General features: G+C 45.9%; 1 protein-coding gene across 2 annotated transcripts; it reads right to left on the bottom strand.

Annotated features, from left to right (window-relative positions):
- Positions 1-2922: 2922 nt before the first annotated feature.
- Positions 2923-49660, bottom strand: LOC142698193 (protein kinase C delta type-like). Of its 2 annotated transcripts, XM_075847842.1 has the most exons (5): positions 49486-49660; positions 41108-41250; positions 5041-5291; positions 4762-4824; positions 2923-4594 (listed from the first exon to the last, which is right to left on the bottom strand). In XM_075847842.1, the coding sequence occupies exons 2-5, from the start codon at positions 41219-41221 to the stop codon at positions 4036-4038; spliced, it is 987 nt and encodes a 328-aa protein (XP_075703957.1). In that variant the 5' UTR covers positions 41222-41250; positions 49486-49660; the 3' UTR covers positions 2923-4035. The 2 variants fall into 2 exon arrangements, with proteins under 2 accessions (XP_075703957.1, XP_075703956.1); XM_075847841.1 differs by lacking the exons at positions 41108-41250; positions 49486-49660 and adding an exon at positions 6457-6751.
- Between the last annotated feature and the right edge of the window lie 21433 nt (positions 49661-71093).

Below are 71093 nucleotides of genomic sequence, written 5' to 3' on the forward strand. Positions count from 1 at the left end.
ACCAATCACCACCATATCACTGTGCCCTGTGGTACAGTGATTGGTGAAAGCCGCAAACGGCCGCAATTGGCTGGTCTGAATTGACCGGCCAATTGCAGCGATCGCCGATGAGGGGCGGTTGAGCCACCCCCCTAGCCCTCGCGTAAAGATGGTCTGCTGTTATGAACAGCAGCCATCTTTACTTTGTAACTTTTATTTTTTACACTGTAACCCCTTCTTCATTTGGCGTATGGATACGGCAATTTGCGGGAAGTCATGCCTTTCCATGACGTATCTATACGGCAAATGTCGGGAAGGGGTTAAACCACTAGCCGTGATCATATAAGCTACAGTGGCATCACCACGGGTATGCTAAAGCACCACGCCTCCCAGGGTCCGTCCCTTAGAGAAGCCCATGGATTTTTAATTGACATATTTTTTTAAATGCTCACTATACCCCTTGATAAATTCCTTGAGGGGTGTAGTTTCCCAAATGGAGTCACTTTTGGGGGGTTTCCACTGTTTTGGCCACTCAGGGGCTTTGCAAATGTGACATGGCCTCCGCAAACCATTGCAGCTAAATTTGAACTCCAAATGGCGCTCTTTCCCTTCTGAACCCTGCCGTGTGTCCAAACAGCCGTTTATGACCACGTGTGCCCCTGAACACTAGACTCTGGATATTATATATATATACCACTGAACACCAGACTCTGCATACTATATGTACCACTGACCACCAGACTATGGATACTATATGTACCACTGACCACTAGACTCTGGATACTATATGTACCACTGACCACTAGACTCTGGATACTAAATATACCACTGACCACAAGACTCCGGATACTATATGTACCACTGACCACCAGACTGTGGATACTATATATACCACTGGCCACCATACTGTGGACACTTTATGTACCACTGGCCACCAGACTTTGGATACTATATGTACCACTGACCACTAGACTCTGGATACTATATGTACCACTGACCACCAGACTCTGGATACTATATGTACCACTGACCACTAGTCTCTGGATACTATATGTACCACTGACTACTAGACTGTGGATACTATATATACCAATGGCCACCAGACTTTGGATACTATATGTACCACTGACCACCAGACTGTGGATACTTTATGTACCACTGGCCACCAGACTTTGGATACTCTATGTACTACTGACTACTGGAAACCACATGTAAGTGGATAAGGGTTAGTTCACCACCACTGGATTAGGGATCGGAGGCGGCTGTATGACAATAGGGACAAGTGATGAGGCCGGTCAGAGTTTGTGTTTAGTTAGTATTCACATTAGTTTGCAGAGTCACAGGTGGAGTGAAACGCGTGGGATGATGGGGGTGATGGACGGCACATTGAGTGGAGTCATCCTCATGTTCCATTGGTGTCGGTACTGCAGGTTTCTTCCAGCGACATAACATATATGATCCCCGTATGGTAAGTTCTTTCTTACGTTTTTTCCTATATGACATTTTATGGCCTGTCACATAAAGGTGAGGTACCCACCAGGGCCGTATTTACCATTAGATACCTGCGGGCACCAGATCACTGTAGTACTACCGATAATGAATCCTCTTCCTGTGTTTTCCGATTTTATGTAACTAAAGCTTAATCGCTGTATAAATGAAAAGTTCTACAACTTCCTAATCTACTTTATGTTTCTTAGCTGAGAGCAGGACTAGCGATGTACAGGTTCACTGCATCTGAATGTAAGCAAGAGTGTCCTCATTCACTGACAGCAAACAGATCTTGAAAATGGTGAGTAATTGAAACATAAATGATATTATAAAGTTGTAGAACTTCTCATGTATACAGGAATAAAGTATTTATTATATGGGGGCATGGCTGTAAATATGCCCCCGGATATGACGACTCCTTGTATAGACCAGTCCTATTGGATCTCTCGGTGTGGACGTCTCTGCAGGGGATTTTTCTTCTTCATGAATGTTGATCTCTGGTGTGAAGGATCTGGTAACAGGAGCATCCATGAGGTGAGGGCCCTGACTGTAGGGGGCAGCATTGTAGCCGATCCTCCATCCCCCACTGTGCCCCATTCAGTGTATCCCGTTTAGATAATCTTCCACAATCTAAATAGCCTGTACTTCAGCTCTCTCCTGCGCTGATACATTGTAACAAACTCTCACTTATCATTATATAACCATTAAAGCTGTTTTCTGGTTTGGAAAACCCATTTTCAAATGCCCTATTAGGGAATTTTGGGGTAATAGTGTTGGTTCCCCCGTTCAGGACCCTGATTAATTATCCAGAATGGAGAGGGGCTACAAACATCATCTCCTGCTCAGGAGGACCATCACATCCATGTATTACATGCCCAGCCCGGTGATTATAGAACTGTGTAATACTTTACTTCCCCTTTAGAGATGCTGTAGGGAAATTAAACTCTTGCAGCAAGTTCCCCACAGATTACTGGACCCCTCTAGCAAAACGGTATTGTAAAAACCTGACAACCCCTGTAAGGCTCTGTTCACACCACATTTGGGCTTTAAATCTGACATATACCTTTAAAGTGTAGCTAAACGTTTGACAAACTTCTGACATGTCATAGTGACATAGTGACACGTCAGAAGATTGGATTGGTGGGGGTCCGAGCACTGAGACCCCCACCCATCACTAGAATGAAGCAGCTGAAGCCCCCGTGTGAGCGCTCAGTTGCTTCGTGTTTGTTCGGCTTTTTCCAGAAATAAATGTATCGGTGAACGGACTCAATAGAAAGTCTATGAGCCGATACATTTTTCCGGAAAAAGCCGAACAGACAGGAAGCGGCTGAGCACTCACACGAGACCTTCAGCTGCTTCGTTCTAGTGATTGTTGGGGGTCTCAGAGCTCGGACAACATTTACTACACAGAAGTCCAATGGGAATAAAGACAAACACAAAGATGTAGGGGGTAAAAGGAAAGTTTTATTTACAGATAAGGGAAGGTTATATTTTATTATTAGGAGATTATTCTAGAAGTATTAAGACTACTATTATTATATACTGTGTATATGTATGTGTCATCTATTTATCTATTATACTAAACCTATCTAAAGGCCGTGTTGATCCAGAGGAAGGCGAAAACCCCCTGTGAGGAATGAGCCAATTGTCCTCATATTAGGGGGGGAAATTCCTTCCTGACCCCAAATATGGCGATCGGCATAAATCCCAGGATCAAAGGCTGAAGTGTAACATGTGTAATATGGGGAAAGACTAGGGGGAAATTATTCATTTTTTTTATTATTATTTTTAATGAACTACTATATTTATTTATGTGTAAACTATAAATTGTATTAAATTAAGATTATTTTTTAATTATTTTCTATATTTATATTTTGTTACTTATGTGTGTTACTACTTATTACTCTATCATCCTAAACCTATTTAAGGCCGTGTTGATCCAGAGGAAGGCGAAAACCCCCTTTGAGGAATGAGCCAATTGTCCTCATATTAAGAGGGGAAAATTCCTTCCTGACCCCAAATATGGCGATCAGAATAATCCCAGGATCAAAGGCTAAAGTCTAATCTAAATGTACTATGTGTCTATATGCGGGTGTCTATACTTATCATGTAGTGTGGTGTCTATACTTATTATATAGTGGGGTGATGTGGGTGATGTGAGTGATGTGGGTGATGTGGGTGATGTGGGTGATGTGGGTGATGTGATTGATGTGGGTGATGTGGGTGCATTACTTACCTGGCCTGTGCTGAGGTGAGATCAGGTATAATGGCCGCTCCGGCCCCAGGACTACAACATGCGGCTATTATTCCTGATCTCCCCAGATGGAAACTAAGCACAGGCCGCTCCTGGGGGGTGTAGAGGATCTTCAGGCTGGAGTGATGTCAGATGCCTGCCCGGGATTGGAGGATGGCAAGTCAAGGCTCTGGTGCAGGAGCAAGATGGCAGAGGTGTGGCATGAAGATGGTAAGGAGAGAGATGATGGTCTGGGCAGCCGAGGTGACATACAGCAGCAGAGACTTGAGGCGCGGGTCAGGAGGCATGAAGTTCTGGGCCCTTGTCCTGAGATCTTATCGGGTCCAGCTTGGTGACATGAAGCTGAACCCGGCCAAGGGGTGAAGGGCTTTGTTATTCTCTGGCCACTTCAGATGTTGGTTCTCCAGAACGGGCACAAATGGTGTAAATGGTGGCTGTGCCCTCCTCTCCTGCAGTTCCTCCCAGCCGATGGTGGAGAAGAATGGATGCTCTCTGATGTTCCCGCACACACCGAGGCGCCTCTTAGAATTTTTACGGACCAGTCTCTTGGTCAGATGTTTCACGTCAGGATTAAGCCAAGTTGGAAATTTAGGCTTCGCGGTGGTGATGGCTTTGATAGCCATTTGCCTGACGGGGCCGTTGTAAAATGGGGAGCGGCCTGCTGCCATCCTGGACACCACAATCCCCAGGCTCCACCAGTCAACTGCGGTGCCGTATTTTTTTCTAAGAAGCACCTCAGGGGCCATGTAATGCAACGTTCCCGTCACTCCACGGATCTTATTGGAGGCGGTGACGCCATCTTGGGCCAATCCCAGGTCGATGATACGGACGTGGCCATCTGCATCCAGCATTATATTCTCCGGCTTTAGATCTCTGCAAAGAAATAAGACGAGAGAATGACAAATCCGCCCAGTGATCCAGGAGACGGGGGATGGGTCATTGCACCACCAAGCAGAATAGCCATTCAGGAATGTAGGAAAGCTGGGTGCACTGTTTCCAGCATGTAAAGGAGAATGAAAGAAGGGGGAAGTTCTGCTTACCGGTGGACGATGTTGTGTCCATGGAGGAACTGGAGGCCACATATCATCTCTGCTGTGTAGAATCTGATGGGGAGAACAGAGCGGAGTCTCAATGTCATGAAATCTTCCTCTATCAATTCCCTAATATCATGTTATGATGGAGTGTGTGCGGTCTCTAGCAGAGAGGAGGCGCTGATTATGGCAGCCTGTATTCTGCATTCTCTGCATTATCCTTCATCTGACCTCCCCCCTCACCTTTTCTTCTTTCCACCCCCCTCAGTCTCCTGATTATTTACTCGCCTTACGTTGCCGATGTTCAAGCAGTCGCACATCCTGATCAAAGCCTCCAGGCTGCCACCGGACAGATACTCCGTGATAAAAAATGCCCGCTCCTCAGATTGATGTGCGGCATAGAGGTGGCATAGGAACGGGCAGTGTCTGGCCGCTAGGAGTATCCGCCGCTCTCTCATAATTTCGTCCGTATTGTCCCGTTTGGTGATCATTTTTACGGCCATGTAGGTGTTTCGGCCGGGGACTGATGCCAGGACCACCTGAGGAAAACAAATGGAGATTCCTCATGAGAAGAAGAAGGAACAGGGGTGGACAGAGAGGTGGGTCAGTCGGGTAGTGCCCAGGACTCTACAGCAGAACAAAGCTGAGCTCCCAGCATAATGCAGTGTCTGCTGTTGGGTCCTGTATGGAGAGGTCTTCACGCCTTACCCACATTTGACATAATTATCTTAGTTGGTGGGGGTAGTATGGAGCAGGATCATACGCTATAATAGCGACCGTGGCATCTAAACAGTTAAATAGAGGTAAGCTCCCGCTGTCACCCCATAACCCCTACCCGCAACGCGATCACAGTGTGTAGATAGTTGTCATGGCAGCCAGGGGGCCTAATGAAGACCCCAAGGTCTGCCAACTTGGTCCTCCTACTAAGCTTAATAGGAGGAGGCTAAAAGAACAATTCAAGCGATACATAAATATTGCAGTCAAAATAAATAAATAAACTTTTTTCTATTTCGTTTTGTTTAGCTCCTCGAAAAATGGAATAAAAAGTTAAAAAGTGATTAAAAGTTTTATGTAACCCAAAATAGTACCAATAAACAGTACAGCTCGCCCCACAAAAAACAAGTCCTTACACCGCCCCATCAACAGAAAAATAAAAACAATTCTGGGTTTCAGAATATGGAGACACAACAAATAATTTTTTTTATAAATTGTTTTTATTGGATAAAAAGTATAAAAAATAAAACAATATAATTTTGGTATCCCGTTATTGTACTGACCCGCAGAATAAAGGTAACGTGTCATTTTTACCTCTTAGTTAACACCATAAAAGCCAAATTATTAAACCAATGGAGGAATTGCTGTTTTGTTTTTTTTTTCTATTTCACCTAAAAAAAAAACAGCCTTTTACAATGTTCCCAGTAAATGATATGGTACATTGAGTGGAGCCATTAAAAACTACAACTCGTGCCCCAAAAAGTCAAAATCTCTCATATGTCGACAGAAAAATACTAAAATGAAAAACTAAAGTAGTGGTTATGGGGGCAGGAATACTTCTGGATGTCCTATTAGGCATCCCATAGGAGAACACTACACCCATCATCCATCCAGCATAACATGGTGACAACAGAGAACAATTGATGGAGATAAAAGGTCAACTTTAGGTTTACCACCCTATAAAATGAAATATTTAGATATTATACTCACTTTGCCAAAGCTGCCCCTACCCAGGACCTGGTGGATGGTGAAGCGGCTGATGGTAAGCCTGGCATAGGGGCTGGATGTTCCAGGGTCTTGGCTGCTCCCAGGTCTTGGCTCCTCATCCTCCAATCCTCTGTCCTTGGCTCCTCTCCTCTTCTTCTTGAATCCGGTGACGCTGTCCTCCTCCCTCTTCCTCTTCTCCTCTTCTCTCTTCTCGCCGTCTTCTCCATGTCCATTGGACGCCATTTTCACCAATATCTTCCTACCTGTAGACTTCAGTCCGATCGCTGCCGTCGACAGTTGAAAGTAAACGACAGTTGGTCGTGTGCAGGTCACATGATGTCAGAGGTCATGGAATCCTCAGGTGGCACCTGCCTGGCAGTAACCTGCTCTGCCATGTCTGATGTGGGCATCATGAGTGCCAGTCTAGTGTCCAGAGCTGTGTTTCCCAACCAGGGTTTCTTATGGCCTGGTCAGGGGTCTGCAGAACACAGTAGCAATACATGCCACTCCTACAGTAGAGATAAACAACGGTTATTTGCTCAGGTTATTGGCAAAACCCTTTTCATCCACAATATAGAATCTGGGTTTATATTTAGGGGTCTGTATTTATTTAGGGGTCTAGTCTGGGGTCTGTATTTATTTAGGGGGTCTGGTGTCTGCATTTTTTTAGGGGTCTGGTCTAGGGTCTGTATTTATTTAGGGGTCTGGTCTGGGGTTTACATTTATTTAGGGGTCCAGTCTGTGGTCTGCATTTATTTAGCGGTCTGGTCTGGGGTCTGTATTTATTTAGGGGTCTAGTCTGGGGTCTGCATTTATTTAGGGGTCTTGTCTGGGGTCTGCATATATTTAGGGGTCTAGTCTTGGGTCTGTATTTAGGTGTCTGGTCTGGGGTCTGTATTTATTTAGGGGTCCGGTCTGGGGTCTGTATTTATTTAGGGGTCTGGTCTGGGGTCTGTATTCATTTAGGGGTCTAGTCTAGGGTCTGTATTTATTTAGTTGTCCAGTCTGGGGTCTGTATTTATTTAGGGGACTGGTCTGTGGTCTTCATTGATTTAGGGGTCTGGTCTGGGGTCTGTATTTATTTAGGGGTCCGGTCTGGGGTCTATTTATTTAGGGTTCTAGTCTGGGGTCTGCATTTATTTAGGGTTCTAGTCTGGGGTCTGCATTTATTTAGGGGTCTGGTCTGGGGTCTATTTATTTAGGGGTCCAGTCTGGGGTCTGTATTTATTTAGGGATCTGGTCTGGGGTCTGTATTTATTTAGGGGTCTGGTCTGGGGTCTGTATTTATTAAGGGAAGTGGTCTGGGGTCTGTATTTATTTAGGGGACTGGTCTGGGGTCTGTATTTATTTAGGGGTCTGGTCTGGGGTCTGTAATTATTTAGGGGTCTGGTCTAGGGTCTGCTTTAATTTAGGGGTCTGGTCTGGGTCTGTATTTATTTAGGGGTCTGGTCTAAGGTCTGCATTTATTTAGGGGTCTGGTTTGGGGTCTGTATTTATTTAGGGGTCTGGTCTGGGGTCTGTATTTATTTAGGGGTCGGGTCTGGGGTCTGTAATTATTTAGGGGTCTGGTCTGGGGTCTGCATTAATTTGGGGGTCTGGTCTGCGGTCTGTATTTATTAAGGGGCCTAGTCTTGGGTCTGTATTTATTTAGGGGTCTGGTCTGGGGTCTGTATTTATTTAGGGGTCTGGTCTGGGGTCTGAATTTATTTAGGGGTCCGGTCTGGGGTCATTAAATATTTAGGGGTCTGGTCTGTGGTCTGCATTGATTTAGGGTTCTGGTCTGGGGTCTGTATTTATTTAGGGGTCTGGTCTGGATTCTGTATTCATATAGTGCTCTAGTCTTGGGTCTGTATTTATTTAGGGGTCTGGTCTAGGGTCTGCATTTATTTAGGGGTCTAGTCTGGGGCCTGTATTTATTTAGGGATCTAGTCTGGGGTCTGCATTCATTTAGGGGTCTACTCTGGGGTCTGTATTTATTTAGGGGTCTGGCCTGGGGTCTGTATTTATTTACGGGTCTAGTCTTGGGTCTATATTTATTTAGGGGTCTGGTCTAAGGTCTGCATTTGTTTAGGGGTGTGTTCTGGGGTCTGTATTTATTTAGAGGTCTAGTCTTGGGTCTGCATTGATTTAGGGGTCTGGTTTGGGGTCTATTTATTTAGGGGTCTGGTCTGGGGTCTGCATTTATTTAGGGGTCTAGTCTGGGGTCTATTTATTTAGGGGTCTGGTCTGGGGTCTGTATTCATTTAGGGGTCTAGTCTGGGGTCTGCATTCATTTAGGGGTCTAGTCTGGGGTCTGTATTCATTTAGGGGTCCGGTCTGGGGTCTGCATTAATTTGGGGGTCTAGTCTGGGGTCTGTATTTATTTAGTGTTCTGGTCTGGGGTCTGAATTTATTTAGGGGTCTGGTCTGGGGTCATTAAATATTTAGGGGTCTGGTCTGTTGTCTGCCTTGATTTAGTGGTCCGGTCTGGGGTCTGTATTTATTTAGGGGTCTGGTCTGGGGTCTGTATTTATTTAGGGGTCCAGTCTGGGATCTGCATTTATTTAGGGGTCTGGTCTGGGGTCTATATTTATTTAGGAGTCTGGTCTGGGGTCTGTATTCATTTAGTGCTCTAGTCTTGGGTCTGTATTTATTTAGGGGTCTGGTCTAGGGTCTGCATTCATTTAGGGGTCTACTCTGGGGTCTGTATTTAGGGGTCTGGTCTAAGGTCTGCATTTATTTAGGGGTGTGGTCTGGGGTCTGTATTTATTTAGAGGTCTAGTCTGGGGTCTGCATTTATTTAGTGGTCCAGTCTGTGGTCTGTATTTATTTAGTGGTCTGGTCTGGGGTATGTATTTATTTAGGGGTCTAGTCTGGGTTCTGAATTTATTTAGGGGTCTGGTCCGGGGTCTATTTATTTAGGCGTCTGGTCTGGGGTCTGTATTCATTTAGGGGTCTAGTCTGCGGTCTGCATTCATTTTGGGGTCTAGTCTGGGGTCTGTATTTATTTAGGGGTCTGGTCTGGGGTCTGTATTCATTTAGGGGGTCTAGTCTTGGGTCTGTATTTATTTAGGGGTCTGGTCTAGGGTCTGCATTTATTTAGGGGTCTTGTCTGGGGTGTGTATTTATTTTGGGGTCCAGTCTGGGGTCTGTATTTATTTAGGGGTCTGGTCTGGGGTCTGTATTCATTTAGGGGTCTAGTTTTGGGTCTGTATTTATTTAGGGGTCTGGTCTGGGGTCTGCATTTATTTAGGAGTCTGGTCTGGGGTCTGTCTTGATTTAGGGGTCTGGTCTGTGGTCTGCATTGATTTAGGGGTCTGCTGTGGGGTCTGTATTTATTTAGGGGTGTGGTCTGGGGTCTGTATTTATTTAGAGGTCTAGTCTGGGGTCTGCATTTATTTAGGGGTCTAGTCTGGGGACTGTATTTATTTAGGGGTCCGGTCTGTGGTCTGTATTTATTTAGGGGTCTGGTCTGGGGTATGTATTTATTTAGGGGTCTGGTTTGGGGTCTTTATTCATTTAGGGGTCTAGTCTTTGGTCTGTATTTATTTAGGGGTCCGTTCTGGGGGTCTGCATTTATTTAGGTGTCTAGTCTGGGTTCTGAATTTATTTAGGGGTCTGGTCCGGGGTCTATTCATTTAGGGGTCTAGTCTGGGGTCTGCATTCATTTTGGGGTCTAGTCTGGGGTCTGTATTTATTTAGGGGTCTGGTCTGGGGTCTGTATTCATTTAGGGGGTCTAGTCTTGGGTCTGTATTTATTTAGGGGTCTAGTCTAGGGTCTGCATTTATTTAGGGGTCTTGTCTGGGGTCTGTATTTATTTTGGGGTCCAGTCTGGGGTCTGTATTTATTTAGGGGTCTGGTCTGGGTTCTGCATTTATTTAGGAGTCTGGTCTGGGGTCTGTATTTATTTAGGGGTCTGGTCTGTGGTCTGCATTGATTTAGGGGTCTGCTCTGGGGTCTATTTATTTAGGGGTCTGATTTGGGGTCTGTATTCATTTAGGGGTCTAGTCTTGGGTCTGTATTTATTTAGGGGTCTGGTCTAAGGTCTGCATTTATTTAGGGGTCTAGTCTGGGGTCTGTATTTATTTAGGGGTCCGGTCTGTGGTCTGTGTTTATTTAGGTGTCCGGTCTGGGGTCTGTATTTATTTAGGGGTCTGGTTTGGAGTCTGTATTTATTTAGGGGTCTAGTCTTGGGTCTGTATTTATTTAGGGGTCTGGTCTAAGTTCTGCATTTATTTAGGGGTGTGGTTTGGGGTCTGTATTTATTTAGAGGTCTAGTCTGGGGTCTGCATTTATTTAGGGGTCTAGTCTGGGGTCTGTATTTATTTAGGGGTCCGGTCGGAGGTCTGTAATTATTTAGGGGTCTAGTCTGGGGTCTGCATTAATTTAGGGGACTGTTTTGGGGTCTGTATTAATTTAGGGGTCTAGTCTGGGGTCTGTATTTATTTAGGGGTTCAGTCTGGGGTTTGTATTTATTTAGAGGTCCGGTCAGGGGTCTGAATTTATTTAGGGGTCTGGTCTGGGGTCTGTATTTATTTAGGGGTCTGGTCTGGGGTCTGCATTAATTTGGGGGTCTAGTCTGGGTTCTGCATTTATTTAGGGGTCTGGTCTGGGGGTCTGCATTTATTTAGGGGTCTGGTCTGGGGTCATTAAATATTTAGGGGTCTGGTCTGTGGACTGCATTGATTTAGGGGTCGGGTCTGGGGTCTGCATTAATTTGGGGGTCTAGTCTGGGTTCTGCATTTATTTAGGGGTCTGGTCTGAGTTCTGAATTTATTTAGGGGTCTGGTCTGGGGTCATTAAATATTTAGGGGTCTGGTCTGTGGACTGCATTGATTTAGGGGTCGGGTCTGGGGTCTGTATTTATTTAGGGGTCTGGTCTGGGTTCTGTATTCATTTCGTGCTCTAGTCTTGGGTCTGTATTTATTTAGGGGTCTGGTCTGGTGTCTGTATTTATTTAGGGGTCTGGTCTGGTGTCTGTATTTATTTAGGTTTCTGGTCTGGGGTCTGTATTTATTTAGGGGTCCGGTCTGGGGTCTGCATTTATTTAGGAGTCTGGTCTGGGGTCTGTATTTATTTAGGGGTCTAGTCTGGGTTCTGAATTTATTTAGGGGTCTGGTCTGGGGTCTGTACTTATTTAGGGATCTAGTCTGGGGTCTGCATTCATTTAAGGTTCCGGTATGGTGTCTGCATTAATTTGGGGGTCTAGTCTGGGGTCTGTATTTATTAAGTGGTCTAGTCTGGGGCCTGTATATATTTAGGGGTCCGGTCTGGGGGTCTGCATTTATTTAGGGGTCTAGTCTGGGTTCTGAATTTATTTAGGGGTTGGTCTGGGGTCTATTTATTTAAGGGTCTGGTCTGGGGTCTGCATTTATTTAGGGGTCTAGTCTGGGGTCTGTATTCTAGTCTTGGGTCTGTATTTATTTAGGGATCTGGTCTGTAGTCTGCATTAATTTAGGGGTCTGGTTTGGGGGTCTGTATTCATTTAGGGGTTCAGTCTGGGGTCTGTATTTATTTAGGGGTCCGGTCTGGGGTCTGAATTTATTTAGGGGTCTGGTCTGGGGTCTGTATTTATTTAGGGGTGTGGTCTGGGGGCTGTATTTATTTAGAGGTCTAGTCTGGGGTCTGCATTTATTTAGTGCTCTAGTCTTGGGGCTGTATTAATTTAGGGGTCTGGTCTAGGGTCTGCATTTATTTAGGGGTCTGGTTTGGAGTCTGTATTTATTTAGGGGTCTAGTCTTGGGTCTGTATTTATTTAGGGGTCTGGTCTAAGTTCTGCATTTATTTAGGGGTGTGGTCTGTATTTATTTAGGGGTGTAGTCTGGGGTCTGTATTTATTTAGGGGTCCGGTCTGGGGTCTGTAATTATTTAGGGGTCTTGTCTTGGGTCTGTATTTATTTAGGGGTCTGGTCTGTGGTCTGCATTTATTTAGGAGTCTGGTCTGGGGTCTGTATTTATTTAGGAGTCTGGTCTGGGGTCTGTATTTATTTAGGGGTCTGGTCTGTGGTCTGCATTTATTTAGCGGTCTGCTCTGGGGTCTGTATTTATTTAGAGGTCCGGTCTGGGGTCTTCATTTATTTAGGGGTCCGGTCTGTGGTCTGTATTTATTTAGGGGTCTGCTCTGCGGTCTGTATTTATTTAGGGGTTTGGTTTGGAGTCTGTATTCATTTAGGGGTCTAATCTTGGGTCTGTATTTATTTAGGGGTCTGGTCTAAGTTCTGCATTTATTTAGGGATGTGGTCTGGGGTCTGTATTTATTTAGAGGTCTAGTCTGGGGTCTGCATTTATTTAGGGGTCTAGTCTGGGGTCTGTATTTATTTAGGGGTCCGGTCTGGGGTCTGTAATTATTTAGGGGTCTAGTCTGTAGTCTGCATTAATTTAGGGGACTGGTTTGGGGTCTGTATTCATTTAGGGGTCTAGTCTGGGGTTTGTATTTATTTAGGAGTCCGGTCTGGGGTCTGAATTTATTTAGGGGTCTTGTCTGGGGTCTGTATTTATTAAGTGGTCTAGTCTGGGGTTTGTATTTATTTAGTGGTCCGGTCTGGGGGTCTGCATTTATTTAGGGGTCTGGTCCGGGGTCTGTAATTATTTAAAGGTCTGGTCTGGGGTCTATTTATTTAGGGGTCTGGTCTGGGGTCTGCATTTATTTAGGGGTCTAGTCTGGGGTCTATTTATTTAGGGGTCTTGTCTGGGGTCTGTATTCATTTAGGGGTGTAGTCAGGGTTCTTCATTTATTTAGGGGTCTAGTCTGGGGTCTGTATTCATTTAGGGGTCCGGTCTGGGGTCTGCATTAATTTGGGGGTCTAGTCTGGGGTCTGTATTTATTTAGGGGTCTGGTCTGAGGTCTGAATTTATTTAGGGGTCTGGTCTGGGGTCATTAAATATTTAGGGGTCTGGTCTGTGGTCTGCATTGATTTAGGGGTCGGGTCTGGGGTCTGTATTTATTTAGGGGTCTGGTCTCGGTTCTGTATTCATTTAGTGCTCTAGTCTGGGGTCTGTATTTATTAAGTGGTCTAGTCTGGGGTCTGTACTTATTTAGGGGTCCGGTCTGGGGGTCTGCATTTATTTAGGGGTCTAGTCTGGGTTCTGAATTTATTTAGGGGTCTGGTCCGGGGTCTATTTATTTAGTGGTCTGGTCTGGGGTCTGCATTTATTTAGGGGTCTAGTCTGGGGTCTATTTATTTAGGGGTCTGGTCTGGGGTCTGTATTCATTAAGGGGTCTGGTCTAGGGTCTGTATTTATTTAGGTGTCTAGTCTGGGGTCTGTATTCATTTAGGGGTCTAGTCTGGGGTCTGCATTCATTTAGGGGTCTTTTCTGGGGTCTGTATTTATTTAGGGGTCTAGTCTTGGGTCTGTATTTATTTAGGGCAATGGTCTTGGGTCTGTATTTATTTAGGGGTCTAGTCTGGGGTCTGTATTTATTTAGGGGTTCAGTCTGGGGTCTGTGTTTATTTAGGGGTCTGGTCTGGGGTCTGTATTTATTTAGGGGTCTGGTCTGTGGTCTGCATTTATTTAGGCATCTGGTCTGGGGGTCTGTATTTATTTAGGGGTCCGGTCCGGGGTCTGCATTAATTTGGGGGTCTGGTCTCTGTAGTTATTAAGGGGTCTAGTCTGGGGTCTGTATTTATTTAGGGGTCTGGTCTGGGGTCTGTATTCATTTAGGGGGTCTAGTCTTGGGTCTGTATTTATTTAGGGGTCTAGTCTAGGGTCTGCATTTATTTAGGGGTCTTGTCTGGGGTCTGTATTTAGTTTGGGGTCCAGTCTGGGGTCTGTATTTATTTAGGGGTCTGGTCTGGGTTCTGCATTTATTTTGGAGTCTGGTCTGGGGTCTGTATTTATTTAGGGGTCTGGTCTGTGGTCTGCATTGATTTAGGGGTCTGCTCTGGGGTCTATTTATTTAGGGGTCTGATTTGGGGTCTGTATTCATTTAGGGGTCTAGTCTTGGGTCTGTATTTATTTAGGGGTCTGGTCTAAGGTCTGCATTTATTTAGGGGTCTAGTCTGGGGTCTGTATTTATTTAGGGGTCCGGTCTGTGGTCTGTGTTTATTTAGGTGTCCGGTCTGGGGTCTGTATTTATTTAGGGGTCTGGTTTGGAGTCTGTATTTATTTAGGGGTCTAGTCTTGGGTCTGTATTTATTTAGGGGTCTGGTCTAAGTTCTGCATTTATTTAGGGGTGTGGTTTGGGGTCTGTATTTATTTAGAGGTCTAGTCTGGGGTCTGCATTTATTTAGGGGTCTAGTCTGGGGTCTGTATTTATTTAGGGGTCCGGTCTGAGGTCTGTAATTATTTAGGGGTCTAGTCTGGGGTCTGCATTAATTTAGGGGACTGTTTTGGGGTCTGTATTAATTTAGGGGTCTAGTCTGGGGTCTGTATTTATTTAGGGGTTCAGTCTGGGGTTTGTATTTATTTAGAGGTCCGGTCAGGGGTCTGAATTTATTTAGGGGTCTGGTCTGGGGTCTGTATTTATTTAGGGGTCTGGTCTGGGGTCTGCATTAATTTGGGGGTCTAGTCTGGGTTCTGCATTTATTTAGGGGTCTGGTCTGGGGGTCTGCATTTATTTAGGGGTCTGGTCTGGGGTCATTAAATATTTAGGGGTCTGGTCTGTGGACTGCATTGATTTAGGGGTCGGGTCTGGGGTCTGCATTAATTTGGGGGTCTAGTCTGGGTTCTGCATTTATTTAGGGGTCTGGTCTGAGTTCTGAATTTATTTAGGGGTCTGGTCTGGGGTCATTAAATATTTAGGGGTCTGGTCTGTGGACTGCATTGATTTAGGGGTCGGGTCTGGGGTCTGTATTCATTTCGTGCTCTAGTCTTGGGTCTGTATTTATTTAGGGGTCTGGTCTGGTGTCTGTATTTATTTAGGGGTCTGGTCTGGTGTCTGTATTTATTTAGGTTTCTGGTCTGGGGTCTGTATTTATTTAGGGGTCCGGTCTGGGGTCTGCATTTATTTAGGAGTCTGGTCTGGGGTCTGTATTTATTTAGGGGTCTAGTCTGGGTTCTGAATTTATTTAGGGGTCTGGTCTGGGGTCTGTACTTATTTAGGGATCTAGTCTGGGGTCTGCATTCATTTAAGGTTCCGGTATGGTGTCTGCATTAATTTGGGGGTCTAGTCTGGGGTCTGTATTTATTAAGTGGTCTAGTCTGGGGTCTGTATATATTTAGGGGTCCGGTCTGGGGGTCTGCATTTATTTAGGGGTCTAGTCTGGGTTCTGAATTTATTTAGGGGTTGGTCTGGGGTCTATTTATTTAAGGGTCTGGTCTGGGGTCTGCATTTATTTAGGGGTCTAGTCTGGGGTCTGTATTCTAGTCTTGGGTCTGTATTTATTTAGGGATCTGGTCTGTAGTCTGCATTAATTTAGGGGTCTGGTTTGGGGGTCTGTATTCATTTAGGGGTTCAGTCTGGGGTCTGTATTTATTTAGGGGTCCGGTCTGGGGTCTGAATTTATTTAGGGGTCTGGTCTGGGGTCTGTATTTATTTAGGGGTGTGGTCTGGGGGCTGTATTTATTTAGAGGTCTAGTCTGGGGTCTGCATTTATTTAGTGCTCTAGTCTTGGGGCTGTATTTATTTAGGGGTCTAGTCTTGGGTCTGTATTTATTTAGGGGTCTGGTCTAAGTTCTGCATTTATTTAGGGGTGTGGTCTGTATTTAGGGGTGTAGTCTGGGGTCTGTATTTATTTAGGGGTCCGGTCTGGGGTCTGTAATTATTTAGGGGTCTTGTCTTGGGTCTGTATTTATTTAGGGGTCTGGTCTGTGGTCTGCATTTATTTAGGAGTCTGGTCTGGGGTCTGTATTTATTTAGGAGTCTGGTCTGGGGTCTGTATTTATTTAGGGGTCTGGTCTGTGGTCTGCATTTATTTAGCGGTCTGCTCTGGGGTCTGTATTTATTTAGAGGTCCGGTCTGGGGTCTTCATTTATTTAGGGGTCCGGTCTGTGGTCTGTATTTATTTAGGGGTCTGCTCTGCGGTCTGTATTTATTTAGGGATCTAGTCTGGAGTCTGTATTCATTTAGGGGTCTAATCTTGGGTCTGTATTTATTTAGGGGTCTGGTCTAAGTTCTGCATTTATTTAGGGATGTGGTCTGGGGTCTGTATTTATTTAGGGGTCTAGTCTGGGGTCTGTATTTATTTAGGGGTCCGGTCTGGGGTCTGTAATTATTTAGGGGTCTAGTCTGTAGTCTGCATTAATTTAGGGGACTGGTTTGGGGTCTGTATTCATTTAGGGGTCTAGTCTGGGGTTTGTATTTATTTAGGAGTCCGGTCTGGGGTCTGAATTTATTTAGGGGTCTTGTCTGGGGTCTGTATTTATTAAGTGGTCTAGTCTGGGGTTTGTATTTATTTAGTGGTCCGGTCTGGGGGTCTGCATTTATTTAGGGGTCTGGTCCGGGGTCTGTAATTATTTAAAGGTCTGGTCTGGGGTCTATTTATTTAGGGGTCTGGTCTGGGGTCTGCATTTATTTAGGGGTCTAGTCTGGGGTCTATTTATTTAGGGGTCTTGTCTGGGGTCTGTATTCATTTAGGGGTGTAGTCAGGGTTCTTCATTTATTTAGGGGTCTAGTCTGGGGTCTGTATTCATTTAGGGGTCCGGTCTGGGGTCTGCATTAATTTGGGGGTCTAGTCTGGGGTCTGTATTTATTTAGGGGTCTGGTCTGAGGTCTGAATTTATTTAGGGGTCTGGTCTGGGGTCATTAAATATTTAGGGGTCTGGTCTGTGGTCTGCATTGATTTAGGGGTCGGGTCTGGGGTCTGTATTTATTTAGGGGTCTGGTCTCGGTTCTGTATTCATTTAGTGCTCTAGTCTGGGGTCTGTATTTATTAAGTGGTCTAGTCTGGGGTCTGTATTTATTTAGGGGTCCGGTCTGGGGGTCTGCATTTATTTAGGGGTCTAGTCTGGGTTCTGAATTTATTTAGGGGTCTGGTCCGGGGTCTATTTATTTAGTGGTCTGGTCTGGGGTCTGCATTTATTTAGGGGTCTAGTCTGGGGTCTATTTATTTAGGGGTCTGGTCTGGGGTCTGTATTCATTAAGGGGTCTGGTCTAGGGTCTGTATTTATTTAGGCGTCTAGTCTGGGGTCTGTATTCATTTAGGGGTCTAGTCTGGGGTCTGCATTCATTTAGGGGTCTTTTCTGGGGTCTGTATTTATTTAGGGCAATGGTCTTGGGTCTGTATTTATTTAGGGGTCTAGTCTGGGGTCTGTATTTATTTAGGGGTTCAGTCTGGGGTCTGTGTTTATTTAGGGGTCTGGTCTGGGGTCTGTATTTATTTAGGGGTCTGGTCTGGGGTCTGTATTTATTTAGGGGTCTGGTCTGTGGTCTGCATTTATTTAGGCGTCTGGTCTGGGGGTCTGTATTTATTTAGGGGTCCGGTCCGGGGTCTGCATTAATTTGGGGGTCTGGTCTGGGGTCTGTAGTTATTAAGGGGTCTAGTCTGGGGTCTGTATTTTTTAAGGGGTCCGGTCAGGGGTCTGCATTTATTTAGGGGTCTAGTCTGGGGTCTGTATTTATTTAGGGGTCCGGTCTTGGGTCTGTAATTATTTTGGGGTCTGGTCTGTGGTCTGCATTGATTTAGGGGTCTGCTCTGGGGTCTGTATTTATATAGGGGTCTGGTCTATGGTCTGCATTGATTTAGGGGTCTGCTCTGGGGTCTGCATTTATTTAGGGGTCTGGTTTGGGGTCTGTATTCATTTAGGGGTCTAGTCTTGGGTCTGTATTTATTTAGGGGTCTGGTCTAAGGTCTGCATTTATTTAGGGGTCTAGTCTGGGGTCTGTATTTATTTAGGGGTCCGGTCTGGGGTCTGTATTTATTTAGGTGTCTGGTCTGGGGTCTGTATTTATTTAGGGGTCTGGTTTGGAGTCTGTATTCATTTAGTGGTCTAGTCTTGGGTCTGTATTTATTTAGGGGTCTGGTCTAAGTTCTGCATTTATTTAGGGGTGTGGTCTGGGGTCTGTATTTATTTAGAGGTCTAGTCTGGGGTCTGCATTTATTTAGGGGTCTAGTCTGGGGTCTGTATTTATTTAGGGGTCCGGTCTGAGGTCTGTAATTATTTAGGGGTCTGGTCTGTAGTTTGCATTAATTTAGGGGACTGTTTTGGGGTCTGTATTAATTTAGGGGTCTAGTCTGGGGTCTGTATTTATTTTGAGGTCCAGTCTGGGGTCTGAATTTATTTAGGGGTCTGGTCTGGGGTATGTATTTATTTAGGGTTCCGGTCTGGGGTCTGCATTAATTTGGGGGTCTAGTCTGGGTTCTGTATTTATTTAGGGTTCCGGTCTGGGGTCTGCATTAATTTGGGGGTCTAGTCTGGGTTCTGTATTTATTTAGGGGCCAGGTCTGGGTGTCTGCATTTATTTAGGGGTCTGGTCTGAGGTCTGAATTTATTTAGGGGTCTGGTCTGGGGTCATTAAATATTTAGGGGTCTGGTCTGTGGTCTGCATTGATTTAGGGGTCCGGTCTGGGGGTCTGCATTTATTTAGGGGTCTGGTCTGGTGTCTGTATTTATTTAGGGGTCCGGTCTGGGGTCTGCATTGATTTATGGGTCTGCTCTGGGGTCTTTTTATTTAGAGGTCTGGTTTGGGGTCTGTATTCATTTAGGGGTCTAATCTTGGGTCTGTATTTATTTAGGGGTCCGGTCTGGGGTCTGTATTTATTTAGGGGTCTGGTCTGTGGTCTGTATTTATTTAGGGGTCTGGTCTGTGGTCTGCATTGATTTAGGGGGCTGCTCTGGGGTCTGTATTTATTTAGGGGTCTGGTTTGGAGTCTGTATTCATTTAGGGGTCCGGTCTGGTGTCTGAATTTATTTAGGGGTCTGGTCTGGGGTCTGCATTGATTTAGGGTTGTGGTCTGGGGTCTGTATTTATTTAGTGGTCCGGTCTGGGGTCTGCATTTATTTAGGGGCCTGGTCTGGGGTCTGAGTTTATTTAGGGGTCTAGTCTGGGGTCTGTATTTATTTAGGGGTCTGGTCTGTGGTCTTCATTGATTTAGGTGTCTGGTCTGGGGTGTGTATTTATTTAGGGGTCCGGTCTGGGGTCTGAATTTATTTAGGGGTCTGGTCTGGGGTCTGTATTTATTAAGTGGTCTAGTCTGGGGTCTGTATTTATTTAGGTGTCCGGTCTGGGGGTCTGCATTTATTTAGGGGTCTAGTCTGGGTTCTGAATTTATTTAGGGGTCTGGGGTTCTATTTATTTAAGGGTCTGGTCTGGGGTCTGTATTCATTAAGGGGTCTAGTCTTGGGTCTGTATTTATTTAGGGATCTGGTCTGTAGTCTGCATTAATTTAGGGGTCTGGTTTGGGGGTCTGTATTCATTTAGGGGTTCAGTCTGGGGTCTGTATTTATTTAGGGGTCCGGTCTGGGGTCTGAATTTATTTAGGGGTCTGGTCTGGGGTCTGTATTTATTTAGGGGTGTGGTCTGGGGACTGTACTTATTTAGGGGTCTGGTCTAGGGTCTGTTTTTATTTAGAGGTCTAGTCTGGGGTCTGCATTTATTTAGGGGTCTGGTCTAGGGTCTGCATTTATTTAGGGGTCTGGTGTATGTATTTATTTAGGGTTCCCGTGTGGTGTCTGCATTAATTTGGGGGTCTAGTCTGGGGTCTGTATTTATTAAGTGGTCTAGTCTGGGGTCTGTATTTATTTAGGGGTCCGGTCTGGGGGTCTGCATTTATTTAGGGTCTAGTCTGGGTTCTGAATTTATTTAGGGGTCTAGTCTGGGGTCTATTTATTTAGGGGTCTGGTCTGGGGTCTGCATTCATTTAGGGGTCTTTTCTGGGGTCTGTATTTATTTAGGGGTCTGGTCTGGGGTCTGTATTCATTTAGGGGTCTAGTCTTGGGTCTGTATTTATTTAGGGGTCTGGTCTGAGGTCTTCATTTATTTAGGAGTCTGGTCTGGGGTCTGTATTTATTTAGGGGTCTGGTCTGTGGTCTGCATTGATTTAGGGGTCTGCTCTGGGGTCTGTATTTATTTAGGGGTCTGGTCTGGGGGTCTTCATTTATTTAGGGGTCCGGTCTGTGGTCTGTATTTATTTAGGGGTCTGGTCTGCGGTCTGTATTTATTTAGGGGTCTGGTTTGGAGTCTGTATTCATTTAGGGGTCTAGTCTTGGGTCTGTATTTATTTAGGGGTCTGGTCTAAGTTCTGCATTTATTTAGGGGTCTGGTCTTGGGTCTGTATTTATTTAGGGGTCTGGTCTGGGGTCTGTATTTATTTAGAGGTCTAGTCTGGGGTCTGCATTTATTTAGGGGTCTAGTCTGGGGTCTGTATTTATTTATGGGTCCGGTCTGGGGTCTGTAATTATTTAGGGGTCTAGTCTGTAGTCTGCATTAATTTAGGGGACTGGTTTGGGGTCTGTATTCATTTAGGGGTCTAGTCTGGGGTCTGTATTTATTTAGGGGTTCAGTCTGGGGTTTGTATTTATATAGGGGTCCGGTCTGGGGTCTGAATTTATTTAGGGGTCTGGGCTGGGGTCTGTATTCATTTAGTGCTCTAGTCTTGGGGCTGTATTTATTTAGGGGTCTGGTCTAGGGTCTGCTTTTATTTAGGGGTCTGGTCTGGGGTATGTATTTATTTAGGGTTCCGGTCTGGGGTCTGCATTAATTTGGGGGTCTAGTCTGGGGTCTGTATTTATTAAGTGGTCTAGTCTGGGGTTTGTATTTATTTAGGGGTCCGGTCTGGGGGTCTGCATTTATTTAGGGGTCTAGTCTAGGGACTGAATTTATTTAGGGGTCTGGTTTGGGGTCTGTAATTATTTAGGGGTCTGCTCTGTGGTCTGCATTGATTTAGGGGTCTGGTCTGGGGTCTATTTATTTAGGGGTCTGGTCTGGGGTCTGCATTTATTTAGGGGTCTAGTCTGGGGTCTATTTATTTAGGGGTCTGGTCTGGGGTCTGTATTCATTTAGGGGTCTAGTCTGGGGTCTGCATTCATTTAGGGGTCTAGTCTAGGGTCTGTATTCATTTAGGGGTCCGGTCTGGGGTGTGTATTTATTTTGGGGTCAGGTCTGGGTTCTGTATTCATTTAGTGCTCTAGTCTTGGGTCTGTATTTATTTAGGAGTCTAGTCTAGGGTCTGCATTTATTTAGGGGTCTGGTCTGGGGTCTGTATTTATTTAGGGATCTAGTCTGGGGTCTGCATTCATTTAGGGGTCTACTCTGGGGTCTGTATTTATTTAGGGGTCTAGTCTGGGGTCTGCATTTATTTAGGGGTCTAGTCTGGGGTCTGTATTTATTTAGGGGTCCGGTCTGTGGTCTGTATTTATTTAGGGTTCCGGTATGGTGTCTGCATTAATTTGGGGGTCTAGTCTGGGGTCTGTATTTATTAAGTGGTCTAGTCTGGGGTCTGCATTTATTTAGGGGTCTAGTCTGGGTTCTGAATTTATTTAGGGGTCTGGTCCGGGGTCTATTTATTTAGGGGTCTGGTCTGGGGTCTGTATTCATTTAGGGGTCTAGTCTGGGGTCTGCATTCATTTAGGGGTCTAGTCTAGGGTCTGTATTCATTTAGGGGTCCGGTCTGGGGTGTGTATTTATTTTGGGGTCAGGTCTGGGTTCTGTATTCATTTAGTGCTCTAGTCTTGGGTCTGTATTTATTTAGGAGTCTGGTCTAGGGTCTGCATTTATTTAGGGGTCTGGTCTGGGGTCTGTATTTATTTAGGGATCTAGTCTGGGGTCTGCATTCATTTAGGGGTCTACTCTGGGGTCTGTATTTATTTAGGGGTGTGGTCTGGGGTCTGTATTTATTTAGAGGTCTAGTCTGGGGTCTGCATTTATTTAGGGGTCTAGTCTGGGGTCTGTATTTATTTAGGGGTCCGGTCTGTGGTCTGTATTTATTTAGGGTTCCGGTATGGTGTCTGCATTAATTTGGGGGTCTAGTCTGGGGTCTGTATTTATTAAGTGGTCTAGTCTGGGGTCTGCATTTATTTAGGGGTCTAGTCTGGGTTCTGAATTTATTTAGGGGTCTGGTCCGGGGTCTATTTATTTAGGGTTCCGGTATGGTGTCTGCATTAATTTGGGGGTCTAGTCTGGGGTCTGTATTTATTAAGTGGTCTAGTCTGGGGTCTGCATTTATTTAGGGGTCTAGTCTGGGTTCTGAATTTATTTAGGGGTCTGGTCCGGGGTCTATTTATTTAGGGGTCTGGTCTGGGGTCTGTATTCATTTAGGGGTCTAGTCTGGGGTCTGCATTCATTTAGGGGTCTAGTCTAGGGTCTGTATTCATTTAGGGGTCCGGTCTGGGGTGTGTATTTATTTTGGGGTCAGGTCTGGGTTCTGTATTCATTTAGTGCTCTAGTCTTGGGTCTGTATTTATTTAGGAGTCTGGTCTAGGGTCTGCATTTATTTAGGGGTCTGGTCTGGGGTCTGTATTTATTTAGGGATCTAGTCTGGGGTCTGCATTCATTTAGGGGTCTACTCTGGGGTCTGTATTTATTTAGGGGTGTGGTCTGGGGTCTGTATTTATTTAGAGGTCTAGTCTGGGTTCTGAATTTATTTAGGGGTCTGGTCCGGGGTCTATTTATTTAGGGGTCTGGTCTGGGGTCTGCATTTATTTAGGGGTCTAGTCTGGGGTCTATTTATTTAGGGGTCTTGTCTGGGGTCTGTATTCATTAAGGAGTCTAGTCTTGGGTCTGTGTTTATTTAGGGATCTGGTCTGTAGTCTGCATTAATTTAGGGGTCTGGTTTGGGGGTCTGTATTCATTTAGGGGTCTAGTTTTGGATCTGTATTAATTTAGGGGTCTGCTCTGGGGTCTGTATTCATTTAGGGGGTCTAGTCTTGGGTCTGTATTTATTTAGGGGTCTGGTCTAGGGTCTGCATTTATTTAGGGGTCTTGTCTGGGGTCTGTATTTATTTTGGGGTCCAGTCTGGGGTCTGTATTTATTTAGAGGTCTGGTCTGGGGTCTGTATTCATTTAGGGGTCCAGTCTTGGGTCTGTATTTATTTAGGGGTCTGGTCTGAGGTCTGCATTTATTTAGGAGTCTGGTCTGGGGTCTGTATTTATTTAGGGGTCTGGTCTGTGGTCTGCATTGATTTAGGGGTCTGCTCTGGGGTCTGTATTTATTTAGGGGTCCGGTCTGGGGGTCTTCATTTATTTAGGGGTCCGGTCTGTGGTCTGTATTTATTTAGGGGTCTGGTCTGCGGTCTGTATTTATTTAGGGGTCTGGTTTGGAGTCTGTATTCATTTAGGGGTCTAGTCTTGGGTCTGTATTTATTTAGGGTTCTGGTCTAAGTTCTGCATTTATTTAGGGGTCTGGTCTTGGGTCTGTATTTATTTAGGGGTCTGGTCTGGGGTCTGTATTTATTTAGAGGTCTAGTCTGGGGTCTGCATTTATTTAGGGGTCTAGTCTGGGGTCTGTATTTATTTAGGGGTCCGGTCTGGGGTCTGTAATTATTTAGGGGTCTAGTCTGTAGTCTGCATTAATTTAGGGGACTGGTTTGGGGTCTGTATTTATTTAGGGGTCTAGTCTGGGGTCTGTATTTATTTAGGGGTCTAGTCTGGGGTCTGTATTTATTTAGGGGTTCAGTCTGGGGTTTGTATTTATTTAGGGGTCCGGTCTGGGGTCTGAATTTATTTAGGGGTCTGGGCTGGGGTCTGTATTCATTTAGTGCTCTAGTCTTGGGGCTGTATTTACTTAGGGGTCTGGTCTAGGGTCTGCTTTTATTTAGGGGTCTGGTCTGGGGTATGTATTTATTTAGGGTTCCGGTCTGGGGTCTGCATTAATTTGGGGGTCTAGTCTGGGGTATGTATTTATTTAGGGGTCTGGTCCGGGGTCTATTTATTTAGGGGTCTGGTCTGGGGTCTGCATTTATTTAGGGGTCTAGTCTGGGGTCTATTTATTTAGGGGTCTTGTCTGGGGTCTGTATTCATTAAGGAGTCTAGTCTTGGGTCTGTATTTATGTAGGGATCTGGTCTGTAGTCTGCATTAATTTAGGGGTCTGGTTTGTGGGTCTGTATTCATTTAGGGGTTCAGTCTGGGGTCTGTATTTATTTAGGGGTCCGGTCTGGGGTCTGAATTTATTTAGGGGTCTGGTCTGGGGTCTGTTTATTTAGGGGTCTGGTCTAGGGTCTGCATTTATTTAGGGGTCTCTTTTCTGGGGTCTATTTATTTAGGGGTCTGGTCTGGGGTCTGTATTCATTAAGGGGTCTAGTCTTGGGTCTGTATTTATTTAGGGATCTGGTCTGTAGTCTGCATTAATTTAGGGGTCTGGTCTGCGGTCTGTATAAATTTAGGGGTCTAGTCTGGGGTCTGTATTTATTTAGAGGTCTAGTCTGGGGTCTGCATTTATTTAGGGGTCTAGTCTGGGGTCTGTATTTATTTAGGGGTCCGGTCTGGGGTCTGTAATTATTTAGGGGTCTAGTCTGTAGTCTGCATTAATTTAGGGGACTGGTTTGGGGTCTGTATTCATTTAGGGGTCTAGTCTGGGGTCTGTATTTATTTAGGGGTTCAGTCTGGGGTTTGTATTTATTTAGGGGTCCGGTCTGGGGTCTGAATTTATTTAGGGGTCTGGGCTGGGGTCTGTATTCATTTAGTGCTCTAGTCTTGGGGCTGTATTTACTTAGGGGTCTGGTCTAGGGTCTGCTTTTATTTAGGGGTCTGGTCTGGGGTATGTATTTATTTAGGGTTCCGGTATGGTGTCTGCATTAATTTGGGGGTCTAGTCTGGGGTCTGTATTTATTAAGTGGTCTAGTCTGGGGTCTGCATTTATTTAGGGGTCTAGTCTGGGTTCTGAATTTATTTAGGGGTCTGGTCCGGGGTCTATTTATTTAGGGGTCTGGTCTGGGGTCTGTATTCATTTAGGGGTCTAGTCTGGGGTCTGCATTCATTTAGGGGTCTAGTCTAGGGTCTGTATTCATTTAGGGGTCCGGTCTGGGGTGTGTATTTATTTTGGGGTCAGGTCTGGGTTCTGTATTCATTTAGTGCTCTAGTCTTGGGTCTGTATTTATTTAGGAGTCTGGTCTAGGGTCTGCATTTATTTAGGGGTCTGGTCTGGGGTCTGTATTTATTTAGGGATCTAGTCTGGGGTCTGCATTCATTTAGGGGTCTACTCTGGGGTCTGTATTTATTTAGGGGTGTGGTCTGGGGTCTGTATTTATTTAGAGGTCTAGTCTGGGGTCTGCATTTATTTAGGGGTCTAGTCTGGGGTCTCTATTTATTTAGGGGTCCGGTCTGTGGTCTGTATTTATTTAGGGTTCCGGTATGGTGTCTGCATTAATTTGGGGGTCTAGTCTGGGGTCTGTATTTATTAAGTGGTCTAGTCTGGGGTCTGCATTTATTTAGGGGTCTAGTCTGGGTTCTGAATTTATTTAGGGGTCTGGTCCGGGGTCTATTTATTTAGGGGTCTGGTCTGGGGTCTGCATTTATTTAGGGGTCTAGTCTGGGGTCTATTTATTTAGGGGTCTTGTCTGGGGTCTGTATTCATTAAGGAGTCTAGTCTTGGGTCTGTGTTTATTTAGGGATCTGGTCTGTAGTCTGCATTAATTTAGGGGTCTGGTTTGGGGGTCTGTATTCATTTAGGGGTCTAGTTTTGGATCTGTATTAATTTAGGGGTCTGCTCTGGGGTCTGTATTCATTTAGGGGGTCTAGTCTTGGGTCTGTATTTATTTAGGGGTCTGGTCTAGGGTCTGCATTTATTTAGGGGTCTTGTCTGGGGTCTGTATTTATTTTGGGGTCCAGTCTGGGGTCTGTATTTATTTAGAGGTCTGGTCTGGGGTCTGTATTCATTTAGGGGTCCAGTCTTGGGTCTGTATTTATTTAGGGGTCTGGTCTGAGGTCTGCATTTATTTAGGAGTCTGGTCTGGGGTCTGTATTTATTTAGGGGTCTGGTCTGTGGTCTGCATTGATTTAGGGGTCTGCTCTGGGGTCTGTATTTATTTAGGGGTCCGGTCTGGGGGTCTTCATTTATTTAGGGGTCCGGTCTGTGGTCTGTATTTATTTAGGGGTCTGGTCTGCGGTCTGTATTTATTTAGGGGTCTGGTTTGGAGTCTGTATTCATTTAGGGGTCTAGTCTTGGGTCTGTATTTATTTAGGGTTCTGGTCTAAGTTCTGCATTTATTTAGGGGTCTGGTCTTGGGTCTGTATTTATTTAGGGGTCTGGTCTGGGGTCTGTATTTATTTAGAGGTCTAGTCTGGGGTCTGCATTTATTTAGGGGTCTAGTCTGGGGTCTGTATTTATTTAGGGGTCCGGTCTGGGGTCTGTAATTATTTAGGGGTCTAGTCTGTAGTCTGCATTAATTTAGGGGACTGGTTTGGGGTCTGTATTTATTTAGGGGTCTAGTCTGGGGTCTGTATTTATTTAGGGGTCTAGTCTGGGGTCTGTATTTATTTAGGGGTTCAGTCTGGGGTTTGTATTTATTTAGGGGTCCGGTCTGGGGTCTGAATTTATTTAGGGGTCTGGGCTGGGGTCTGTATTCATTTAGTGCTCTAGTCTTGGGGCTGTATTTACTTAGGGGTCTGGTCTAGGGTCTGCTTTTATTTAGGGGTCTGGTCTGGGGTATGTATTTATTTAGGGTTCCGGTCTGGGGTCTGCATTAATTTGGGGGTCTAGTCTGGGGTATGTATTTATTTAGGGGTCTGGTCCGGGGTCTATTTATTTAGGGGTCTGGTCTGGGGTCTGCATTTATTTAGGGGTCTAGTCTGGGGTCTATTTATTTAGGGGTCTTGTCTGGGGTCTGTATTCATTAAGGAGTCTAGTCTTGGGTCTGTATTTATGTAGGGATCTGGTCTGTAGTCTGCATTAATTTAAGGGTCTGGTTTGTGGGTCTGTATTCATTTAGGGGTTCAGTCTGGGGTCTGTATTTATTTAGGGGTCCGGTCTGGGGTCTGAATTTATTTAGGGGTCTGGTCTGGGGTCTGTTTATTTAGGGGTCTGGTCTAGGGTCTGCATTTATTTAGGGGTCTCTTTTCTGGGGTCTATTTATTTAGGGGTCTGGTCTGGGGTCTGTATTCATTAAGGGGTCTAGTCTTGGGTCTGTATTTATTTAGGGATCTGGTCTGTAGTCTGCATTAATTTAGGGGTCTGGTCTGCGGTCTGTATAAATTTAGGGGTCTAGTCTGGGGTCTGTATTTATTTAGAGGTCTAGTCTGGGGTCTGCATTTATTTAGGGGTCTAGTCTGGGGTCTGTATTTATTTAGGGGTCCGGTCTGGGGTCTGTAATTATTTAGGGGTCTAGTCTGTAGTCTGCATTAATTTAGGGGACTGGTTTGGGGTCTGTATTCATTTAGGGGTCTAGTCTGGGGTCTGTATTTATTTAGGGGTTCAGTCTGGGGTTTGTATTTATTTAGGGGTCCGGTCTGGGGTCTGAATTTATTTAGGGGTCTGGGCTGGGGTCTGTATTCATTTAGTGCTCTAGTCTTGGGGCTGTATTTACTTAGGGGTCTGGTCTAGGGTCTGCTTTTATTTAGGGGTCTGGTCTGGGGTATGTATTTATTTAGGGTTCCGGTCTGGGGTCTGCATTAATTTGGGGGTCTAGTCTGGGGTATGTATTTATTTAGGGGTCTGGTCTGGGGTCTGCATTTATTTAGGGGTCTAGTCTGGGGTCTATTTATTTAGGGGTCTTGTCTGGGGTCTGTATTCATTAAGGAGTCTAGTCTTGGGTCTGTATTTATGTAGGGATCTGGTCTGTAGTCTGCATTAATTTAGGGGTCTGGTTTGTGGGTCTGTATTCATTTAGGGGTTCAGTCTGGGGTCTGTATTTATTTAGGGGTCCGGTCTGGGGTCTGAATTTATTTAGGGGTCTGGTCTGGGGTCTGTTTATTTAGGGGTCTGGGCTAGGGTCTGCATTTATTTAGGGGTCTCTTTTCTGGGGTCTATTTATTTAGGGGCCTGGTCTGGGGTCTGTATTCATTAAGGGGTCTAGTCTTGGGTCTGTATTTATTTAGGGATCTGGTCTGTAGTCTGCATTAATTTAGGGGTCTGGTCTGCGGTCTGTATAAATTTAGGGGTCTAGTCTGGGGTCTGTATTTATTTAGGGGTCTGGTCTTGGGTCTGTGTTTATTAAGGGGTCTGGTCTAGGGTCTTTATTTATTTAGGGGTCTGGTCTGGGGTCTGTATTTATTTAGGGGTCTGGTCTGGGGTCTGTATTTATTTAGGGGTCTGGTCTGTGGTTTGCATATATTTAGGCGTCTGGTCTGGGGGTCTGTATTTATTTAGGGGTCCGGTCCGGGGTCTGCATTAATTTGGGGGTCTGGTCTGGGGTCTGTATTTATTAAGGGGTCTAGTCTGGGGTCTGTATTTTTTTAGGCGTCCGGTCAGGGGTCTGCATTTATTTAGGGGTCTAGTCTGGGGTCTGTATTTATTAAGGGGTCCAGTCTGGGGTCTGTATTTGTTTAGGGGTCCGGTCTGGGGTCTGTAATTATTTTGGGGTCTGGTCTGTGGTCTGCATTGATTTAGGGGTCTGGTCTGGGGTCTGTATTTATTTAGAGGTCAGGTCTCGGGTCTTTATACATTTAGGAGTCTGGTCTTGGGTCTCTAATTATTTTGATGCCTGGTCTGCTGTCTGCATTGATTTAGGGGTTTGCTCTGGGGTCTGCATTTATTTAGGGGTCTGGTGTGGGGTCTGTATTTATTTAGGGTTCCGGTCTGGGGTCTGCATTAATTTGGGGGTCTAGTCTGGGGTATGTATTTATTTAGGGGTCTGGTCTGGGGTCTGCATTTATTTAGGGGTCTAGTCTGGGGTCTATTTATTTAGGGGTCTGGTCTGGGGTATGTATTTATTTAGGGTTCCGGTCTGGGGTCTGCATTAATTTGGGGGTCTAGTCTGGGGTATGTATTTATTTAGGGGTCTGGTCTGGGGTCTGCATTTATTTAGGGGTCTAGTCTGGGGTCTATTTATTTAGAGGTCTTGTCTGGGGTCTGTATTCATTAAGGAGTCTAGTCTTGGGTCTGTATTTATGTAGGGATCTGGTCTGTAGTCTGCATTAATTTAGGGGTCTGGTTTGTGGGTCTGTATTCATTTAGGGGTTCAGTCTGGGGTCTGTATTTATTTAGGGGTCCGGTCTGGGGTCTGAATTTATTTAGGGGTCTGGTCTGGGGTCTGTTTATTTAGGGGTCTGGGCTAGGGTCTGCATTTATTTAGGGGTCTCTTTTCTGGGGTCTATTTATTTAGGGGTCTGGTCTGGGGTCTGTATTCATTAAGGGGTCTAGTCTTGGGTCTGTATTTATTTAGGGATCTGGTCTGTAGTCTGCATTAATTTAGGGGTCTGGTCTGCGGTCTGTATAAATTTAGGGGTCTAGTCTGGGGTCTGTATTTATTTAGGGGTCTGGTCTTGGGTCTGTGTTTATTAAGGGGTCTGGTCTAGGGTCTTTATTTATTTAGGGGTCTGGTCTGGGGTCTGTATTTATTTAGGGGTCTGGTCTGGGGTCTGTATTTATTTAGGGGTCTGGTCTGTGGTTTGCATATATTTAGGCGTCTGGTCTGGGGGTCTGTATTTATTTAGGGGTCCGGTCCGGGGTCTGCATTAATTTGGGGGTCTGGGGTCTGTATTTATTAAGGGGTCTAGTCTGGGGTCTGTATTTTTTTAGGCGTCCGGTCAGGGGTCTGCATTTATTTAGGGGTCTAGTCTGGGGTCTGTATTTATTAAGGGGTCCAGTCTGGGGTCTGTATTTGTTTAGGGGTCCGGTCTGGGGTCTGTAATTATTTTGGGGTCTGGTCTGTGGTCTGCATTGATTTAGGGGTCTGGTCTGGGGTCTGTATTTATTTAGAGGTCAGGTCTCGGGTCTTTATACATTTAGGAGTCTGGTCTTGGGTCTCTAATTATTTTGATGCCTGGTCTGCTGTCTGCATTGATTTAGGGGTTTGCTCTGGGGTCTGCATTTATTTAGGGGTCTGGTGTGGGGTCTGTATTTATTTAGGGGTCTGCTCTGGGGTCTATTTATTTAGGGGTCTGGTCTGGGGTCTGTATTTATTTAGGGGTCCGGTCTGTGGTCTGCATTGATTTAGGGGACTAGTCTGGTGTCTGTATTTATTTAGGTTTCTGGTCTGGGGTCTGTATTTATTTAGGAGTCTGGTCTTGGGTCAGTATTTATTTAGGGGTCTAGTTTGGGGTCTGCATTCATTTAGGAGTCAGCTCTGGGGTCTGTATTTATTTAGGGGTCTAGTTTGGGGTCTGTATTCATTTAGGGGTCTAGTCTGGGGTCTTTATTTATTTAGGGGTCCAGTCTGGGGTCTGGATTTATATAGGGGTCTAGTCTGGGTTCTGCATCTATTTAGGGGTCTAGTCTGGTGTCTGTATTTATTTAGGGGTCTAGTCTGGGGTCTGCATTTATTTAGGGGTCTAGTCTGGGGTCTGTAATTATTTAGGGGTCTAGTCTGGGGTCTGTAATTATTTAGGGGTCTGTTCTGGGGGTCTGTATTTATTTAGGGGTCTGCTCTGGGGTCTTTTTATTTAGGGGTCTGGTTTGGGTCTGTATTTATTTAGGGGTCTAGTCTTGGGTCTGTATTTATTTAGGGGTCCGGTCTGGGGTCTGTATTTATTTAGGGGTCTGGTCTGTGGTCTGTATTTATTTAGGGGTCTGGTCTGTGGTCTGCATTGATTTAGGGGGCTGCTCTGGGGGCTGTGGTCTCCATTGATTTAGGGGTCTCCATTGATTTAGTGGTCTCCATTGATTTAGGGGTCTGGTCTGTGGTCTGTATTTATTTAGGGATCTAATCTGGGGTCTGTATTTATTTAAGGGTCTGGTCTGGGGTCTGTATTTATTTAGGGGTCTAGTCTGGGGTCTGTATTTATTTAGGGGTCTGGTGTCTGTATTTATTTAGGGGTCTGGTCTGTGGTCTGCATTGATTTATGGGTCTGCTCTGGGGTCTATTTATTTAGGGGTCTGGTTTGGGGTCTGTATTTATTTAGGGTTCTGGTTTGGAGTCTGTATTCATTTAGGGGTCCGGTCTTGTGTCTGAATTTATTTAGGGGTCTGGTCTGGGGTCTGTAAATATTTAGAGGTCTGGTCTGTGGTCTGCATTGTTTTAGGGGTCTGGTTCGGTGTCTGCATTGATTTAGGGGCCTAGTCTGGGGTCTGTATTTATTTAGGGGTCTGGTCTTGGGTCAGTGTTTATTAAGGGGTCTTGTCTTGGGTCTGTATTTCCTTTAGGGGACTGGTCTGTGGTCTGTATTTATTTAGGGGTCTGGTCTGGGGTTTTTATTTCCTTTAGGGGACTGGTCTGTGGTCTGTATTTATTTAGGGGTCTGGTCTGTGGTCTCCATTGATTTAGGGGTCTGGTCTGTGGTCTGTATTTATTTAGGGATCTAATCTGGGGTCTGTATTTATTTAAGGGTCTGGTCTGGGGTCTGTATTTATTTAGGGGTCTAGTCTGGGGTCTGTATTTATTTAGGGGTCTGGTGTCTGTATTTATTTAGGGGTCTGGTCTGTGGTCTGCATTGATTTATGGGTCTGCTCTGGGGTCTATTTATTTAGGGGTCTGGTTTGGGGTCTGTATTCATTTAGGGGTCTAGTCTTGGGTCTGTATTTATTTAGGGATCTGGTCTGTGGTCTGCATTGATTTAGGGGGCTGCTCTGGGGTCTGTATTTATTTAGGGGTCTGGTTTGGAGTCTGTATTCATTTAGGGGTCCGGTCTGGGGTCTGAATTTATTTAGGGGTCTGGTCTGGGGTCTGTAAATATTTAGGGGTCTGGTCTGTGGTCTGCATTGTTTTAGGGGTCTGGTTCGGTGTCTGCATTGATTTAGGGGCCTAGTCTGTGGTCTGTATTTATTTAGAGGTCTGGTCTGGGGTCTGTATTTCCTTTAGGGGACTGGTCTGTGGTCTCCATTGATTTAGGGTTCTGGTCTGGGGTCTGTATTCATTTAGGGGTCTAGTCTTGGATCTGTATTTATTTAGGGGTCTGGTCTGTGGTCTGCATTGATTTAGGGGTCTGCTCTGGGGTCTGTACTTATTTAGGGGTCTGGTTTGGAGTCTGTATTCATTTAGGCGTCTAGTCTGGGGTCTGTGTTTATTTAGGGGTCCGGTCAGGGGTCTGAATTTATTTAGGTGTTCTGTCTGGGGTCTGTAAATATTTAGGGTTCTAGTTTTGGGTCTGTAATTATTTAGGGGTCTAGTCTTGGGTCTGTATTTATTTAGGGGTCTGGTCTGGGGTCTGTATTTGATTTAGGGATCTGGTCTGTGGTCTGCATTGATTTAGGGGTCTGGTCTGGGGTCTGTATTTATTTAGGGGTCTAGTCTGGGGTCTGTATTTATTTAGGGGTCCAGTCTGGAGTCTGTATTTATTTAGGGGTCTGGTCTGGGGTCTGTAAATATTTAGGGGTTTAGTCTTGGGTCTGTATTTATTTAGGGGTCTGGTCTGTGGTCTGCATTCTTTTAGGGGTCTGGTTCGGTGTCTGCATTGATTTAGGGGCCTAGTCTGTGGTTTGTATTTATTTAGGGGTCTGGTCTGGGGTCTGTATTTCCTTTAGGGGACTGGTCTGTGGTCTCCATTGATTTAGGGTTCTGGTCTGGGGTCTGTATTCATTTAGGGGTCTAGTCTTGGATCTGTATTTATTTAGGGGTCTGGTCTGGGGTCTGTATTTATTTAGGGGTCCGGTCAGGGGTCTGCATTGATTTAGAGGCCTAGTCTGGGGTCTATATTAATTTAGGGGTCTAGTCTATTGTCTGTATTTATTTAGGGGTCCGGTCTAGCGTCTGCATTTATTTAGTGATGCCTGCAGGCAAACAGAACCCTATTTCCTGACCACCCAAATAGTAATAGGAATTAAATTGTAAATTTTTATTAAGCTACGTATAGCAAGGGACAAACCATACACATAGGCTTCTACAGGAGGAAGCACGGTGGATTCACCGTCTTGGTTCTATGACCCCTCAGGGGCTTAACGAGGGATTTGCGTATAGTGCCTTTTTGTTATTTTACCTGCTATTTCCCTTCTCGCTTCTGTATGGATGTCTTCATTTATATTGTATTTATCTTCATTGTCTTGGTTTCTTGACTACCTAATCGGTTCCATCTATGTTTATTATAGCCTTTCCTGACAGGGGGGCTGCGCATATATATGTATTTATGTACTCTGCTCTATTGACCTTACTTTGACCTAACTATACATATAATTAGCTTGGCGGCCGGTTTTTGCTCTATTATAGAAAAATAAGAAAAGTAAAGATATTGTTATATTTTTTATAATTTTTTTTATTTTTTATTATATATATTTTTTATTAATTTTCTCTTTATACCTACAGAGTTGGGTGTTTGGATGTGTTGGTTTACATCTAGTATCATGTTAATAGGGGGGACATGTTTTGCCTTTTGCACTTAGACTAAAGGGGACATTGACGGTGCCTGTATCTATTTGGGCACCTGGCATTGCTGTGCTATATGACACTAAGTCTCTACACTGTCCTAATATGCAGGCGCACCGCCTGTCTATTGTGTGTTGGTCTTAGCCCTGCGCTTGCTGCGGGGGCATGGTGACGGCTGTCGGTTGCTCTCTGCACTAAGTCCGGCTTGGCTTCTACAGCGCCTGCGCCGATCCACTATGTTCCACTATGCTCCCGTCTTGTCCTGCTTTTGTTCTGAGTATCTCAGCTACCCCACTGCGCAGGCGTGCCGTTTTCAGACTGTCTCGGCATTTTCGTTTGTACGATTGCGCGGCTCGCTAGCTGTTATAGGCTCTTTGATACATGGCCTCTTATTGGTTGTTTCCCCTCTTCTACTGTTCTTATTGTCTGGCTCCGTCTTATTGGCAGCCATCCACACACCCACCTCCTATTCACGTCATCTTACACTCCCATAAGAGGAGTAGTTTTCTCGCCGCGCCGCCATTAGCCCCGTGTACCCCTGAGGACGCTACAAGTTAGCGAAACATGTCGGGGGGGCTCTATCAGTTTTAATCCCTGCCTCAGCCGAATTTATTGTCTACATTTAGCTAAAAGTACCACTTGTTGCTTTTTTGACTGTGTGTTTGCTGACACTCAGCGTTCACCTTTGGTATCAGACAGTCTGCTGCGTTCCTTCCAGCTGTTCACTCTGACTTCGGCTCCTGTCAGTGTAAAATTTTAAACCTATGTGTATGGTTGGTCCCTTGCTATACGTAGCTTAATAAAAATTTAAAATGTAATTCCTATTACTATTTGGGTGGTCAGGAAATAGGGTTCTGTTTGCCTGCAGGCATCCTTCCATTGACTATATATATTGTACCTGCTGACTACCCAGGGTCAAAATTTGTTTTTTTGTCCTAGTACTGCTGGGTTAATTACCCTTTTTTTCTTTGACCCTGTTCACACTGTGGAACCTCTTATACTTATTTTCTAACTATTTGATATGGCCGGTTTTTTGTCCAAGAAACCTAATATAGAGACTCTGTCCGCTGAGGTGGCATACGTCTTTTCTACTGATAATATTCCTTTACATCAATTCGACATCCATACAGCGTTTAGGGATTTGCAGAAGACCTACCAAAAATTTGTACGTTCCTGTTGGGAAATAGCCAGTCTTGAAACTTATATACAACGGAAAATTGTCTATAGGGGATTAAGAATTAACATCACGCCTAATTCCCATGGTGACAACACCGCATTCACGAAGGGGTGGGAGGACCTTCTTACTGAGAGCTCTTTGCGGATTCTCCATTATTTGTTGGAATTTGAAAAACAGAGCCACAGTAAGGTTGGTGCTCAGCTTGAAAAAGAAATAGCAGATATACAAGTGTTTCAATCATACCCTGAATTTGGCGCTTCAGAGGCGAAATTGCAAAAAAACATCGAGAAACTACAGGGGGAAATTAAAGAACGTAAACACCGGAAATATATCCGTGACAGGAGGGATTTTGACATAGGGCAAATCTATACGTATAAGACACGCTTTGTCCCTGTCCCTAAACACACCACTGTCTATACTGACTTTTCTGAGTCAGACACTTCGGGTACAGAACACTCTAGACCCACCAGCGACAGTCCTAGACTGGGCACTAAGCGTAAGGTCAGGAATAACAAACCTGGTTTCTCAAAGAGAATACCTACCTTATCAAAACAGCCCCCCACGGATTTCTTGAGCAGAAATAGACCATGTTTACCTGCTGTCTCCAACTCGTCATCTATTTTGTCTTTACCTGTCTCTTCATATGCCCAAAATGGCACAACTATGGTGGGCAACTCTCCGCTACCCACTCAGGGTACTGCTTTGGGTGGTGGGAATGGCACTACCAACACTACCGTGGGCTCTTCTATTACGTCTCCTTTTTTAGGACCACTCAATCTGCACTGGGGGCTCAAACAATAACCCCTAGTATTCCAGATATTAATAATGACAACATGCAGATATTCAATTTATCCTCACACGTATTGAATTGTCACCAGTTGACTCTGTTACAAAAGGGACTCTCCTATACTCCTGCACCTCCCTTTGATGAGTTCACATGGGCAAAGGATATTAATCTATTTGCCAGAAAATTGGCCCTACACAAACATTTCAGGGGCTCTATACAGGATGGTATCCGCCGGGACCGTCAGGAACAAAATACTATGAGGGATCTTGAGAGTCTCCTTCATGAGAATCAATTCGGAGTCACTGAGGTGGTGGGTCCTTTTTCTTCGCTACGCCCTAAGTCTAGGCTTACTCCCCCCTTCTCCCAATACGGGCATATTGATGTCTTTGTAAAAATGGTCTGTAATGACCTTAAGAAACTAAGAAGTGATAGATCTATGCCTTTTGGAAATCTTAATAGCAATGAAAGGTTGGCACTGGATGAGCTTTGTGGCAGTGCAGACCTAGTAATTAAACCTTCCGATAAAGGAGGCAATATTGTGATCATGGACTGTGTGGACTACACAGATATGGTCCATAGGTTACTAGACGATCAAACAACTTATGTCACTTTAAGAGGCTACCCTACCATTGGTTACCTGTCGGAACTATATGATCTTCTCATTAATGCTAAAAGTAATAACCTTATCACCCTGGACGAATTTAAATGTCTATATAACCCCACCCCCACTCTGGCAACCTTTTATGCCCTACCAAAGGTCCATAAGAACAAACGCCCTATCCCTGGCAGGCCCATAGTTTCAGGTAATGATAACCTGACGCAGGGGATAAGCCTTTATGTAGATGAGATTCTGTCCCCTTTTGTCTCTGCTTTGTCGTCCCATCTTAGGGACACCAAGGACACCGTCACCAGGATCCAGGAGATCAATGTCACTTCTACTACCATGTTGGCGAGCATAGACGTGGAGTCATTATATACTAATATCCAGCACGATATAGGTCTCACTGCAGTGAAATATTTTTTGAGCACAAAAGGTACTCAATTTCAACGACACAATCATTTTGTTTTGTCACTATTACGTTTCCTGCTCACACATAATTTTTTCACTTTTGATGCCAAATATTATCATCAGATAAAAGGCACAGCCATGGGCACCGTTTTTGCACCCACTTACGCCAACCTCTTCTTGGGTTGGTGGGAAGACACTATCGTTTTTTCTGACGACCTCCTTTATTTCACGTCACATATCTCCTTCTGGGGAAGATATATTGATGACATTCTCATCCTATGGGATGGGGATGCCAACACATTTGTTGACTTCATGTCTATGCTCAACAATAACTCTATTGGCATGAGATTTACCTATGAATTTAATGATCGGGTGATCAACTTCCTTGATCTTAAGATCTCCTTGGACCCTGGTGGTGGTGTTCAAACCGATATATTTCGTAAAGCCACAGCTACCAATGGTTTCCTGCACTGGGACAGTCATCACCCCCCTGCCCTTAAGAGAGGGATACCCATTGGCCAATACCTGCGGGCCCAGACGCAATTGTTCCGACGAGTCATCTTTTCAGAGAGAATGTGATGGACTCTACCAAAAATTCTTAGCACGAGGTTATCCTAAAAAGTGGCTACATAGGGCTTATGCCAGGGCTAGGGCGTCTCATAGATCTTAGAACTTGCAGCATGTTCCTTGCCTGTGATTGTCTGGTTTCCTGGCTCTGCGATTCTTGCTATTTACCTTATTGACCGCTGTTACTTATTGACCCTGCCTTGACTGACTATTCTCCTGCTCTGATTTGCTACTTCATACTCTCCTGGTTTGTCTCGGCTCGTTCACCACTGCCTGTTGCTCACGGTGTTTCCGTGGGCGACTGCCCCTACCTCCCCCTTTATCTTCTGTGTGCCCTTGTCTTGTGTTGTCTGTCTTGCACTTATTGAGCGTAGGGACCTTCGCCCAGTTGTACGCCGTCACTTAGGACGGGCCGTGCAAGTAGGCAGGGACAGAGTTTCGGGTAGATTAGGGCTCACCTGTCTGTCTCCCTACCCCGTTTCATTACACTATGGCACCTGATAGCTCTGCTACTTGATAGGAGACAGCGGCTCAGCAGACAGTATCACATATAATATGCTTAGATACAACGGCTTAGCAGACAGTATCACACATGCTAGGCCCAATTAGAAGGTTAATTGTGAAAACATTTCTTATGGTGTTTCTCGATAAAGGTCACTTGAACTGGTATCATTTAAACAGTTAACCGATGAATGGCGCTGTTTATGTGGAATTTACCCTGCGGCCTAATGTACCATATAATGTATTAAAAAAAAATGTAAAAAAACCTACATTTTGTGGGGTGAATTGAAAAAAACCTGTAATTCGGCCATTTCTGTTTTGATTTTACAGTGTTCATCGGGCGGCATGAATTGCATGATAACTTGATTCTGCGGGTCGTTACGATTATGGCGATACCAAATTTATATAGTTTTATTTTTTACTAAATAATTTGTTTTTGTGACGCTGCATTCGAAGATGAACTGCATAGTTTTTCAATGCAACAGCACTTCATAGGGCGGGAAGGGGTTAAAACCCACTCTCTGAAGCCCCCCTTCAAGATACATTTCAACTAATCTGGTCCCCATGGCAGAATCTGTCTTTCCATCTGGCACCTCCAGCAGACTCCTTTCAGTCTAGTTTGATTTCTTTTACCTCAGAGTTCCTCTTTTTCCCTTTTTTTAATTTCTTCTTTCCCTCTCCCCTTCTCCTCCTTCTCCCCCCACTTTTTTTGAACTATTTCTAACAGGAGCTGTGCACGATTAGAAAAATATGTCTGCTTTCTTCCAAATACAGCACCACACCTATCCACAGGTTGTATCTGGTATTGCAGGTTAGCTCCATTGAAGTGAATGGTAATGAGCTGTAGTACCACACACAACCTATGGACAGGTGTGGTGCTGGTTTTTGGAGAAAGCAGACAAGTTCTCTCATCCTGGACAACCCTTTGTCATGGATAGTTCTTGTGCGGAGATGCTCCCTGCATTATCCCTTTTCCTTTATGGCCGCTGATATGTTCTATTCAGCTTTATGGCCTCTGTGGTAAGTACACTGCCAGTCATTAAAGGGTTAACACTTCAGACCACTGTGGGTGACGTCACAATGTATGAGTTGTGCAGTGGTAATAAACTCCTGTAGTAATGATGATGAAGGTGCTGATGTCATAAATAGAAATGTTTATGACATAAAGAAGATTCCATATTAGAAGGTTTTACTGCCACATTCAGCGCCATATTGGATGGGACTGAGGACCTTGAGCTTGACTTCCCCACCAATACCGACCTGATGTAATTTGGAGGTTCTATCAGGGAAACCCTTCACCCCAGACCACTTCTTCATCACAGTGATGCCATCCTCTTCATACGGGTTGTCTGTAATAGAGGGGGTTTCCAGCAGGAGATCCCCCTCTATTAGCCGGAGCGGAGACAGGTGCTACAAGGAGGCATCTGGAGGACCCGTCTCATCCGTGGATCGCCCATTCATGTTAATGGGTGCCCAGGAAGAGAGACATCCGCCTAGCCAACCAGATCAGCCGATTTATGTGTTTTATGTCGTTCGTTCATTGTAATGTCTTTCCTTGAAAATCTGAGAAAACGCACAAATTCTGTTACAAATTCTATATTTGCACCTTCTAAGCCCAGAGGAAGGGCAATCCTCCAGCCATGGTTTCCCTAGAGGTTTCCCCCACAGGGGGTTTTTCCTTTCCTGCGTGCTGGAGGGTGACTCTTCGTGAGTCCGAGGTTTGCCATTTTGGCTCTGGTCATATAATATAATAAAAGTTTTGACCATTTAACACCCAATTATAATGTTTTGTGTCTTTATTTTGCATTCTTTGGTTTGGTGATTGGGATTCTGGGTCTATCACATATCACAAAATCATAAGGCCGGACATCTACTTCCCACACTGACATAGAATGGAGACAACAAGCGTTGCTGCACAATTAAGTGTACACATCCTTACATTAACCCCTTCCCGACATTTGCCGTATGGGTACGCCATGGAAAGCTATGACTTCCCGCAAATTGCCGTATCCAAACGCCAAATGTTTGGCACTGGCTCAGAAGCTGAGTCTGTGCCATCATCACCGGATCTCAGCTGTATCTTACAGCTGACATCCGGCTGTAATGGCGGGGACTGAAATTAGCTTTGATCCCCGCCAGATCTAATACATTGCACTAGGTAGTGCAATGTATTAGAAAAAAATCATCAGACAGTTGGAACTTCAAGTCCCCTAGTGGAACATGGAAAAAGTGTAAAAGAAAGTATAAAAAAAGTGTAAAAAAAAGAAAAGTTTGATAACAATAAAAGTTATTTTCTGCGTCCTATTAATTTCAATTGGAGCTCAGAGGTGGAAACCACTTGTAGAACATCAGCCCCCCACTTACAGTGAAATAACCATCAGGAGTATCCGCCCTGGAAACCACAGGGAATTCCACCTGAAAAACCGCACCAAATTTTAGTGCAGTTTTTCGGGCGGTATATCTCCTGCGGAAAGACCGCAGAAATCATTTTAAAAAAGCTTATACTTACCATAGTCATAGCGACGCGTATTCTGTTCTGAGCGCAGCCTGGCCTCCTGTGATGATGCTGTAGTACATGTGACCGCTGCAGCCTTAGATTGGCTGCAGCAGTCATATGGGATGGTATCATCATCCCCTGAGGCCAGACTGCGCTCAGTACAGAATATGCGTCGCTATGACTATGACCGGGAGTAAGTATAAGCTTTTGTTTTTTCTCATTATACAATCAGGGCCGGGTCTAGGTTTATGTGAGCTATTTGGCGACACAGACTTAGTAGACCACTTTGCGGGGGAACTCACGGGGGCAGTAAAATGGCAGAAAATGTAACTTTGTGCCTCCATATAGACGTTAGGACCTATTTATGCCCCCACATAGAAGTTAGGCCCCCAGTTTGTACCCCAATAAAATTAGTGCCCTCTGCCACACAGCCCCCCTCCCTGGTTGTGCCACACAGCCCCCCTCCCTGGTTGTGCCACACAACCCCCTCTTCCCTGGTAGTGCCACACAACCCTCCTCCCTGGTAGTGCCACACAGCCCCCTCCCTGGTAGTGCCACACAGCCACCATCCCTGGTGGTACCACACAGCCTCCTCCCCCCCCCCCCCCGGTAGGTAGCGATTTAGGTTTCCCTCTAGGAGTGGAATTCCAGCCAGAGTATATACAGAGCTAAAGAACCCGTTTAGTAACACTGCCTTCTCTTGATCCCCTGTCACCAACTCCCCATTACCACTATCTAGGGGTCCTACATGTTCAGACCTTGGCTTTTTTTCATTTACATACTTGAAGATTTTTTGCAGATTTGATTTACTATCATTGGCCACCTGCCTTTCATTTTGTATTTTTGCTGATTTTATTACCTTTTTACAGATTTTATTAAGCTCTTTATAATTCTAGGCCAAATGGGCAACCATCTTTTAATAGACACTTACCATCTCTCCTTGCTCACTGTTACTGTATAGGGTGTGATTTCTGACCCTGATCTTCCAGGACGACACCATCTCCATTAACCATAACTGGGTGAACGGGTGTAACGTGTCCTTCATTTGGAGCCTCCTGCAGGCCAATCTGAGCGCTGTACAGAGGGAGATCAGTGAGTGGCGGGAGACCATGGACGGCTGGGAGCATCACTGTCAGGTGACATTATTATATATCGTATACATTCTGAGCATGGCCAGTGGGGGCGGGGCCTGTCTCTGGCAGACTAATTGGGGGCGGGGTCTTTTCATTTCCTGCAGGACCCAGTTGGGTCGAGGTCTATCCCTGGAGGGCCCAGTGGGGGAGGGACCTGTCCCCGGAGGTCCTAGTGAAGTGTCCCCGGAGGACCAAGCGAAAGACTGCAGCACCTAGCAGGCTGGCATACTGGGATTACATCTCATCCCTGGAGACCGCTGCAGCCTGGACTGGCAGAGCGGTGGTCACATGGGATGAAGCGTCCTCCAAGAAGGACGTCGTCATGCAGGCCAGCCTCCTGGGATGACATTTCATCTATGTGATCGCCGCTGCAGCCTGTGATTGGCTGAAGAGGATAATCGCTGGAGGATAAAACACAGACTCCTAGATAAGTTTGGGATCGCTGCGAATGCGCCGCAAAAAACGGAACTGCTATTTGATGCGTGATTTACATCCCCTTTGAATTCAATGGGGAAATCCCGCAACATATAATCAGTGTTTACGTAAAGACAATTGACATGCTGCGAAATGAAATTCCGCATCGCACGTGAATTTGAGTGTATTTTTCTACTCAGTATTTACACAGCGTGTGGATGAGATTTGTTTTACCTCATCCACTTTGCTGCTGCTGTATTTGTTGCAGATTTTTTGCAACAAAATCAGTTGTGGAAAGTCCGCCGTATTTACGCAACGTGTGAACTGGCCCTAAAAGTGAGCGTGATCTCACGTAGCAGCTAAGGGACAATCCTGATAATCGGCTTAGGAGCAGCTTCTCTGATGTTGTTGGCTGTTCCTAAGGCTAAGCCGTCTGCCATGGGAAGAAGTGAAAGCCGACAAGAACGAGCGCCTATGACTTGCGAGTCAAATGATAGCCTTAGGAACAGCCAACAACCTCAGAGAAAGTGCCACTAAGCCGTCTGCCACGAGACTCAGGGGCATAGTTAAGGTCTTAAAACAACAGGGGCAATAGCCTCAACATATATGCCCCATAAAAAATGTATGTGTGTGTGTGTGTGTATGTATGTGCGTGTGTGTGTGTGTGTGTGCGCGTGCGTGTGTGTGTGTGCGCGCGCGTGCGTGTGTATGTGTATGTGTGTGTGTGTGTGTATACACCGTGTTCCAAATTATTATGCACATTGGATTTAAGTGTCATAAACATTTAATTATTAGTTTTTCAATGAAACTCATGGATGGTATTGTGTCTTAGGGCTCTTTGGATCATTCTAATCAATCTCAGACACCTGTGATAATTAGTTTGCCAGGTGTGCCCAATCAAAGGAAAACTACTTAAGAAGGACGTTCCACATTATTAAGCAGGCCACAGGTTTCAAGCAATATGGGAAAGAAAAAGGATCTCTCTGTGTTAGGGATCTGCCAGGTACTTCATCTAGCTATACTCCTGGGATTAATCAATCCACACCTGAGGCCAGACCTGCTCGACTGACACCATCTCCCACCAACCAGGGTGGCAGGCTCAGGAGTGGGAGAGCCTATCGCGGCCTGGTCTCTCGGAGTTAGCTCCGCCCCCTGCCCTTTATTACCTGCCCTGTGCTCTCCCTCAGTGCTTGTAATTCTTTTGGATTCCTGGCCTCTGCTGCTTGCTCCAGCCTGCTTCTGCCGTGCTTCTGCCTTGCTGCCGTTCTGCTTGACCTGCTTGCTTGCCCTGGCTTGCTTCTGTCTCTGTGCCTGCTCGGGTGTACTCACTTCGTCCTGGTCCTGACTGTTCGTTCGCCGCCCCGTTTCCTCGTGGCGTTCCGTGGCTACTGCCCCTTCCCTTGCGTGTTCCCTGTTTGTCTTCCTGTGCACTTAGCCAGCGTAGGGACCGCCGCCCAGTTGTACCTCGTCGCCTAGGGCGGGTCGTTGCAAGTAGGCAGGGACAGGGCGGTGGGTAGATTAGGGCTCACTTTCCCTTCACCTCCTTCCTGCCTTTACATAATTACAAGCCCTTACCTAGTCTACCATTTCTCCTACGCTGACGCTATCATGGACCCCCTTGAGACCCTGACCCAGCAGATGCAGGGCCTCTCCCTACAGGTCCAGGCCCTGGCCCAAAGGGTCAATCAGGGTGACGCTGCTTTAGTAGTACCCCTCACCTCACCTCTAGAACCCGACCTCAAGTTACCTGACCGGTTTTCAGGGGACCGTAAGACGTTTCTCTCCTTCCGGGAGAGTTGCAGACTGTATTTCCGCCTAAAGCCCCACTCCTCAGGTTCCGAGAACCAGCGGGTGGGTATCATCATATCCCGACTCCAGGAAGGGCCCCAAGAGTGGGCCTTCTCCTTGGCTCCTGACGCCCCTGAACTTTCCTCTGTTGATCGTTTTTTCTCTGCCCTCGGACTCATTTACGACGAGACTGACAGGACTGCTTTAGCCGAGAGTCAGCTGGTGACCTTACGTCAGGGTAGGAGACCGGTTGAGGAATACTGTTCTGATTTTAGGAAGTGGTGCGTAGCTTCTCAGTGGAACGATCCGGCCCTAAGGTGCCAGTTTAGGTTAGGATTATCTGACGCCCTGAAGGATCTGCTGGTTAGCTACCCCTCGCCTGACTCCCTTGACCAGGTTATGGCCCTAGCAGTACGACTTGACCGACGTCTCAGGGAACGTCAGCTAGAACGCTTCAGTGTGCTCCCCTCTGACTTTTCTGTGTTTCCTCCCGAGGTCCCGTCTCCTCGCCCCTCCACGGAGGACTCGGAGGTACCTATGCAACTCGGGGCCTCCATGTCCCCTCGACAACGTAGAGAGTTTCGCAGAATGAATGGTCTCTGCTTCTACTGTGGGGACGACAAGCATCTACTGAACACCTGCCCCAGGCGCAAGAATAAGAAGCCGGAAAACTTCCGCGCCTAAGTGATCATCGGGGAGGTCACTTGGGCGCACAGGTATTTCCCGTTAATGTGAAACGCAATAAAATTTTGCTTCCCTTTCAGGTCTCGTTTGCTGGCCGGTCTGCCACGGGCAGTGCTTTCGTGGATTCTGGCTCATCTGCTAATATCATGTCTGTGGATTTTGCTATGTCTCTAAAGATGCCTTGTATTGATTTACCTTATCCCATCCCTGTAGTAGGAATCGACTCAACCCCCCTTGCTAATGGTTATTTTACTCAGCATACTCCTGTTTTTGAACTCCTGGTTGGCTCCATGCATTTGGAGCAGTGCTCTGTACTGGTGATGCAGGGATTATCGTCTGATCTGGTATTAGGTCTTCCCTGGTTGCAGTTGCATAATCCCACATTTGATTGGAATACTGGGGATCTCACCAAATGGGGTAATGAATGTCTTATGTCATGTCTTTCTGTTAACACTATTTCTCCCCGGGAGGAGGTAAACACGCTTCCTGAGTTTGTTCAGGACTTCGCCGATGTGTTTTCTAAGGAGGCCTCCGAGGTGTTGCCCCCCCATAGAGATTACGATTGCGCTATCGATTTGGTGCCTGGTGCCAAGCTTCCTAAGGGTAGGATATTTAATCTTTCATGTCCTGAACGTGAAGCTATGAGGGTGTATATCCAAGAATGCCTGGCCAAGGGTTTCATTCGCCCCTCGACTTCTCCTGTAGGTGCTGGCTTCTTCTTCGTGGGGAAGAAGGATGGTGGTCTTAGGCCGTGCATTGATTATCGTAACCTGAATAAGGTCACCGTAAGGAACCAGTACCCACTTCCTTTGATTCCGGATCTTTTTAATCAGGTTCAGGGAGCCCAATGGTTTTCTAAGTTCGATCTACGGGGGGCATATAACCTTATCCGCATCAAAGAGGGGGATGAGTGGAAAACTGCGTTCAACACACCCGAGGGTCATTTCGAATACCTGGTCATGCCCTTTGGGTTGTGTAATGCCCCTGCTGTCTTCCAGAATTTTATTAATGAAATCCTGAGAGAGTACCTGGGTAATTTTCTTGTTGTGTACCTTGATGACATACTGGTGTTTTCCAAGGACTGGTCCTCCCACGTGGAGCATGTCAGGAAGGTGCTCCAGGTCCTTCGGGAGAATAATCTGTTTGCTAAGACTGAAAAATGTGTCTTTGGGGTACAGGAGATACCATTTTTAGGGCAAATCCTCACTCCTCATGAATTCCGCATGGACCCTGCCAAGGTTCAAGCTGTGGCGGAATGGGTCCAACCTGCCTCCCTTAAGGCGTTACAGTGTTTTTTAGGGTTCGCCAACTATTACAGGAGATTTATTGCCAACTTCTCGGTCGTCGCTAAGCCTCTTACGGACCTTACCCGCAAGGGTGCCGATGTCCTCCATTGGCCCCCTGAGGCCGTCCAGGCCTTTGAGACTCTCAAGAAGTGCTTTATCTCGGCCCCCGTGCTGATTCAGCCCAACCAAGAGGAGCCATTTATTGTGGAGGTTGACGCTTCCGAGGTGGGAGTAGGGGCCGTCTTGTCCCAGGGTACCAGCTCCCTCACCCATCTCCGCCCCTGTGCTTACTTCTCTAGGAAGTTTTCGCCCACGGAGAGTAACTATGATATTGGTAACCGCGAACTTCTAGCCATTAAATGGGCTTTTGAGGAGTGGCGGCACTTCCTGGAGGGGGCCAGACACCAGGTAACGGTCCTTACGGATCACAAGAATCTGGTTTTCCTAGAATCGGCCCGGAGGCTTAATCCTAGACAAGCTCGGTGGGCACTATTCTTTACCAGATTTAATTTCTTGGTTACCTATAGGGCTGGGTCCAAGAATATTAAGGCTGACGCTCTGTCACGTAGTTTCATGGCCAATCCTCCTTCCGAGAAGGATCCCGCTTGTATTTTACCCCCTGGTATAATCGTCTCTGCCACGGATTCTGATTTAGCTTCTGATATCGCGGCTGATCAGGGTGCAGCTCCCGGGAACGCCCCTGGGGACAAACTGTTTGTTCCCCTGCAATACCGGCTGAGGGTACTCAGGGAAAACCATGACTCCGCTCTATCTGGTCATCCTGGCATCTTGGGCACCAAACACCTCATTACCAGAAACTATTGGTGGCCTGGGTTGCCTAAAGATGTTAGGGCTTACGTCGCCGCTTGTGAGGTTTGCGCTAGGTCCAAAACCCCTAGGTCCCGACCTGCGGGCCTACTACGTTCCTTGCCCATTCCCCAGAGACCTTGGACCCATATCTCCATGGATTTTATCACCGATTTGCCTCCATCTCAGGGCAAGTCGGTGGTGTGGGTGGTAGTCGACCGCTTCAGCAAGATGTGCCACTTTGTGCCCCTTAAGAAGCTACCTAACGCCAAGACGTTAGCTTCTTTGTTTGTGAAACACATCCTGCGTCTCCATGGGGCCCCAGTCAATATCGTTTCTGACAGAGGGGTACAATTTGTTTCCTTATTTTGGAGAGCTTTTTGTAAAAAGTTGGAGATTGATCTGTCCTTCTCCTCCGCCTTCCATCCCGAAACTAATGGCCAAACGGAGAGGACTAATCAGTCTCTAGAACAATATTTAAGGTGTTTCATCTCTGACTGTCAATTCGATTGGGTCTCATTCCTTCCCCTTGCTGAATTTTCCCTGAATAACCGGGTCAGTAACTCGTCAGGGGTCTCCCCGTTTTTCTGTAATTTCGGGTTTAACCCAAGGTTCTCCTCCGTCTCCCCTGGTTGTTCCAATAATCCTGAGGTAGAGGAGGTTCATCGGGAACTGTGCACTGTCTGGGCCCAGGTTCAGAAGAACCTAGAGGCGTCCCAGAGCGCACAAAAGATTCAGGCGGATAGTAGACGTTCTGCTAACCCCCGGTTTGTCGTCGGGGATTTGGTCTGGTTGTCGTCCAGGAACTTGCGCCTTAAGGTCCCGTCCAGGAAGTTTGCTCCCCGATTTATTGGACCTTATAAGATCATTGAAGTCCTCAACCCTGTATCCTTCCGTCTGGAGCTCCCCCCATCCTTTCGCATACATGACGTCTTCCATGCCTCCCTCCTTAAACGCTGCTCCCCGTCCTGGTCCCCCTCGAGGATACCTCCTGTTCCCGTTCTCACCCCTGAGGGGGTGGAATTCGAGGTGGCCAAGATTATGGACAGTAGGATGGTCCAGGGCTCCCTCCAGTACCTGGTCCATTGGAGAGGATACGGGCCGGAGGAGAGGACTTGGGTACCTGCCCATGATGTTCATGCTGGGGTATTGATCAGGAGGTTCCACCTCCTCTTCCCCACTAAACCGGGTCCCCTTAGTAAGGGTCCGGTGGCCCCTCATAAAAGGGGGAGTACTGTTAGGGATCTGCCAGGTACTTCATCTAGCTATACTCCTGGGATTAATCAATCCACACCTGAGGCCAGACCTGCTCGACTGACACCATCTCCCACCAACCAGGGTGGCAGGCTCAGGAGTGGGAGAGCCTATCGCGGCCTGGTCTCTCGGAGTTAGCTCCGCCCCCTGCCCTTTATTACCTGCCCTGTGCTCTCCCTCAGTGCTTGTAATTCTTTTGGATTCCTGGCCTCTGCTGCTTGCTCCAGCCTGCTTCTGCCGTGCTTCTGCCTTGCTGCAGTTCTGCTTGACCTGCTTGCTTGCCCTGGCTTGCTTCTGTCTCTGTGCCTGCTCGGGTGTACTCACTTCGTCCTGGTCCTGACTGTTCGTTCGCCGCCCCGTTTCCTCGTGGCGTTCCGTGGCTACTGCCCCTTCCCTTGCGTGTTCCCTGTTTGTCTTCCTGTGCACTTAGCCAGCGTAGGGACCGCCGCCCAGTTGTACCTCGTCGCCTAGGGCGGGTCGTTGCAAGTAGGCAGGGACAGGGCGGTGGGTAGATTAGGGCTCACTTTCCCTTCACCTCCTTCCTGCCTTTACACTCTGCTGCCGAAAAGCGTGAAATAGTGCAATACCTTGGACAAGGAATAAAAACATTGGATATTTCAAGAAAACTTAAGCGTGATCATCGTACTGTGAAAAGATTTGTGGCTGATTCAGAGCACAGACGGGTTTGTTCAGATAAAGGCATAATGAGGAAGGTTTCTGCCAGACAAATGAATAGGATTAGGAGAGCAGCTGCTAAAATGCCATTGCAAAGTAGCAAACAGGTATTTGAAGCCGCTGGTGCCTCTGGAGTCCCGCAAACCTCAAGGTGTAGGATCCTCCAGAGGTTTGCAAGTGTGCATAAAGCTATTATTCGGCCACCCCTAAACAATGCTCACAAGCAGAAACGGTTGCAGTGGGCTCAGAAATACATGAAGACTAATTTTCAAACTGTGTTGTTTACTGATGAGTGCCGTGCAACCCTGGATGGTCCAGATGGATGGAGTAGTGGATAGTTGGTGAATGGCCACCATGTCCGAACAAGGCTGCAACGTCAGCAAGGAGGTGGCGGAGTCATGTTTTGGGCTGGAATCATGGGGAGAGAGCTGGTAGGCCCGTTTAGGGTCACTGACGGTGTGAAAATGACCTCTGCAGAGTGTGTAGAGTTTATGACTGACCACTTTCTTCTGTGGTACAAAAAGAAGAACCGTGCCTTCCGTAGCAAAATTATCTTCATGCATGACAATGCACCATCTCATGCTGCAAAGAATACCTCTGTGTCATTGGCTGCTATGGGCATAAAAGGAGAGAAACTCATGGTGTCGCCCCCATGTTCCCCTGACCTCAATCCTATTGAGAACCTTTGGAGCATCCTCAAGCAAAATATCTATGAGGGTTGGAGGCAGTTCACATTAAAACAGAAGCTCTGGGAGGCGATTCTGACATCCTGCAAAGATATTCAAGCAGAAACTGTCCAAATACTCACAAATTCAATGGATGCAAGAATTGTGAAGGTGATATCAGAGAAGGGGTCCTATGTAACATGTAACTTGGCCTGGTAAGTTTTTTTTGATTGAAAGAGCTTTTGATTTCTGTAAATATGACCTCCTGATGCTGCAAATTCAACAAATGACCATTTTAGTTTACAACCTTTAAAATGTTTTGATCTCTGTTGTGCATAATAATGTGAAACAAAAAAATCAGTTATCATTAGGATATTTGTTCAATAAAATTAGCATTATACTCCAACGGTTGATGCTTGAAGATTATACTGACTGTCATTTGCATCGACTATTTAGGAAAATCAGCGAAAAATAACATTTGCATAATAATTTGGAATACAGTGTAGATCGAAATCCGGAGCATTAACCGGTCACTGCCGGCTCCGCGGTTTCCTTCACTGTAATTGACATCAGCACCAAAACCAGTTAATGTGTATAACGTACAAACGTGAGCGCCACACTTTCTGTATCCCACCCCCGGTAATGGAGGGGGGGGCAGACATCTTGGCTGTATGGGGCCCAGACATTCCTGATGGTGGCCCTGGCAGTTATGATCCGGTAGAGCTGGTTGTCACCCGGGCCGCTTCATTCCACTGTATGGCTTTGGACTTCTCAAGTTTGTCCTGCAAAAAATACAAAAAAGTTATTTTGTGTTACTGCATTACAAAGACTTTGTGCAAATTAGAAAAGAAAAAACAGCAGTAAAGTCAGTAAACGGTCCTCGTGCTGTGAGGTTGTTCGGCTGCTCATTCAGTCTGTTTCTGGTTTGGTAGCCGAATGGTGGCCATTTTGGCCTAAAAGGGCAAATTTGCTGCTCTGGAGACTGGGAAAACCGGACAATGAGAACGCCAATATTAACTGAAATAGCAGCATATTGGTTGTCGCACAGTTTTTCCAGATAATGGAAACCTAAAAATATTAATTCAGAACTTTTCGGTTATCTGATGTATATGGCTTGGCTTCAAGGGGGTTACATAGTTACATAGTTACATAGTTAGTACGGCTGAAAAAAGACACATGTCCATCAAGTTCAACCAAGGGACGGGAAAAGGGAAGGAAACATTTCTACACATAGGAGCTAATATTTTTTTGTTCTAGGAAATTATCTAAGCCTTTTTTAAAGCCATCTACTGTCCCTGCAGTGACGGCTCCTGCGGTAGGCTATTCCATAGATTCACAGTTCTCACAGTAAAGAAGGCTTGTCGCCTCTGCAGGTTGAACCTTTTTTTCTCCAGACGGAGGGAGTGCCCCCTTGTTTTTTGAGGGGGTTTTACATGGAACAGAATTTCACCATATTTTTTGTATGTGCCATTAATATATTTATATAAGTTAATCATGTCCCCCCTTAGTCGTCTTTTTTCAAGGCTAAATAGGTTTAATTCTTTTAATCTTTCCTCATAACTTAAATTCTCCATGCCCCTAATTAGCTTCGTTGCTCTTCTTTGTATTTTTTCCAACTCCAGGGCATCCTTTCTATGAACTGGAGCCCAGAACTGAACTGCATATTCTAGATGAGGCCTCACTAATGCTTTGTAAAGTGGCAATATTACATCCCTGTCCCGTGAGTCCATGCCTCTTTTAATACACGACAATATCCTGCTGGCCTTTGAAGCAGCTGATTGACACTGCATGCTGTTATTTAGTTTATGATTTACAAGTACACCCAGATCCTTCTTAACAAGTGAATCCGCCAGTGTAGCGCCCCCTAGGACATATGATGCATGCAGGTTGTTGGTACCCAGATGCATAACTTTACATTTATCTACATTAAACTTCATCTGCCAAGTGGATGCCCAAACACTTAGTTTGTTTAAATCTGCCTGCAATTCATGAACATCTTCCATAGACTGAACTATATTACATAGCTTGGTGTCATCTTCAAAAATAGAAATAGTGCTATTAATCCCATCCTCTATATCATTAATAAATAAGTTGAATAATAGTGGTCCCAGCACTGAACCCTGGGGTACACCACTTATTACCGGGGACCATTCAGAGTAGGAATCATTGACCACAACTCTCTGGATACGGTCCTTGAGCCAATTCTCAATCCAATTACATATATTTTCTAAACCTATAGTCCTTAATTTACCCATTAGGCGTCTATGGGAGACAGTGTCAAATGCCTTTGCAAAGTCCAAAAACACTAAATCCACAGCGGCCCCTGTGTCTAGGCTTCTGCTCACCTCTTCATATAAACACTATATCCACAGCGGCCCCTGTGTCTAGGCTTCTGCTCACCTCTTCATATAAACACTATATCCACAGCGGCCCCTGTGTCTAGGCTTCTGCTCACCTCTTCATATAAACACTATATCCACAGCGGCCCCTCTGTCTAGGCTTCTGCTCACCTCTTCATAAAAACAGATTAGGTTAGTTTGACAACTTCTGTCCTTAGTAAAACCGTGCTGGCTGTCACTTATAATGCTATTTATTGTCACATAATCCTGTATATGGTCCCTCAATAGCCCCTCAAACATTTTCCCCACGATGGATGTTAAGCTTACTGGTCTATAAATTACCTGGGGAAGACCTAGAGCCCTTTTTGAAAATAGGCACCCCATTTGCGCTGCGCCAGTCCCTTGGCACTATTCCAGTCACTAGAGATTCTCTGAATATTATGAAAAGGGGGACAGAAATAACTGAACTAAGCTCTTTAAGAATTCTAGGGTGTAACCCATCTGGTCCCGGGGCCTTGTGCACATTTATTTTATTTAATTTAGCTTGGACCATATCTAAATTCATCCAATTCAGTATATCAACTGATATATTAACAGCACTGGCAGCGGCTACATCAGCTGCTCTTTCTCCAGTTGTATATACAGAGCTGAAGAACCCATTTAGTAACTCTGCCTTCTCTTGATCCCCTGTGACCAACTCCCCATTACCACTATCTAGGGGTCCTACATGTTCAGACCTTGGCTTTTTAGCATTTATATACTTGAAGAATTTTTTAGGATTTGTTTTACTATCCTTGGCCACCTGCCTTTCATTTTGTATTTTTGCTAATTTTATTAACTTTTTACAGATTTTATTAAGATCTTTATATTTTACAAAGGCTTCAGATGTACCCTCAGATTTGTATTTTTTAAATGCCCTTTTTTTTTGTCATGTATTGCCCCTTTCACAGAAGGTGTAAGCCATGTGGGGTTTAATTTGAGTCGTTTATACTTGTTACCTATAGGAATACATTTTGCACTATAATAACCCAAAGTAGATTTGAAAATCTCCCATTTATCATTTGTCCCATTATTTGACATTAGTTCTTCCCAGTCTATATCCTGAATTGCAGCCCTCATCCTGGGGAAATTGGCTTTCTTAAAATTAAATGTTTTTGTCCTCCCAGCCTGCGTTTGTTTTTTACAGTATAGGTAAAATGTAACTATATTATGATCACTGTTACCGAGGTTTTCACGAACATTGACGTTCCCAACAAGCTCTGCATTATTAGAAATGACCAGATCCAACAGAGCTTCACCTCTAGTCGGGTCTTCCACAAACTGGCCCATAAAATTTTCCTGTAACAGGTTGAGGAAATGTCTCCCCTTTGCAGTTAAAGCTGAACTATGCCACCAATTAATATCCCGGAAATTAAAATCTCCCATTATTACTACAGTACCCGCCTGTGCAGCCCGCTCCATCTGTTTATATAGCTGAACTTCCATCTCCTCAGTTATATTGGGGGGTCTATAGATTACACCAAAAGTAATTTTTTCAGTGTTTACCTCCCTTTCTAGTTCCACCCACAAGGTTTCAACCTCCTCACAATCTTCACCCTCTAATGTCTCTTTCACACTTGCCTTCATATCATTTCTCACATACAGACATACACCACCGCCTTCATATCGCTTCTCACATACAGACATACACCACCACCTTCATATCACTTCTCACATACAGACATACACCACCACCTTCATATTACTTCTCACATACAGACATACACCACCACCTTTCCTAGTTGTCCTGTCTTTCCGAAACAGTGTAAAACCCTGTAGATTTACAGCCCAGTCATGTGAAGAGTCCAGCCATGTTTCAGCAACACCAACTATATCTATATCTTCTTCCAGTATCAAGGCCTCCAGCTCCCCCATTTTGCTTGCTAGACTTCTGGCATTTGTGAACATATACTTTAACCTGCCTGTCAGTTTTTCACTTTTATTATCAGAAATGTGATTTGACATTAATTGGGCCTTTTTATTTACACTGCTATTTTGTAACGAAAGGATCTCCTTATCTTGTTGTCTAGTCCTCTCCCCACATTCTGTTTCTCCCCCCACCAATATAGTCTGACCCCTCTCTAACCTGGCTACCCCTTTTTTTTTCTACATTGACCTCCCTCCTCAGCCCTAGTTCTTTACTTTTTTCGGGGGTTCTCTAGACAATCACTACATTTTAGAAAGGGTCCCTTGACATTAAGCTGATTACAAAGTGTCCCCCTGAAGGGACCCCCAGCGATCAGCTGTGATCAGTAGGGAAACCTGGCAGTAAGTGTTCAATTTCCCTGCAGCACCACCGCAGGAGAAATTAGGCATTACACAGTGTCCATTCATAGCAATGTGGTGTATGCGTAATACAAGACAGGTCCACCAAAAAGAGAGAGATGTTCTTTGTAACCGCTCTCCACTCTGGCCGAGAGATGAACCTGAAATTGAAAATGAATGTTCTTGAATGAATTATACATGGGCGGCTCAGCCTGCCAGAGCGTGTCTCTCTTTTGGGTCATAGAGTGGCATTAAGGCATATGATATCCATAATACTAAATAGGTGAGACAAGTCCTTTAATCTCTTCTGCTGCCTATTACAATAGTAAATGAATAAGGCTGCATGAGTGATATCACGTCTGTAGGGTCCAGCTGCATGGTTGTCAGCCACGTCTGTAGGGTCCAGGTGCATGGTTGTCAGCCACGTCTGTAGGGTCCAGGTGCATGGTTGTCAGCCACGTCTGTAGGGTCCAGGTGCATGGTTGTCAGCCACGTCTGTAGGGCCCAGGTGCATGGTTGTCAGCCACGTCTGAAGGGTCCAGGTGTATGGCTGTCAGCCGCGTCTGTAGGTACATGGTTGTCAGCCACGTCTGTAGAGTCCAGGTGCATGGTTGTCAGCCACGTCTGTAGGGTCTAGGTGCATGTTTGTCAGCCGCGTCTGTAGGGTCATGGTTGTCAGCCACGTCTGGAGGGTCCAGGTGCATGGTTGTCCGCCACGTCTGTAGGGTCCATGTGCATAATTGTCAGCCACGCCTGTAGGGTCCAGGTGCATGGTTGTCAGCGACGTATGTAGGGTCATGGTTGTCAGCCACGTTTGTAGAGTCCAGGTGCATGGTTGTCAGTCACGTCTGTAGAGTTCAGGTGCATGGTTGTCAGCCACGTCTGTAGGGTCCAGGTGTATGGTTGTCAGCGATATCTGTAGGGTCAAGCTGCATGAGTGATATCACGTCTGTATTGTCCAGGTGCATGGTTGTCAGCCACGTCTGTAGGGTTCAGGTGCATGGTTGTCAGCCGCGTCTGTAGTGTCCAGGTACATGGTTGTCAGCCACGTCTATAAGGTCCAGGTGCATGGTTGTCAGCCGGGACTGTAGGGTCCACGTGCATGGTGGACAGCCACGTCTGTAGTGTCCAGGTGCATGGTTGCCAGCCACGTCTGTAGGGTCCAGGTGCATGGTTGTCAGCCACGTCTATAGGGTCCAGATGCATGGTTGTCAGCCACATCTGTAGAGTCCAGGTGCAGGGTTGTCAGCCACGTCTGTAGGGTCCAGTTATATGGTTGTCAGCCACTTCTGGAGGGTCCAGGTGCATGGTTGTCAGCCACGTCTGTAGGGTCTAGGTGCATGGTTGTCAGCCACGTCTGTAGGGTCCAGCTGCATGGTTGTCAGCCACGTCTGTAGGGTCCAGGTGCATGGTTGTCAGCCAAAACAACAAAAAACACTCCTGCCAAACCAGTTACCACTTTGCCTCAATTCAGATATGCTAAACGATACTTTCTATATTCAAAGTAAAACCCGTTTCCCACGACTGCAATAGGGGAACATTTTTGTGTCCTTTATAATGGCTGTGGTCAAGCCGGGATCTGTGGCTGTAATACGTCCTATTACAAAAATGTATTAAGACCATATTTTGGGGGGCATTCTATAAATTAGAGGCGCCCTAATCCCATTTACATGGGTGAAAATGAAAAAAAAAAAACAGTAAATGCCAGAACAATTATTTTGTATAAAAGAGGAAAGCAGAAGTTCCAGCCGTTATTCCAGCCTGTAGTGAAACTTGTGTCTGGTCATTCCGGGGGTTCAGTGGGGTGATAACTTATTACTGGGAGTTTATACAGTGGACAAATATCAGAGGCAGAACCTCAGGGCCAGTGGCGTAACTACCACTATAGCAGCCGTAGCGGCTGCTACAGGGCCCGCGGCATGAGGGGGCCCGTGGCGCCCGCCGGCACGGGCCGCCACCATGGCCGGAGGCTCCGATAGCAGCTGCTATGGCTGCTACAGCGCGACGCCACTAAACACTACGGCAGAGCAGGGAGGTATCTCCCCGCTCTGCCATTAAACAAAAGACATGTATCCCCTATCCACAGGATATCCACAGGATATCCACAGGATAGGGGATACATGTGTGATCGCTGGCATTGATAGGGAGAACGGGGGACTGAAAGTCCCCTGAAGTTCTCCATCACAAACCTCGGACTTCCAGGGTCTGTATCGGCAGCTCCGTAGAAATGAATGGAGCGCCGGTCGCGCTTGTTCGCATGCGTGACCAGCGCTCCTTTCATTTTTATTGAGCTGCGCAGACGCCGGAAGTCAAAGGTTAGTCATGGAGAACTTCAGGGGACTTCCAGTTCCCCGTACTCCCTATCGCTGCCAGCGATCACACATGTATCCACTATCCTGTGGATAGCGGATACATGTCTTTTGTAGGACACACTGTAGGTCACATTCTTTTTTGGGGTTGGGGACGCTGTACGGTGTTCCCAACAGGGGGGGGCTGTATGGCTAGCCCTACAGGGGGGGCTGTATAGCGTTCCCTACAGGGGGGCTGTATGGCGCTATCTACAGGGGGGGTGTATGGCGTTATCTACAGAGGGGGCTGTATGGCACTATCTACAGGGGGGGGTCTGTATGGCGTTCCCTACAGGGAGGGGGCTGTCTGGCGTTCCCTACAGGGGGGGCTGTATGGCGTTCCCTACAGGGGGGCTGTATGGCGTTCCCTACAGGGGGGGCTGTGTGGCTTGCCCTACAGGGGGGGCTGTATAGCGTTCCCTACAGAGGGGGCTGTATGGCGCTATCTACAGAGGGGGCTGTATGGCGCTATCTACAGGGGGGTTCTGTATGGCGTTCCCTACAGGGAGGGGGCTGTATGGCGTTCCCTACAGGGGGGGCTGTATGGCGTTTCCTACAGGGGGGGCTGTATGGCGTTCCCTACAGGGGGGGCTGTATGGCGTTCCCTACAATGGGAGGCTGTATGGCGTTAACGCCATACAGCCCCCTCTGTAGATAACGCCATACACCCCCCCTGTAGATAGTGCAATACAGCCCCTTCTGTAGATAGCGCCATACACCCCACTGTAGATAGCGCCATACAGCCCCCTCTGTAGATAACGCCTTACACCCCCCCTGTTGATAGCGCCATACAGCCCCCCCTGTTGATAGCGCCATACAGTTCCCCTGCAGATAGCGCCATACAGTCCCCCCTGTAGATAGCGCCATACAGCTCCCCCTGTAGATAACGCCATACAGCACCCTCTCTACATAACGCCATCCAGCCCCCCCTGTAGATAACGCCATACAGCCCCCTCTGTAGATAACGCCATACAGCCCCCTCTGTAGATAATGCCATACAGCCCCCTCTGTAGATAGCGCCATACAGCCCCCTCTGTAGATAAAGCCTTACACCCCCCCCTGTTGATAGCGCCATACAGCCCCCCTGCAGATAGCACTATACAGTCCCCCCTGTAGATAGCGCCATACAGCTCCCCCTGTAGATAACGCCATACAGCCCCCTCTGTAGATTACGCCATACACTCCCCCCCTGTAGATAGCTCCATACAGCCCCCTCTATAGATAGTGCCATACAGCCCCCTCTGTAGATAGCGCCATACAGTCCTCCCTGTAGATAACGCCATACAGCCCCCTCTGTAGATAGCGCCATACAGCCCCCTCTGTAGATAGCGCCATACAGCCCCCTCTGTAGATAGCGCCATACAGCCCCCTCTGTAGATATCGCCATACAGCCCCCTCTGTACATAACGCCATACAGCCCCCTTGTAGATAACGCCATACAGCCCCCCTGTAGATAACGCCATACAGCCCCCTCTGTAGATAGTGCCATACAGTCCCCCCTGTAGATAACGCCATACAGTCCCCCTGTAAATAACGCCATACAGCCCCCTCTGTAGATAGCGCCATACTGCCCGCCCCCTGTAGATAACGCCATACAGCCCCCTCTGTACATAACGCCATACAGTCCCCCCTGTAGATAACGCCATACAGCCCCCTCTTTAGATATCTGCATGGCGTTAACTACAGGGCGGGCTGGATGGCATTATGTACAGAGGGTGCTGTATGGCGATATCTACAGAGGGGGCTGTATGGCGTTATCTACAGGGGGGACTGTATGGCGTTATCTACACGGGGGACTGTATGGCGTTATCTACAGGGGGGCTGTAAAAAAGGCACTATCTACAAGGGGGGGTTGCGTGACACTCAGGGGAGGGGGGGCCCCAGTCAAAAGTTTGCTATGGGGCCCAGTCTTTCCTAGTTACGCCCCTGCTCAGGGCTTATTCCACTGCAGATGATTATCTGGAAAAGGAAAGAAATGATAGAATATATAACAGTAACATGTCACAAGGTTAAGGAAGAAGTCACCGCTGTAAATTTGGGCGCAGATCCAGTGAAACTGCAGCAAAAAAAAGAACAAATTCTGCCCAACTTTGTTATGTCCCGTGTGAACAGAGTCTTATAAGGATAAACCATAAAAGTGACATTGCTGCGGATTATAAACCAGCACTGCAGGTCAATTTATGAAGGGTTTTTAGTGTAACTTTTTTTTTTTTAATTATTAAAATGGTTTTATTTGAGTGTTTTTACGTGTCTCCCTAGGGGACTGGAACCAGCGATGTAACTTGCATGATATACTGTAATATGAATGCATTGCCGTATACCGTGGTACCGACACTCTCCTATGAAGCCGTTCAAAGATGTCAGAAAACGGAAATAGAGCCTACAACTCTCCCGAAAGGAGAAAAAAGTCTTCCAGTCCCCTGACAACCGGTCAGGCAACTTGAGGTGGGGTTCAAGAGGTGAGGTGGAGGGCACCACCTGGGTCGCATCATGCTGGTTGCACCTCTGAGCGAGGTCTTGGACCTGTAGGGAGAGACCCTGCGCTTGCTGAGCCAGGGCCTCAAGGGGGTCCATAGTTGTGTCAGGGACCAGGGTAGAAAAGGTATAGGGCCTGTAATTATGTAATGTCAGGGTAGGGAGACAGACAGGTGAGCCCTAATCTACCCTCCACTCAGTCCCTGCCTACTTGCATGGCCCGTCCTAGGCGACGGCGTACAACTGGGTGACGGTCCCTACGCTCAATATGTGCACGACTGAAAAACAGAGGGTACACAGAAGCTAAGGGAAATGGGGCAGTTGCCCACGGCAACACCGTGAGCAACAAGAGTAGTGAACGAGCCGAGTCAAACCAGGAGTGTACGTGGTGCCAAACGCAGAGCTGGAGAGTAGTCGGTAAAGCCAGGGTCAATATGAAGCAGAGGTCAATAGGAAAAGCAGGAACAGCAGAGCCAGGAAGCAAGAGAATCACAGGCAAAGTACAAGCAGCAAATGAAGGTATAAGTAGACCAAGGGCGGGAGCTAGGACCGTCTAGCCAGGCTGTGATAGGTTCTTCCACTCCTCAGCCTACCAGCCTGAGTGGTAGGAGAATGAGTCACTCTAGCAGCGCTAGGCACAGATGCAGGCTGATTAACCACGGGCGTTGACACAGAATCTGTGTCTGGCAAATCCTTTACACCGGGCCAAGGCTTACCTGATGCCCATGTTGCTCTACCTTGGCAGTGTGTGCATGTTGCCAGAACCTCTCTGGACTTGGGTCTATAGTCTGTTCTTCCCAAGTAGAGAACTCAGGGTGGGATTAAAACTTTTAAACTCTGTGAGGATACCCCAGAAGTTTTGGGATCTGGCTTGGCGCTGCTTCCATGGGATGTAAGGGGCAATCTGAAGTGCAGAAACTCCGATGAAAAATGTTGTCCTCGGGAGGAGTGCGATGAAACGCTGGAAAGCATGGACCATTGCTTCAGTGTCCCTTCAGGTTTACAAATGGGTGGGTGCTTCCATCGGTTGGCCCGGTCTGACCAACCTCTCCTACGCTGGTTGGGCCTATTGGGCATTCGGAGACCTGGGTGGAAGGGATCATTGCACTTCTTTTTTAGTTTGTTTAGTGATCAGGTATTTCACGTGGAACGCATGGTGTTTAGTGTCGACTCAATTTAAAATACTCCTGGAGGACGAGGTGTGTAGGAATATCATGGGTGACCTGGTGAAGGTTCGGTCTCTGGAGGTTGAGAGACTGGGTGCATCCAAGGCCTCTCGACTTCCGAGGGGCTTTAATTTTAAGGTGCTTTAGGTCGAACCGAGCTTCAGGGAGAGGGGAGGGGGTGCTCCTGGGTATTAGACTGGGGTAGGGGTCTACACCTGGCCATGACACCAGAAAATAGCGATGGGACAGAATGAGGGACAGCAGGAGGGACAGATTAGTTTATAAAGTAATAAGGGATAGAGATAGGGCAAGCTGGATAGGTTTAGCGATAGGGACCGGGGTAGTGGTTGGGGGTGGCTTTGGCCTCTGGGCTGGTGCTCTAGGGGGGCTTTCCTCTCTCTCCCCTCTGGTGATGGGCTGAGTAAGCACAAGTAGGTTTGTGTTTTGAGCTTTTGGAGACAGAAAAGGGGTTCACAAGCGGCCAAACTTAGGTTTTCGGGTTTATGTATATAGTATGGTATTTGGTTATAGTTATGTATCTGTTATGATATATATGGTGTATAGGTGTATGCATGGGTTTGTGTGAATGTTGAGGTAAGATGGGCAGTAGATAGGTGGGGTGGGGGGCCTGGGGGTGATAGGTGGGGTGGGGGGCCTGGGGGTGTGCCCAGCCCGATTCTGGGCTACTTGGACGTGAGGAGGACATGAGACGTGGGATCGGGCTGGGTCGGTGTTGTGTTGGGGGCCAGCATCTGAACTATGCGGTCATGGGAGGACATGAGGCGTGATGCCGGTCAGAGGAGGTGATGGGTGGTGATGCATAACTTAGTATGTATAAGGTTAGGCACAAATGTGGATAAGTAAAATTTAATTTAAAAAAACATTAATAATAATTCATTATTTTTTTTTTGTGTTTTGTTCTTTTCTTTTCATTTACATGGTGTATTGATGTAAGAGCACCATGGGATGGTAATTTTTTATTTTTTAGAGTTTATTATTATTTGTTGTTTTTATTATTAGTGTGATTATTATTCATTTTGTTTTATATATGTGGTGATTTTTTTTTAGGGGGCCATTGGTTGGCACAAAGTTATAAGAGTATGTTATAATAAGTATGTTGTATATAGTGTTATAGTTATGTTTCCTTGGGGTTGGGGGTATAGGTGTGTGTATGAATGAGTATGGGATTATAGTTATGTGTGCATGGGGATGTATGTAAGAATGGCCAGCCTGGGTAAATTAATTATGATGTACAGAAATGTACATACGTTTTTGTTTTGTTGTGTTTTGTAAATATCGTATATTTTGTAATGTTTTATATTTTTCTATTAAAAGAGCAGCAGCAGCAGCAAAATTCCACAGAGAAGACTGAGGAGAGCTGCTGTGTAAGTATAAGGGGATTGATTTTTTTAAGGGGTCTGTATTTAGGGGGTCTGGTTTGGGGACTGTATTTAGGAGGTTTGGGGTCTGTATTTAGGGGGCCTGGTTTGGGGACTGTATTTAGGAGGTTTGGGGTCTGTATTTAGGGGGTCTGGTGTCTGTATCAGTTTAAGGGGTTTAGGATCTGTATATTTAGGGGTCTGTGTTATTTTAAGGGGTCTGGGGTATGTTACAGCGGACACCCTGATGTATCTGAAGGAACCGGAGCTAGCTCCGATTCCTGCCATTAACCCCTTCGATGCAGCGATCCAATGCGATCACTCCATCAAAGTGGTTTGTAGCAAATCGGCAGCCTGCCATACAATGGCCTACTGTCTACCATTATGGAAGCCGATTAGGCCCCACCCAGAGGCGGAGCCTGATCGGCTTGCTGTCAGTAAACAACTGACAGCTCTAATACATTGCACTACAATGTATTAGAACATCAATCCAATAGTTGGACCTTCAAGTCCCCTAGTGGGTCTAAAGAAAAGTGTAAAAAAAGTAAAAATAAAAGTTTCAAGTAATAACATAAAACACGATTGCCCTTTTTCATTTATCGAGTCATTCTTTATTGAAAAAAATAAACCATACATATTTGGTATCGTCGCCTCTGTAACGACCTGAACTATAAAAATATTATGTTATTTGTCCTTTGCGGTGAACGCCGTAAAAAACAACCTAAAAAATAATGCCAGAATTGCTTTTTTTCTTGATCACTTTGTCTTCCAAAAAAACTATAGCTCGTCTCGCAAAAAACAAGCCCTCCTACAGCTCCGTCGACTAAAAAATTAAAACGTTATGGTTCCCACAACTTGGCGACAGAAAATATACATTCTTTTTTCAAAAGTAATTTTATTGTGCAAAAATTTGTAAAACATAAAAAAGTGCTATAAAATTGGTATCTCCGGAATCGTATTGACCCACAGAATGAAGGTAACATGTAGTTTATGATGCGTTGTGAACGCTGTATGAAAAAAAACTTAAAAAAACTATGGCAGGGTTGCTGTTTTTTGATTACCTTGCCTCCCAAAAAAAAGGATAACAAGTGATCAAAAAGTCGCATGTACCCCAAAATGGTACCAATAATAACTACAGCTCGTCCCGCAAAAAAACAGCCCCCATGCCACTTCGTCAATGAAAAAATAAAATTAGTTAAGGCTCCAATAAATCAGGAAAGAAAAATATGTAGTTGTGCCGGCCCGAGGGGAACATTTCTTCTGTTTCAAGTGGCGATTTATCAAGGCCCTAAAATTAGGGCACCAGGAAGGGGAGGATTCAAATATATCTTCTCGAAGTGAGGGTGCCCGTATTATACCAGGACAACACTTCCGAGCAAAATTCCTCAAACTGCAAATGTGCGGAGTGGGGACCAAATGAAAGATAAGAAAATACATTTATCAGTGCGACACCTGCCTGTGCAGAAAGTATTGCTTCACAGCGTAACAAATATTTATGAATTATTTTATGGTTTACCCCATTATTATAGTACCTGACTATGCCCCTAATATACTCTGCCCAGCTTACATATGCCCCACATTATAAACTGAAATACCAGCAAAAATCCAAACAAAAAACTACTACCAAGCAAAATCCACACTCCAAAAGCTAAATGGCGCTCCTTCCCTTCTGAGCCCTACAAGCGTGCCCAAACAGCATTTTACTTCCATATATATGGCATCGCCACACCTGGGATAACCCTTTTAACAATTTTTGGAGTGTGTCTCCAGTGGCATAAGCTGGACATTACATATTTCCCACTGAAATGTCACATCTAGGGAAAAATTAAAATTTTTACTTTGCACCATCCGCAGCGCAATCATTTATGGAAAAGACCTGTGGGGTGAAAATGCTCACTACACCCCTTAATAAATGCCTTGAGGGGTGTAGTTTCCAAAATGGGGTAACTTCACAGCGGTTTCTTTTATTATTTCACATCAGAGCCTCTGCAATTGTGACCCAATACTGTGTAAATTGCCAAATTAGGTCTCAATTTCGCATGGTACTCTCTCAATCCTGAGCCCTATCGATAGTACAGCCAAAAGATTAGGGTCACATGTAGGGTGTTTCTAAAACCGGGAAACACAGCATAATAATTAGAGAGCTGTCTTGTTATGGGTGCACAAGCTGGGCACCACATATTGGCATATGTATGGAAACCATACCATTTTCACTCTGCAACATCAACTGCACACTAATTTCTGCAAAACACCTGTATGCCCAAACAGCAGTTCATGACCACATATCGGGTATTGCCGTACTCAGGAGAAATTGCTTTACAAACGTTGTGGTTCTTTTTTTCCTTTATTTATTGAGAAAATGAAAAAATGTGAGCTAAAGCTACGTCTTATTGAAGAAAGTTTTTATTTTTATTTTCACTGCCCAATCCTAATAAAATCTATGAAACATCTGTGGGGATAAAATGCTCACTACACCCCTAGGTGAATACCTTGAGGGGTGCAGTTTCCAAAATTGGGTCACTTGTGGAGGGTTTCAACTGTTTTAGTCCCACAGGGGCATTGCAAATGCAACATAGCAACCAGAAACCAATCCAGCAAAATCTGTACTCCAAAAGTCAAATGGCACTCCTTCCCTTCTGAGCCCTACCGTGTGCCCAAACAGCAGTTTATGACCACATATCGGGTATTGCCGTAATCAGGAGAAATTGTTCTACAAACGTTGTGGTTCTTTTTTTTCTTTATTGAGAAAATTAAAAATTTTGAGCTAAAGCTACGTCTTAATGAAGAAAAAGGATTTTTTTTATTTTCACTGCCCAATTCTAATAAAATCTATAAAACCCCCCTCCCCAGTGACCATGCTGCTGGGACTTGACGCGGGAAAAGGCGTTTGACTCTGTATCATGGTTATTTCTCACAGCGGTGTTGCAGTCCCGGGACTTCGGAGACCGCTTTCTAACATTCCTTTCACGCTCACAGGCCTGTTCTGCCACATCATTTGCCATCAATGGGCTTAACTCGCCTCCTATCTCCATTTTCAGGGGTACGCGTCAGTGATGCCCTCTCTCACCGTTACTTTTTAACTTGTCCCTAGATCCCCTTCTCCGTCATTTCCAGTCCCTAGCATGTTTTCAAGGCATACAAATTGGAGATTCTCAAATTAAATTATCGCCATTTGCAGATGATATTTTGTTGTTCATATCTAACCCTGCCTCTACGTTACAACCAATCCTCCAGGATATCTCAATTTATGGTGCCTTGTCAGGTTTCAAGATTAATCTACAAAAATCAGAAGCCCTAATTCTCAAGGGTCCCTCCAGGCCACTCTGGTCTTCGAAGCATGCATTTAAATGGAACTCTGATTACATTCCCTATTTGGGGGTGCGCATCACGAGACAACCATCACGTTTATATCAACGAAACCTTAATTCCTTTGTTGCATGTTTGGTATCCCAACTCATGGCTTGGAGGCACTTTACTCTATCATTTTTGGGTAGGGCCAATCTATTAAAAATGGTTGTCTTCCCTAAATTGTTATACTTACTACAATCCTTGCCTATATACTTGAGACCAGTGGACGTTAGACGGCTGAATGCTCTCAGTGAAGGCTTCATTTGGAACCAAAAGAGACCAAGAGTGAGCCTATGCATATTGCAGCAACACCGTGAACATGGTGGGATTAATTTTCTCCAAATTCACTTATACAATATGGCAGCTCAACTGCGAGTGATTGGGGATTGGATAACTGGTAGCTCCTGCTTTACCGATTCTACATTAGATCAACAATTTTCAAGACCCATTTCCTTAACATTCCTTTTACACACTCCCTACTCGGCTCTATCACCTGATCAACGAGCTAACCCCCTAGTCATGTCCTCCTGGAAGACATGGACCAAGTCAGAGTACACTTAGGTTTAAACCCTAGATTTTCCCTACTCCTTTCTTGGATCCATAACTTTGATTTCCAAAACGCCAATCCCCATGTGGTCTTTCGTGGATGGGCTCGGAGGGGGTTGACATGTATTAGTCAGATAATTAACATGCTCACTCGTCGTCCCTACTCATTTAATGAACTACGTATTCAATAAGATTTTTTGGGCCAACACCCATTTTATTACATGCAGGCCTGTAGTTATGCTCACAAGGTCATTAGACACTTACAAGATCAAGACTGGGATGACTTCTTCTGTCACTAGACTCCATCTCACCAATGCCGAAAAAGACTAATCACTACATACTATAATGTTTTAAGACAGCCATTGGACTACGCTAAATCGCGATCGGGTGTATCTTACTGGGTTGACCACTTAGATCACATAACTCATGACGATATCCTATCATCAGTAACTACGGCTGCCAAATACCTCCCATTAGCCATGTACTGGGAGATGTCTTTTAAAATAGCTCATAGGGCTTCAGTGTCCCCTTACAGGGGCTTTCTCATGGGTAACTCCTCTGACCATTCGTGTTTAAAGTGTGGAGCACCGCATGCAGACTTATTACATTGTTTCTGGTTATGCCCAACTATTGACTTTTGGCGAAAGATTCAATATTTTGTGTCAAACACCCTGTCCATACAATGTCGCTCAACCCAAAAGTGGGGACTCTTTGGGATACTGCCACCTTCCATGCGCTTTATCCCGAAACATCACAAAAAACTGTTATACTATGTCTCTGCGGCTGCTAGGAAGGCGATTCTCCAGGTTTGGATAATTAATACACCCCCCACATCGTATTTTCCTAGAAAAAATATCTTATCTTTTCCAAATGGATTGGGTGGAAACCTCCCTTCGAAAAAAGGACAAAACTGAGTTTTTTTTAAGTTGTGGGAGAACTTTATACCTCTCTTACCACTTCATATAAAACAAAAACTGATTGCATGCTTTGGCTCCACAACTTGGTATCTGGAACATCAGCTGTCTGGCGTGACACCAATCATGATAGGATTCCTCAAGCATCAGTGTGGAATCGTGATACTGATGGGGGATACACGTGTCCATCCTCTCCCCCCCCCCTCTATCCTTCCCTTCCCCCTTCTTTATGGTTTATTTAGTGTGTTACATGTCCTATGAATATTGACACTTTTTCCCTTTGTCTTTGGGCTAAAATCTCTAATTCTGTCCGTGTTCCAATGAGGACCCTTTGTAGTAATTTATACAACTTGAAGATTATATTCTATGCAACATAATGATATTAGTGTTCAGAGATGCTATTGCCATGGGACATGTTGTTGAATTGTTGCATTTTTGTTCACTTGTCTGTAATGTTTGGAAAAATAAAAATACATACATTAAAAAAAAAAAAAAAAAATCTATAAAACCCCTGTGGGGTCAAAATGCTCACTACACCCATAGATGAATTCATAAAGGGGTGTAGTTTCCAAAATGGGGTCACTTGTGGGAGATTTCCACTGTTTTGTCCCTTCGGGGTCTTTGCAAATGCTACATGGCCTCCACAAACCATTCCTGCTAAATTTGAGCTCCAAAAGCAAAATGGTGCTCTTTCCCTTCTAAGCCCTGCCGTGTGTCCAAACAGCCATTTAGCACCACATGTGGGGTGTTGTTTTAATCGGGAGAAATTGCTTTACAAATGTGTTGGGGCTTTTTCTCCTTTTAGTCCTTGTGGAAATGAGAAAAAATTAGCAAACCTACATTTTCTTTGAAAGAATGTAGATTTTAATTTTCACGGCCTACTTCCCATAATTTCTGCAATAAACCTATAGGGTCAAAATGCTCACTATACCCCTAGATAATTTCGTTGAGGGGTCTAGTTTTCCAAATGGTGTAACTTTTGAGGGATTTCCACTGTTTTGACACCGCAAGAGCCCTTCAAACCTGACATGGTGCCTAAAATATTTTCTAATGAAAAGGAGGCCCAAGATCCACTAGGTACTTCTTTTCTTCTGAGGCCGGTGCTTCAGTCCATTATCACACTAGGGCCACATGTGGGATATTTCTAAAAACTGCAGAATCTGGGCATTAAATATTGAGTTGTATTTCTCTGGTAAAACCTTCTGTGTTACAAAAAAAAAATGGATTAAAAATGAATTTCTGCAAAAAAAAAAAAAAAAGGATTTGTAAATTTCACCTCTACTTTGCTTTAATTCATGTGAAATATCTAAAGGGTTAAGAAACTTTCGAAATTCTGTTTTGAATACTTTGAGGGTGAAGTTTTTAAAATGGGGTGACTTATTCAGGGTTACTAATATATAAAGCCCTCAAAACCACTTCACAACTGAACTTTTGAAATTTCCTTGAAAATGTTAGAAATTGCAGCTAAAGTTCTAAGCCTTGCAACGTCCTAGAACAATAAAACTATATTCAAAAAACTTTGCCAATCTAAAGTAGATATATGGGGGATGTTGATTAGCAGCAATTTTGTGTGGTATAACTGCCTGTCTTACAATCGGATACATTTAAATTAGAAAAATGCAAATTTTTGCAATTTTTCACTCCATTTTGGTGTTTTTTACAATTAAATACTGAATGTATCGAGCAAATTTTGCCAGTAACATAAAGTCCAATGTGTCAGGAGAAAATATTCTCAGAATCACTTGGATAGCTGAAAGCATTCCCAAGTTATTACCACATAAAGTGAAACATGTCAGACTAAAAAATAAGGCTCTGTCAGAAAGGTCAAAAGTGGCCAAAGCGGTTAATGTATGGGCCTGGCAGTGGCGTAACTACCGCTATAGCAGCCGTAGCGGTTGCTACGCGACCCACAGCATGATAAGGAGAACGGGGGACCGAGAGTCCCCCGAAGTTCTCCATGACAAACCTCGGACTTCCGGGGTCTCCTTATCGCTGCCAGCGATCACACATGTACCCCTTATCCTGTGGATAGGGGATACATCTCTTTTGTAGGACAAACTAAAGGCAGTTTTTTTGGGGGGGGGCTCTATGGCGTTATCTACAGGGGGGTCTGTATGGCATTATCTACAGGGGGAACTCTGTATGGCGTTATCTACAGGGGGGACTCTGTATGGCGTTATCTACAGGGGGGCTGTATGGCGTTCTCTACAAGGGGGGTCGTATGGCGTTCTCTACAAGGGGGGTCTGTATTGCAATATCTACAGGGGCTGTATGGCGTTCTCTACAGGGGGATTTTGGGCTGTAAGACGTTATCTACAGGGGGGCTGTAAGGCGTTATCTACAGGGGACTGTGTATGGCGCTATCTATAGGGGGCGCTGTGTGGTGGAATCTATATGGAGGCACTATCTACAAGGGGGGGTTGTGTGATACCCAGCGGAGGGGGGGCCCCAGTCAAACGTTTGCTATAGGGCCCAGTCTTTCCTAGTTACGCCCCTGGGGCCTGGGCCTAGGTGTCTAAATTTGTGTGTTTCTATAGAGGCTGGAAATGGCTGCAGAAGTGATGGGCAAAGATGTCTCATCAGGAGAAGTCGCAATAACGGTCTGCGTCAGATGGAGAAGAAAAGAAAACGACTCATCAGAGAAGCCGTCACTGGATCTATAGGGGATCTGTCACCTCTCCTGACATATCTGTTGCAGGTAATCCTTGTATTTTATATACCTCTGTGTACCCAGGACTAATAGATAAATGCGTGTTACCATTCCCATTGTCAAGAGGAAGTGTCCCTACACAGTGTTATACTGTCAGCGATGGTTGGAGACTGTCAGTATGTAGGGACACAGCCCTTTGAAAAGGGGAATCGTAACACCCATTTGTCAATGCTCACACAAAAAGGTGGTGTTCACTATAGACACGGCAGAACGGCGGTGGGGAAGGGGGGCCCAAATTTGTGGAACAGCCCAGGGCCTATGGCCTACTTAATCCGCCACTGACTAGGACTGTTGTTTGGCCAGCTGCTACTCCGCTATGAGGGTGCGGACTAGTGGGTCAACATACCCAGTCTATGTAGACCAGCTGATGCAATGACACATGAGGAATAATGTATAACAGAGAGAAGTACTCACTTTGGAGGGCAGAAATAATTAATACTACTCATCCAGACATGTACACACTGATTGATCTTTAATATTTTTGTGGCGGAACCGCTTGTAATTCCCCAGATTACCAGGGACGCAGGGATTGTCACTACAGAGGGCTGGGTGTAGTATCGGAGGTGCGGCTAGGTCCAGGACGTCAGTCTGACGTGATGAAATGGTCTGGAGTCCTGTCTCTATAACACCGCCCAGTCGGCGGGGCTTTGCTTATGTATGTCCGGCATTTGCTCGGCACGTGTGCAGCCAATACACCAGTGTCGTGCACACGCCAGGCAAACAAAGCATCATGGAACAGTGCTCGCCGGCGAGAATTTAGAACTAGTAACAATTTAACCATACCTCCCAACCGTCCCGGGCGGCCTGAAAAATGTCCCGCTGGGCGCTGCATCAAAATAGCTCATCGCTGCTGACTGGAGCAGCGATCAGAAGAAGGCAGGAGTCTTGCGGCGGTGTTCTCACTGAGATCGATGCCGGCACGGCAGTGGACTAGTACAGTCACCTGACCTGTCATCTGACCTCACCGGTCAGGTGACTGGACTGGTTCACTCCCGGGCCGGCATCGACACCAGTGAGAACGCTGCTGCAAGACTCCTGCCTTCTTCTGACGGTGAGTGACGTCAAAGCAGAGCGGAGAGTGGAAGAAGGAGGGTTGGCTACCTCTACCGCTCTCCGCTCTGGCAGCAATGTGGCACAAAGTATAAGGGGGTTGTGTTTTGCGTTACCTACATGGGGACTGTGTGCGGAGCTATCTACAGGGGGGGCTTTGTGTGGAGCTATCTACAGGGGGGGCTGTGTGTGGAGCTATCTACAGGGGGCTGTGTGTGGAGTTATGTACAGGGGGGCTGTGTGTGGAGTTATGTACAGGGGGGCTGTGTGTGGAGTTATGTACAGGGGGGCTGTGTGTGTAGCTATGTACAGGGGGCAGTGTCTGGTGCTATCTACAGGGGGCTGTGTGGAGCTATCTACAGGGGGGACTGGGTGTGGAGCTATCTACAGGGGGAGTGTGTGTGGAGCTATGTACAGGGGGCTGTGTGTGGAGCTATGTACAGGGGGGCTGTGTCTGGCGCTATCTACATAAGGCTGTGTGTGGCGCTATCTACAGGGGGGCTGTGTGTGGAGTTTTGTGCAGGGGGCTGTGTGTGTAGCTATGTACAGGGGGGCTGTGTGTGGAGCTATCTACAGGGGGGCTGTGCGTAGAGCTATCTACAGGGGGGGCTGTGCGTGGAGCTATCTACAAGGGGCTGTGCGTGGCGCTATGTACAGGGGGGCTGTATCTGCAGGGTCAATATGAAGCAGAGGTCAATGGTAACAGCAGGAACAGCAGAGCCAGGAAACAAGAGAATCACAGGCAAAGGACAAGCAGCAAATTAAGGTATAAGTAGACCAAGGGCGGGAGCTAGAACCGTCTGGCCAGGCTGCGATAGACTCTCCCACTCCTCAGCCTACCAGCCTGAGTGGTAGCAGATCGAGTCACTCTAGCAGACCTAGGAACAGATGCAGGCTGATTAACCACGGGCATCGACACAGAAGCTGTGTCGGGCAAATCCTTTACAGTACCCCCCATTTTATGAGGGGCCACTGGACCCTTCCTAGGTGGACCTGGCTTGTTGGGGGAACCAAAGATGGAACTTCCTGAGCAATAACCCGGTGTGAACATCCTGGGCAGGTACCCAAGTCCTCTCCTCAGGCCCGTTTCCTCTCCATTGGACCAGGTACTGGAGGGAGCCTTGGACCATCCTGCTGTCCACAATCTTGGCCACCTCAAATTCTACACCTTCAGTGTAATGGCAGGAAGGAAGTGAATGGAAAGTGAGCCCTAATCTACCCACCGCCCTGTCCCTGCCTACTTGCAACGACCCGCCCTAGGCGACGCGGTACAACTGGGCGGCGGTCCCTACGCTGTCTAAGTGCACGGGAGAACAAACAGGGAACACGCAAGGGATGGGGCAGTAGCCCACGGAACGCCGCAGGGAAACGGAGCGGTGAATGAATAGCCAGGACCAGGATGAAGTGGAGTATACCAACGTGAGCACGGAGAAGGAAGCAAGCCAGGGGCAAAGCGAAGCAGGTTAAGCGGAACTGCAGCACGGCAGAAGCAGGCTGGAGCAAGCAGCAGTGGGGCCAGGAATCCAGAAGAATTACAAGCACTGAGGAAGAGAACACGGCAGGTAATAAAGGACAGGGGGCGGAGCTAACTCCGACTGACCAGGCCGCGATAGGCTCTCCCACTCCTGAGCC

This window comes from Rhinoderma darwinii (genome assembly GCF_050947455.1).
Source record: "Rhinoderma darwinii isolate aRhiDar2 chromosome 12 unlocalized genomic scaffold, aRhiDar2.hap1 SUPER_12_unloc_6, whole genome shotgun sequence".
NCBI lineage: Eukaryota > Metazoa > Chordata > Amphibia > Anura > Rhinodermatidae > Rhinoderma > Rhinoderma darwinii.

Coding starts and splice junctions, on each gene's coding strand:
- LOC142698193 (XM_075847841.1), bottom strand. CDS start 6,696: ATGGCGTCCAATGGACATGGAGAAGACGGCGAGAAGAGAGAAGAGGAG. Junction 5,292..6,456: donor GTAGGGGCAGCTTTGGCAAA/GTGAGTATAATA, acceptor TGTTTTCCTCAG/GTGGTCCTGGCATCAGTCCC. Junction 4,825..5,040: donor TTGAACATCGGCAACGTAAG/GCGAGTAAATAA, acceptor TCTCCCCATCAG/ATTCTACACAGCAGAGATGA.